The sequence below is a fragment of the Solanum stenotomum genome, chromosome 8 (genome assembly GCF_019186545.1).
Source record: "Solanum stenotomum isolate F172 chromosome 8, ASM1918654v1, whole genome shotgun sequence".
NCBI lineage: Eukaryota > Viridiplantae > Streptophyta > Magnoliopsida > Solanales > Solanaceae > Solanum > Solanum stenotomum.
The window spans coordinates 8411596-8482167 of NC_064289.1; the positions used below are offsets into that span (position 1 = coordinate 8411596).

At 33.7% G+C, this 70572-nt stretch overlaps 7 protein-coding genes and 2 pseudogenes across 9 annotated transcripts in view; 5 read left to right on the forward strand and 4 right to left on the reverse strand.

The window, feature by feature from the left end:
* Positions 1-2714: 2714 nt before the first annotated feature.
* On the forward strand, positions 2715-6064 carry LOC125874692 (serine carboxypeptidase-like 45). Its single transcript, XM_049555687.1, has 10 exons — positions 2715-3059; positions 3166-3267; positions 3355-3450; positions 3970-4062; positions 4160-4239; positions 4387-4668; positions 4763-4887; positions 5083-5175; positions 5306-5423; positions 5533-6064. The coding sequence occupies exons 1-10, from the start codon at positions 2828-2830 to the stop codon at positions 5680-5682; spliced, it is 1371 nt and encodes a 456-aa protein (XP_049411644.1). The 5' UTR covers positions 2715-2827; the 3' UTR covers positions 5683-6064.
* A 7461-nt stretch (positions 6065-13525) lies between these two features.
* On the forward strand, positions 13526-17179 carry LOC125875156 (transcription factor ICE1-like). The gene is made up of 4 exons (XM_049556249.1): positions 13526-14803; positions 15674-15910; positions 16110-16280; positions 16801-17179. Exons 1-4 carry the CDS (start codon positions 13700-13702, stop codon positions 16882-16884), a joined length of 1596 nt encoding a protein of 531 aa, XP_049412206.1. The 5' UTR covers positions 13526-13699; the 3' UTR covers positions 16885-17179.
* A 312-nt stretch (positions 17180-17491) lies between these two features.
* LOC125875155 (probable alpha-mannosidase At5g13980) lies at positions 17492-27871 on the reverse strand. The gene is made up of 30 exons (XM_049556247.1): positions 27449-27871; positions 26739-26822; positions 26544-26632; positions 26136-26310; positions 25832-25951; positions 25604-25690; positions 25448-25519; positions 24840-24953; positions 24427-24527; positions 24259-24352; positions 23991-24158; positions 23805-23894; positions 23449-23514; positions 23250-23306; positions 22032-22251; positions 21707-21846; positions 21366-21443; positions 21220-21279; positions 21067-21138; positions 20644-20691; positions 20402-20521; positions 20262-20327; positions 19686-19798; positions 19466-19550; positions 18714-18824; positions 18542-18637; positions 18386-18433; positions 18141-18209; positions 17833-18041; positions 17492-17726 (listed from the first exon to the last, which is right to left on the reverse strand). The coding sequence occupies exons 1-30, from the start codon at positions 27656-27658 to the stop codon at positions 17702-17704; spliced, it is 3087 nt and encodes a 1028-aa protein (XP_049412204.1). The 5' UTR covers positions 27659-27871; the 3' UTR covers positions 17492-17701.
* Positions 27872-31710: 3839 nt separating this feature from the next.
* LOC125873430 (uncharacterized) lies at positions 31711-35046 on the reverse strand (annotated as a pseudogene).
* A 245-nt stretch (positions 35047-35291) lies between these two features.
* On the reverse strand, positions 35292-35760 carry LOC125872328 (DCD domain-containing protein NRP-like). The gene is made up of 2 exons (XM_049553048.1): positions 35504-35760; positions 35292-35461 (listed from the first exon to the last, which is right to left on the reverse strand). Exons 1-2 carry the CDS (start codon positions 35745-35747, stop codon positions 35292-35294), a joined length of 414 nt encoding a protein of 137 aa, XP_049409005.1. The 5' UTR covers positions 35748-35760.
* Positions 35761-41501: 5741 nt separating this feature from the next.
* LOC125872338 (uncharacterized) lies at positions 41502-47725 on the forward strand (annotated as a pseudogene). The gene is made up of 8 exons (XR_007447124.1): positions 41502-42185; positions 43325-43438; positions 43539-43766; positions 43878-43974; positions 44118-44371; positions 45810-45923; positions 46033-46535; positions 47266-47725. The product of XR_007447124.1 is annotated as an uncharacterized LOC125872338 (transcript).
* Positions 47726-48737: 1012 nt separating this feature from the next.
* Positions 48738-59253, forward strand: LOC125872305 (protein BONZAI 1-like). The gene is made up of 16 exons (XM_049553019.1): positions 48738-49007; positions 52592-52639; positions 53537-53685; positions 53767-53815; positions 54797-54853; positions 55316-55504; positions 55590-55724; positions 56612-56673; positions 56759-56861; positions 56943-57057; positions 57583-57659; positions 57742-57879; positions 57971-58135; positions 58566-58679; positions 58773-58866; positions 58977-59253. The coding sequence occupies exons 1-16, from the start codon at positions 48858-48860 to the stop codon at positions 59063-59065; spliced, it is 1734 nt and encodes a 577-aa protein (XP_049408976.1). The 5' UTR covers positions 48738-48857; the 3' UTR covers positions 59066-59253.
* A 2310-nt stretch (positions 59254-61563) lies between these two features.
* On the forward strand, positions 61564-63331 carry LOC125872321 (ethylene-responsive transcription factor ERF114-like). 2 transcript variants are annotated; one of them, XM_049553039.1, is made up of 3 exons: positions 61564-61970; positions 62091-62477; positions 62786-63331. In XM_049553039.1, exons 1-3 carry the CDS (start codon positions 61700-61702, stop codon positions 62995-62997), a joined length of 870 nt encoding a protein of 289 aa, XP_049408996.1. In that variant the 5' UTR covers positions 61564-61699; the 3' UTR covers positions 62998-63331. The 2 variants fall into 2 exon arrangements, with proteins under 2 accessions (XP_049408996.1, XP_049408998.1); XM_049553041.1 differs by having other exon boundaries at positions 61566-61970; positions 62789-63331.
* A 4045-nt stretch (positions 63332-67376) lies between these two features.
* LOC125872329 (mitochondrial import inner membrane translocase subunit PAM16 like 2-like) overlaps positions 67377-70572 on the reverse strand; it is a 53047-nt gene continuing 49851 nt past the window's right edge. Inside the window, exons 3-5 of the mRNA XM_049553049.1 lie at positions 68703-68790; positions 67901-68031; positions 67377-67798 (exon numbers count right to left, since the gene is read on the reverse strand). Of these exons, the coding sequence (XP_049409006.1) occupies positions 67676-67798; positions 67901-68031; positions 68703-68790 (342 nt within the window). The 3' untranslated portion in view covers positions 67377-67675. The remainder of the gene's footprint in view (positions 67799-67900; positions 68032-68702; positions 68791-70572) is intronic.

Consider the following 70572-nt stretch of genomic DNA (forward strand, 5'->3'; position numbering starts at 1 on the left):
TCTCTCACACCAAACGACCCCTTAGTATCTAGAATCATCCCTACACAACTATAAATATAGTTTGCATTAAGCATTTGTATGTAACCCAAGTACAACCCAATTCAAGTGTTTCTTCCAAAAACAAGTTCTCCTTTCTAGCTTCATCTTCCTTAGTTGAACTTCTGAACTTAGTTAACGATCTTGGGCTAGCAGAAGGTTTTCAATTTATACTTTTCTTTTACTTTACTTTACATAACCATTAAGAATATGACCAAAAAAAAAAAAAAGGGAAAAAACCATCAATATAAAAATCTTTGTTAGTGCGTAAACCAATTATATACCACCATTCATAAAAAAAAGAAGAAGTATTACAGTCTTATCAAATAGATCCGATCGAAGGGGGTAGCAAAACAAAACAAAAAGAGCATTGTGTTTAGCGTGCAAACAAAATGGTGTGTATACAAATAGAAGAGTTTAATCGTGTCGACGGCGTGGTTACAGGCGCTAATTCGATAACGACAAGTTTTTATTGGTCCCCTGTACATTTAATAACTGCTTCTTGTTGTTTAGACTTCTAATTTGTCACAAGATTAGGTGACTTATTGTCAAGGTTAGTTAGGGAAGGTTTAATAAACCTAGCAAAATTAACCTGTCTTTGACTTTGTGTCAACAATTACTAATTGAATGTGTTCCAACTTATAAAGTTGTAAATCTGAGTGTGCAGTTTCCTCAATTGTAAATCAAACACCGTATTAATCATATACATGAATAATTTATCTCCTAACTAATTAACTATCAAACATGATATTAATTTAATACCCACATAACTCACTTTCAAACCAGCTACCGAATGACCCTATGTTAATATCATAGGAATGTAACGGTTCACAAATCATACGAACAAATACTATACTTGAATCTCAACTAAAAGGTCTACGAAGACTCTCATTGTTATTTTACAAGTCTAATGGGGAAAGGGTCCAAGTTCTCAAAGTCTATCTACAACTTTTGGCAGTTGTGGTTAGCTTGTGCAAATGGGGAAAAAAAGGAAATATTGAAGAAAAATGCAAAACTTTTGTAAAGGGTCTTTCTGTTATCTCAGAAGGTGGGTGAGGGGGTGGGTGGTGGACCTTATAGTTTACAAGTTATAATGGTTTTTTTTGTGAGTGTGTGAAAAGCATAGTGACAAATCATCATGATGGTTTAGATACATCATTATTATAAAGACACCTTTTTCAAGTAAAGTTTCAAAGACAATATAATTATTATTCCTTCAAACAAATAAGTACATAAAGATATGTTTTTAGTCTTTGCTGTATTTGATTTGGGAGTATATGCCATGATTCACCTTTTGATTAATTTAATTCCATCATTTCTCAATTTCCAATGTTCCAACTAATGTCTCTCTAACTCCACAATATTTATCTCGTCTTATTTATCCAAACATTATTAGTATTTCTTTTATTATTAAACAATTCTAAATTTAATGATAATATATGTTATAATTAATTGAATTATACTACTTTCATGTATAAAGATTCATTCAAATTGTTGAAGAAGTAAATAAAATTTATACCAAAAACAGAATTTCCTAGCCCATATAGAGGTGGATTATGTATCATGAGTCCAAATATTAAAAAATACTTGGAATAATCTTGTTTTTAACTCATCGATCTCTTGAGGGGTCGTTTGATTGAACATATTAGGTAAGGTGTGTAGGAAATATAGATATTAAATTTTAGTAGAATGTTTGGTTGTAAATTTAAGTCTAATACAACTAATATATGCATCATACTCGATATTGTTCTTACACATAGTAAATCATGATATTAACAATACGGGAAATTTGAGAGTTGACACATTATTCTGGTCAGTTTTCTGAGACATGAGAAAGTTATGACAGAGCATATACTGATTTTTTCACTTTAGAGTACAGTAGTATTTTTCATTTTATAGGAAACCAAATGTGTATAAATTTTGTAAGAGAAATTCAAGAATTGAAAAGGCAAACACCTGGGGACTCCACTGTCCCTACTCTCTTCTTTCATATTGAAGAAAACAACACCTCTTTGCTGAGTGCTGAATCTGTTGACAGAGCCCATCTACACTATATGGGGGGGACCAGCTAAGAATTTCTTCATAACATCTCTGGTCATTTTGTTCTCTTGTTCATGTCCCTCTCTGCTTAACATTTACTTGCCAAACACCCATTAACATGACTCGTGGCGGAGTGTTAAGTACTATTTTATCCATGTCGAGTTTGAATCTTTTTGGATGAAGAACCAAGACTAGAACCCTAAGCTCCATATAATTATGCCTAATTTAGTATAGTATCAGAGTCAGACTCACTTGGCTCGATCTGTATGCGATAATGAATATAATGTCATGTTTCGAACCGGAGAATAGTACTTTGGATAAAGAATGTCTGGATCCGAGCGTGAGAGCTGTTGATGAGAATGATCCACATCGGAATAAGCATGTGCAATCTTCCTCTTTTTGAGTTAGTTTTTGAGATATGAGTTAGACCAAAGACCTAATTTGACACTGTTGCTAAAAGTTCTCAATGAAAATTCAAATTTAATCGTACTGCCATTCAGATATCATATCAGTATAGGAAAACAAAAAAAAAAATTACACGCCTAGAGATAAGACAAGAAAATATGATAATTTGAATATATTATTAATACTGTAGTGAATTGGACTAGGCATGCTATTTATTTAATGCCACCCACTCATAAGTCCATGACTTTCTGTTTGTGCCTTCAAGTATATTAGCTCAGCTCTCTCAAGTATTGTCACTCAAAATCAGAAACTCCTTTTCTTCTCCAACAAGAACTTCAAAAAAGCAATGGCTCTGTCTCTCTTTTTCTTTCTTCTTTGTGCTTCTGTAAGAATTGGGTATGCATTTCCTCCTCATCCAGACAAAATCATTCTATTACCTGGACAACCCCAAGTGGGATTTCAACAGTTTTCAGGCTATGTCACTGTTGATGACAAGAAACAAAGAGCACTCTTTTACTACTTTGTGGAAGCAGAAACAGATCCAGCTTCTAAGCCTCTTGTTTTGTGGCTGAATGGAGGTACACAAAAGTTACTTTCTTTCTTTTTCTTGAAATTAAGGGTTGTTTAGAAAAATTCTGCCATTTGGTTTCTTGAAAAAGTTTGAAACATTGATGTTTTCTGTAGGACCTGGATGTTCTTCTGTGGGAGTTGGTGCATTTTCTGAGAATGGTCCATTCAGACCAAGAGGACAAGTTCTTGTTAAGAATGAACACAGTTGGAATAAAGGTGGAATTTTGTCACTTTTTTTTGCTCATTTGGGTATCTTTAGTTAGCTACAGAAGTTTAAAATTGATTCTTTTCTTGATTATGCAGAGGCAAATATGTTATACTTAGAGTCTCCAGTTGGGGTTGGCTTCTCTTATTCAACTAATACATCTTCCTATGACACAGTTAATGATGAGATAACAGGTACTCTCTCTGTTTGGCAAATTACTATAAGTCACAACAGTTAACAATTCAAAATATGGTTTAAAAAAAAATCATTTGACTGTCCAAATAGTAATTAAGACATATAAATTTCTATATCCTGCCTGCGAATCCAAGCTCTTATCTCTCTAGCTCTTGAAACGTAGTGAGTAAGTTTTAGCTACTGTTAAACCATAGTTTCATATGTTTAAACATGGATTTCACGTTTAAGTTTTTTTTTATTCAGACATAAAGTTCAGCTCCAAAAGTTTGATCTTTTCTTGTTCTGTTTTAATATTCTTTTCTATATAATGACCATGTGATGCCCATCACCATTTAAATACTGATTAGAGTTGTAAACTAGCAATTCTTTTATGGTGTAAAGGAAAAGTAACATGTTTGATGAGATTCTGGAATCCTACTGTTTTGTCTTTGTGAAGTATAACTGTTAATTGCTTTATATTTTTATATATGTACATCCTAAAGCCGTTACACTTTTGTGTTTTTCTTTATGTTTTTTAGCCAGGGACAATGTTGTGTTCTTGCAAAGCTGGTTTAACAAATTCCCACAGTATAGAAAAAACAATTTATTTTTAACTGGGGAGAGTTATGCAGGTAGCTTTTTCTTAAGCACATTGATTAACATACTAACATTTTTTAATTTTAAATCTTTTTCTTGGTTAGTATTCATATTTTGGTATGTTGATTACAGGCCATTATGTACCTCAACTTGCCAAGCTCATGATTGAGCTTAACAACAAGAAGAAATTGTTCAATTTGAAAGGAGTTGCAGTAAGTAATGACCTAATGAAATGAATTTTTACTTCACATTTGCAAACAAGGTGTTGCATTTGATCAAGCGCGTTGTGTTTGTAGTGTATGAGGTTGAAAAATTAGTTCTTGTTTAATCCTATTCGTTTTTCTTTCTTGTCATGGCAGCTGGGTAATCCTGTTTTGGAATTTGCTACTGACTTCAATTCGAGGGCTGAGTACTTCTGGTCTCATGGCCTAATATCAGACTCCACATACAGAATGTTCACTTCTGTTTGCAATTATTCTCGCTATGTGAGCGAGTACTACAGGGGCAGTGTATCGCCAATGTGTTCAAGAGTCATGAGCCTTGTAAGTAGAGAAACCAGTAAATTTGTGGACAAATATGATGTTACCCTGGATGTCTGTATGTCATCAGTGCTCTCTCAGTCCAAAATTATAAGTCCACAAGTAAGTCGTTGCTTAAACTGTGTTGATGTCTCAATACTGTCTCCCTTGTCTTATCGAACTACACTGACTGTGTTTTACTGATGCTAATACCTAGGAAAATGGTGAGAAGATAGATGTCTGCATCGACGATGAAACTGTCAATTACTTAAACCGACAAGATGTGAGAACGGCTCTTCATGCCAGACTTGTTGGTGTTCGCAGCTGGGATGTTTGCAGCACGTAAGTCAATCCACAAGCTTATCTTAATTAAGAAAATCAACTTTAATATAAATGAAGTTGTTTCTTCACATCACTTGCTACAATTCAACTCAATACAGAGTTACTTATACCACAGTTACAAGCTGTTTTTGTAGCTTTAAAGGTCCACCTATTTTGTGAGTATTTACTAATTATTTTTTCCTTCTACTGCAACAGCATTCTGGATTATCAATTGCTTGATATAGAGATACCAACCATATCTATAGTAGGATTGCTTGTTAAGGAGAGAATTCCAGTCTTAATTTACAGGTACGTATGAAGTATAACCCGACATTATAATCTTCCATCAAACACCAATGCTAATAAATAGATCTGTCGTTTCTTGAAATCTCTCTTATGATTCAAGATCGTAGTATAACGTGTAATATCTTGACAACAGTGGGGATCAAGATTCTGTTGTTCCATTGACTGGAAGCCGCTCCGTTGTACATCAACTAGCAAACCAGATGGGACTGAACACAACTGTACCCTATAGAGTTTGGTTTTCAGGACAACAGGTAAACAAATTGCATTTGGTCCATTTTGCGAAATGACAAAAGATAAATTTTAATATTACTTTCATGTAGAAACTCATTTTCTCTTCTTTTTTTGTTTTCATCATTTTAGGTTGGTGGATGGACTCAAGTTTATGATAATATCCTTTCATTTGCAACCATTAGAGGTGCTGCTCATGAAGCTCCTTTCTCTCAGCCAGAGAGATCACTTGTTCTGTTCAGGTCATTTCTTCAAGGCAAGGCACTTCCTGAAGTATTCTAAGATCCCAAATTGATGATTGGACAGCCAGAGTAAATAGATCTTTCTTGTGCATACACTTCACAGTTAAATGAAAAGGTTCCTTGTTTTTTTTTGCTTTTGCTCGGAAAGATTAGAAGTTGTGGAGGTGCGCGCAAGCATGTCAGAACACCACGATTATTTGAAAAGAAATTATTAGAAGAAGACTAGAAGAGTCTGAAAAAAGTATGATATTAGGGCCTCCTTATTGTGAAATTAGTTTTAGTTTTCATTTTCTTTCTTTAAATTTTGGCTGGCATGCAAATGAATGCTGGAAGAGCATCTATAAGCTTTGTTGAAAGCAAAAGGGTCCACCATCACTAAATATTTGTTCTTTCATAATCCATACTTCATGTGTTGGGTTAGTTGATATCATGTTTGTTCAGTAAGTAAATTTGACTACTTAATAGGTGAAATTTATTGAATTTAGAAGTAACTGAAAAAACAACACCAAATTAAACAAAAACCTCAAACTTTATGAAATTTCAACTTATAGGTTTTACAAACTAATCTGATGAAGTACACTAATTATGGATGAACTATTCAATCATCTAGTTTATAAAATACGTACAATATATATGTATATGTGGGGGACTCTTATGGATATATACCCATTAGTCAACTAGGTTACCAATATGATTGAAATTTAACAATATATCAGTGTATATGTTGTGTATATACATGAGTCAACAACTATGCCTGGTCGAATCCAATTAAAGGTCCAAAATGATGAACAGTCCAGGCCCCTTGGTAAATCACATAAATATGCTATGTTACAAAAATATTTACCATCTATGGCAACATAATTTTTCTAACTAAATATAACATTTTTTTGGAATTAAGAAAATTGTACAGTCTTCGCCTCTTTTTCAGCCCTTTTTCCTCTTCTTCTTTTTACTCTTCTGCTTCTTCGTCTCTTTCTCTGACACTATTTTTCTTCCTCCTTTTTTTTTTTTTCTTCTTCTTCTTCTTCTTCTTTGAAATTTTCATTTAAATAACTATCCTCAAAACAGTTTTTTCCCATATTTCACTATTTTTATCCAAAAACAAGACGAAAAGAGGAATAGAAAGACCGAAAATTTGTACAAAATCATGTTTTAAAGTAGAAATTTTAAATCTCTAAAATTATAGAAGCAAGAGTTCACCATTGATGGTCATTATAAAGCTTCAAATTTTGAATTCATTATTTGAATTTTACGAATTTGTGATTAGTTTGGATAGGTAGTTCGTACAAATAATTGAAAATGTCGTTTGGAGTTTATATCTCAATTTTAAGAGGGTTTGGTTTAGTTTATAATTGATTTTAGGATAAATATTAGATTGAAACTCGAAAAAGGTGAAGTTTATGGAACTGTATCGCAATTGTATTAAAGTTGTATTAGATATGTTTCATAATTGTATTAAAATCATGAACAATACATTTATAATACATATTACAAACTTCACTCCATTTTTAGTGATATCAACCAAAATAATTTAAGTAACAAATTTATACATTTACAACATAGGCACAATACATATTACAAATGTTCGAGATACAAATCAAAATAATTTATAAGACACATATAATACATATTTTATACATGAATAATACAAGTTTAATTCAGTCTATAGATTATTGTCTTGTCTTTCGTTAGTTACATTTTGCACTGTTAATTTTCTTTTCTAATTCAACTTTAATATTATGTAATACACTTTTAACACAAATTTAATTCATTTTGTAGTTTATTATTTGTTACTATTAGATTACTTGTTTAATTCATTATTGATATAAGTTTAATTCACTCTATAGACCATTGTTTGTGTTTCATTAGTTACATTTTTTATCCATGCTTAATTCTCTCTTCTAATTCAACTTTAATATTTGTGTAATGCACTTTTAAAACAAGTTAATTCATTTTGCAGTTTATTGGTTGATTTGTTATGATTGAATTACTTGTTTAATTCATTGTTGATACAAGTTTTATTCAATTTACAATAATGCTCTTTCGTTTGCTACATTTTGCATTCATGTTTAATTCACTTCTAATTCAACTTTAATATGTGTAGAATACATTTTTAATTCAAGTTTAATTCATTTGGAAGTTTATTATGTCTCTTCATTTGTTACGATTAGATTACTTGTCTAATTAATTATTGATACAAGTTTTATGCAGTCTACGAATCATTGACTCCTCTTTCGTTTGCGATTAGTTTGGATAGGTTGTTCCTACAAATAATTGAAAATCGTGTGTGCAAATTGAGATTTCAAATCTCTAAAATTGCAGCAGCAAGCCATTGATGGCCATTAAAAAGCTTCAAGCTTTGAATTCATTATTTGGATTTTACGAAAGTGTGATGCGTTTATATAAGTTGTTCTTCCATATTATTGAAAATAACATTTTGGAGTTTATATCTTAATTTAAGGGAGATTCATTAACTTTAGCATTGATTTTATGAGAAATTTCAAATTAAAACTTGAAGAAGACGAAGAGTTTGGAATTTTCTTGCAACTGTATTAAAGTTGAATTAGATCTATTTCATAATTGTATTAAAATTGAATTAAAATCATGAACAATATATTTATAATACATATTTCAAATATATCATCTTCTTATATAATTCAAAATAATTTATAAGATACATATAATACATGTTTTATTCACGAATAATGATATATGTTCAATTCAGTTTATAGATCATTGTCTTGTCTTTCGTTAGTTACGTTTTCAATTCATTCTTAATTCTCTCTTCTAATTCAACTTTAATACTATGTAATACAATTTTAATTAAAATTTAATTCATTTTGAAGTTTTTTGATTTATTTGTTACTATTGGATACTTATTTAATTCATTATTGATATAACTTATAAGTTTAATTCAGTTTATAGATCATTATCATGTCTTTCGTTAGTTATGTTTTTCATTCATTCTTAATTTTCTCTTTTAATTCAACTTTAATACTATGTAATACAATTTTAATGCAAATTTAATTCATTTCGCAGTTTTTTTATTTATTTGGTACTATTGGATACTTCTTTAATTCATTATTGATACAAGTTTAATTAACTCTAGAGATCATTGTCTTGTCTTTCGTTAGTTACGTTTTCCATTCATTCTTAATTCTCTCTTCTTATTCAACTTTAATACTGTGTAATACAATTTTAATGCAAATTTAATTCATTTTGCAGTTTTTTGATTTATTTGTTACTATTGCATACTTGTTTAATTCATTATTGATACAAGTTTAATTTACTAAATAGGTCAATGTCTGGTCTTTCATTAGTTACATGTTTTTATTCATGCTTAATTCTCTCTTCTAACTCAACTTTAATATTTGTGTAATACACTTTTAAATACAAGTTTAATTCATTTTGCAATTAATTGGTTGATTTGTTACGATTGGATTACTTGTTTAATTCATTATTGATACAAGTTTTTTTCAATTTATATGCAGATCAAAGAATGCTCTTTTGTTTGCTACATTTTGCATTCATGTTTGATTCTCTTATAATAATTCAACTTTAATATGTTTGTAATACATTTTTAATTCAAGTTTAATTCATTTTGCAGTTTCTTATGTCTCTTTATTTGTTACGATTAAATTACTTGTCTAATTAATTATTGATACAAGTTTTATTTAGTCTAAAATCATTGACTACTCTACGAAAAAAAAGGAAAAAGAGCAATAGTAAGAAAGGGAGAAAGAGCAACAAAAAAGAAAGGAAGGGAGAATGAATAACAGAAAGAAAAAAAAAAGAAAGAAAGAAAGAAAGAAAGAAAGGAATGGAGAAAGAGCGAGACAGAGAAAAGAGAGAAATTAAAGAAGTTGTTATAAATGGTAATAATTAAACAATATGTTTAAAATAAGTAATTATTTTTTAAAAGGAATTCACTCAAGTAATTAATCCTACTTTATAATGACATGTAAGCCCAAAACTTGAAGGGTCCAAATGGATGGGGTGAAATATGGGCTGGGGGGGGGGGGGTCTTAGATTCGATTTTATGTTTCTCGATCGAGTTCATTGTATGAGGGTATGTGGTTTGGGCTATTACACTGAAGCAAGGCTATCCAAAGTGCAACTCAAAAAATAGCAACGATGAATTTCCTTATTATCCAAATAAAAAGGGGAAATTCATCAATATACGAATTCAAAAAATATCAAGCATATTTTGCAGTTTATTAGTTTGGTGTGATTAAATATCAAATGCGTAGAATTTTTTTTACTCAGTTCATTTAATTGTCTCATGTTTGTTTTGGAAATTGGGTAATTTTGAGGAGAAAGAACAACAATATCGCAATTCACGGGCAAAGGGAGGAAATTGTGAAAGCTGCTTCTCTATAATTAATGGTTCTTCTACATCATTGTCCTACGTCCGTTCAACTTATCTATTGTAATTTTTAAAAATAAATATCTCAAATTTTGTATCATTTTAAAAGTTCAACATAATATTCATTATCTTTTCTCATTTTATACTTCGTATTGAAACTCTCAGTAAAGTAAATATTTAATGAAAAAAGATTATATCTTAAAACATAAATGAAGTTAAATAATCAAAATCCCAACTTAATTTATATTTCTTTACGAACTTGTAAATGAAAATCACGATACATAATTTGGGACATAGGAAGTAATAACTCAATTCTGAAACACAACTATTAATTAAATACCCCACCCCCACCCCGTATGGTTGTTTGAAAAGTTCATAAGTTTTGGCCATAAATCAATTCCCTCTACGACACGATGTAATCCATTTTAATAGCATTTTTTATCCTTTAGTTATTACTAGGAGATTATAATTTTAGTCTTTATAATATTAAATTAAAGTATATTTACTCCTTAATTATTGAAATATTTTTTAAATTCTTTTATTTGTAAATATTTTCAATAAAAAGAAAGGTGAGGGAAGTAAAGCAACAAAATCCAGAGAATAAAAGGGTGTTTGATGTATGAAAAAAAGAAAAAGAAAAAATGAGTTGGATGGGGCACCAGAATTTAAGTCTATAATTGAGAAATTGGGTGCGGTAAAATTGAAAGGTCTCACGAGATTCTTGGCTCTTTATAAAAATATTTCCTACTTTTTTTAGTAAATAAATTAATTTAATGGCAAAGGACGGATACAGAATTTGAAATGTATGAATTTTGGATTTTTATCTTTTTAAATTATGAAGTTCTTAATTAACAATATTTTTTCAAATAAATCATAAATTTAATCTAAATCGACCGATTCTATTGTAATCTAAATAAAAACTCACAGTTCATTTGAGTTGTCAAAATTAACTCGAAAAGTAGCCCATCTTTTTTTACTTTGGAATACATGAAGGAAATGAAACTTCTGCGTCCTCTCGTTTTGTGAAATAATCAATTATCCGACTTAACAACTTGCTGGATCTAAAGGGTCTCGTTAGATTTACGTGAACTTAATAATTTTAAGTATATTTTGTAAATATTTAATTGTTAATTTAATTACTATTATACTATTAACTCGAAAACATTGTAAAAATTAAAATAAATAAATTATTCATTACGTTATTATACATCCAAAAAACAAGTCAAGCATAACCCATAAGGATAGCTAAGTTGATTGAGCAAGAAATCTCTCACATACATTCTCGATCAATCTCGTCTCGCATACGAAATCGCCTAATATGATTTTTCTCAATTATTATATTAAAATGAAGTTTACCCGATATTTATATAATCTACATACTATTACATTGGAGCGAGGTTTATTCGGTTTGTACATGAGGTAATAGCAATTACGATTTGCCTGGTGGTAAAGAAGAAAAAGCAAGTCAAGCACCTTTTATTCTTATTGTGACCAAACATTTGAGATTGGATGGTTCTTTTTGCTAAGACAAGACAATCACATGCACTGGCTGCTACCAAGGAGTTCAGTCTCTATTTTCTTTTGTTCTATCATTTCACATGTTGATTGCTACTTATTCCTATAAAATAATGTTTGCATGACATGACCTATTAAATTACAGCTCACAAAAGAAATGTTGAATTCAAAGTAGAGTGGTAAAAAATTCATAAAATTTAGTAAAAATTAAGTAAATCATAGTGTTGAGAGTTAATTACATCATATTTTTATTCTTTCCTAAATTATAAAAATCATTTCAGATACATCAAAAAAGTTGTGGATACATAGCTAATAGCTCATGGATTGTGAATGATACATTACTTAATGGAATAAATGTATCAGAGAGGGGATAGAGATGTATCTGAAAGGAAATTTTTGTAATTTTTTTAAATGGTAGCAATTTTAGAGATTATGATAAAATAAAACATGTATTTATATAATTTTTCCCTAAAATGTAGCCTATATATAGCGGTGAATTTAAAATCTAATGTTTTTTGGTTTCTATTTTAATCTCAAGTAAATATAATATAGCAAGTGAGTTTATAATTAAATAAGACTGTATTTATGACACATAACTATAACTTCAAGAAAATTACACAACATAGTAGTTACATTTTGGATTGCATAGTAAATATTATACACATGCATACTGATATAGTATGTAATGATACTATTTTTTTCCGGTATTTTCAGCTTGATATAGTATACACTGATACAATTAATATTCGCTGGCAATAGATGATATCGATCACCTAAATAACAACTTTATAATTGATACTCACTTTATATAACTTTTCTACTTAATATATTAATTATAACTACATTTCATAAATGCACAAATTAAAACTATATTTCATAATTCCACTCTAAACTATAGTTATTTAAGAAATTTTCCAATATAAAATTTCATCTAATAATACTAGTGGGCAAAATACAGGCATTTGAATTCAAAGTAGCAGTTTTGGTCTTCATGGTGGGGTAATCTGTTTTCTTCATCATTAAAGAGATTTGGCAGTTTGCTAATGATTACTTTACTAATTATTATTACTGATTACAAGAAAATTAAACAGAAAATCCAGATATTAAGCAAACTTTATTCACCTGAAACATCCCAACATTAACACAACTTTAAAAATTACGATGTTCGGATATAATGCATGATATTAGTCAGTGTTGTTTAAAACTTAAACGTAAAATATTCATGTGATTATATATCATTTTATTAAATAGTTTCTTTTAAAATTAAATTATTATTAAAAATAAAAATATATTATTTTTCTTTATACTCGCTAAATATAAGTATTACATAAAATGGAACATAAGAAGTGTTGTATTAAAAATAGGAGTCATTGTAATAAACTAATACTTTCATTCTAATTTATGTGATGTTTTTGACTTGATATGAAACTTAAGATTTTTTTACATTTAAAAAAAAAATTATGATCTAAAACAACTTCTATATATTTGTGTGATTATAAATTATTTTATTAAGAAAAATTATAAATTTAAAAATTAAACTATTACCCTAGGAAATATAAAAATGTACTCCATCTGTCTCATTTTATGCGGCATACATTCCTTTTTAATCCATTCAAAAATAATGTTACTTTACTATAATTAGAAATAATTTTGCTTTAAATTTTCTTTTTACAATGGTTTATCATCACATAATTTTTTTTTTTTTAAATACTACTCTTTTTGTCTTACTCTATATGACTTGCTTTCTTATTTAATCATATTTAACAACAACTTCAAAATGCTTGTTTTAACTTTAATAAAATGATTTCAAACCACACTCTTATTTTAGACCATAAGTCTCAAAAGTTTTTCTTCTGTTCTTTTTTAAATTTTATGTAAATTCAAACTAACTCATATAAATTAAAACAGAGAAAATATAAATATATTAAAGTTAAATAATGTCACGTAAAATGAGATGGATGCGTATATTTTTACGTAAATTTTGGGACAGAAGGTGTAATATGATGATGATAAGAGTCTGATTAAAAACGTAACATTCAAAGGAGCTATAAAGTGTCTCTCTAGAAAGGCCATTGCCCTTTTTCCCTCTGCTGCTTACGTCTTCTTTCTTCTTTGCCTTCCATTACTTTCTGTATCTGTTTAACACCCTCATAATCCTTTGAATCTAACCAAAAAAATGCTCTCAAGAGTTAACAGTATGCAGGTTTGGGATATGGAAGGCAAACAAGAAGAGGAAAAAGAAGAAACTTTTACCAACAAGGAGAATACCACTAATGGTGAGCTTGAAAACAAAGAAGATATGGAATTGGGTGCACTTTCTACATTCAAATCCATGTTAGATGGTACAGATGTAGACTGGTATCACAACAACATGCAAAACCATACTGAAAATATCTGTTTCACTCAGAATTTCACTGAATTAGCTGAAAACAGCATGTTTCTACAGCCAGTAGTACCAGTGGATTCTTCGTCTTCTTGTTCACCATCTTCAGTTTCTGTTTTCAACAATCTAGACCCATCTCAGGTACATTACTTTTTAGCCCAAAAGGCTATTAACAACAACCCTTTGGATTATGGTTTTAATTTGGGTTGTGAAAATGGTTTTCTTGAAGCTCAAGGTATGGGTGGTTTGAATAAAGGGGGATTTCTTCTTGCTGGTGGTGGGTTTCATGATTTGAGCTCACAGAACCAAATGGGTAACCCCAATTTGAATTCATTTACTCAATACCCATCATCCCATTTGCCCCAAAATAGTAGTACTACTGGGTTTAGTCCACTAGGGTTTGTTGATGGTTCTGCAAATGAGAACTCTCTGTTTCTCAATAGGTCTAAGTTGTTAAAGCCACTTGATAATTTTGCTTCAAATGGAGCACAACCAACCCTTTTTCAGAAAAGGGCTGCTCTTAGGAAGAACTTAGCTAATAGTACTGGTGGCAGTTTGGGGGATTTTGGAGGTGAAATTGGGCAGAATTCCATCAATGGAGAGGGTGAAAGGAAGAGAAAGTGGGGTAATGGGGAAGAACTTGATGATGTGAGCTTTGATGGGTGCACATTGAGTTATGATTCAGATGATCTTACTGAAAATGTTACTAATAAGGTGGATGATAGTGTTAAGAATGGTGGAAATAGCTCGAATGCAACTAGCACCGTCACCGGTGGGAATCAGAAAGGAAAGAAAAAGGGACTGCCGGCAAAGAATTTGATGGCTGAACGACGACGTAGGAAGAAGCTAAACGATAGGCTTTACATGTTGAGGTCTGTTGTACCAAGGATTAGCAAGGTAACAAATTTTTTACATCAAATTCTCGTGAATTCCTGTATGATTATATTATTCTAACATGTTTTAGCTATTCAAAATTGTCAGCCTTTAGCTTCCTTTCCCAAGAGAATGAAAAAAAGAAAAGGCAAAATTGAAATACAGTGTTATTATTTCTTCTTTTCTGTTTTGAATGTACTTCATTTACTCTTCTTAAGGTATGCAACTTTGTCCTATGCATAGTTCAAAAAAGTTTTCTGGATTAAAGCTATTTGATAGTCGCATTAAATTCACTCACATGAACTATATGAAAAGATTTCAAAAGGATCTTTTATTTTGGACCACACAAGAGAATAGACATCACTAACTTTCTGTAAGTCTTTTAGTTTGAGCGGTAACTCTTATATTCTACTTTAATCTCTCTTGTACATATCTGCTTCAACTTGTTTCTTCATCCCTCAGGGGTGGGGGGAGAGTCTATTTGCTGTCCCACCACTCCTCAAACAGCTTGGATTATTGTAAATGGTCATAAATATATGCTTAATTAAGATGTCAAAGTTTATGGTATGGCAACAACATGGTACTTGAATTTCAGCACTATCATGCAGAAACATTTTTACCGCAGCTCTAAGAAACCAAGACATAGGAAGTTATCTTTGATAGACCGCGATGCAGGAAGTAATTGCAATACCTTGAATGCATTCATGCAAATTCTTTCTAAATGAAGTGAAATATGTTTATGCATAACTTGTGGTGATTAGAGCTGAAAGCTAATTTGCGTCTTAATTGAGATTTAATTCCAAACAACCATTGGACTTGATTTTAATCTTCCTGACTACCCTAATATCAAAAGCTTCTTCTTGGCATGCAATTTGTGAATGTTCATGTTCACAGATGGACAGGGCTTCAATCTTAGGGGATGCAATCGAGTACTTAAAGGAGCTCCTACAGAAAATCAATGACCTGCATAATGAACTGGAGTCCACACCGCCTAGCTCCTCATTGACCCAAACAACAAGCTTCTATCCTCTAACACCAACTGGACCAGCTCTGCCAGGCCGCATCAAGGAAGAACTCTATCCGAGTTCATTTGCAAGCCCACTGTCTAGCCCGACTGGACAACCTGCAAGGGTAAAAAATCTTTAACCAACAGTAATGTTTCATCCAGAAGAAACTTATCATAATACAAACATATGTTTCTAGTTAGATGTGTGTACATATACATTGATTGCATTGAGCACTATTACGGTGTTCTTCATGGTGGTAAAGTCTAAAAGTCATCATGTTATTGGTTTGAGATGATGTAATGCAGATTTTGTTTTACTTTTAGGTTGAAGTAAAGGCAAGAGATGGAAGAGCTGTGAATATCCATATGTTTTGCAGCCGCAGACCAGGCCTCTTACTCTCAACAATGAGGGCACTCGACAACCTTGAACTGGACATCCAACAAGCTGTTATCAGCTGCTTCAATGGGTTTGCCTTAGATATCTTTAGAGCTGAGGTACTTGATTTTCTGTTTAATTGACAATGTTGGACTCTTCGATTGGAAAATGCTTAGCAGAAGTTCATATATAGAAAATTGAAGTTTATCAATCCCGGTAATGCACATCCTTCTGGAACGAACAGAACCTAAAACCATATTAAGCTTTTAACATGCGAACATTGAAGATACGTTAAAAGAAAATAATATATAAAAAAATGTGATTACCAGTAGACAACTGAGAAATAACCTTTTAGAAAGCTGGTAGTCCAAATTACTCATGGTAAGTTGTGGCACCACTTCAATGAGCTCCACCATGATTGCATAGATTCTGATCTGTTCCCTCCTTGATTGAGTATACCAGTCTGTCTCCCTATCCAGAAAGCATGTTTTCTCTTTGCTTGTTCTGATCAGTGTTGGAAAAGAAGAAAATAGCAAGAGTTAAAATGATCTGTGATTTAATTGGATTGTTATCCTTTCCAATTTTATGTGCTGTGGAAGTGAATTCTTCTTTAGATGATCGTTTTTGTTTGTGTCTCAGCAATGCAAAGAAGGTCAAGACTTTCATCCTGATCAAATCAAAGCAGTACTGCTGGATTCCGCTGGTTGCCATGGGATGATATAAGCTTCTATGATTGACAAAGGGAAACAATGTAGCCACAACTTTCAACTTTAGACTCTAGTTGTTGTTCTTAGCCAATTTCCTTTGCTTCTTTTGTGTTTCTATATTTCATCCAGTAGGCTGTTGTTTTGTGTTACAACTCGCTATTTGCTATTCCATGAACCTTTGCTTTCCTTTACTAGTTACTTAGCGAACCGATTAACTAGCAGTTTTCTCAATTGTTCTGCAGTTTTAGTGTATAAAAAGCATATGCAAGGAAAATTTGAATGTGTCAATGAAATACACTCATTAATTCTGATATTATCTTGATTTATTTTCCACCTTGGGATGTCGTGAAATAGTTGTATTGCATTCAACTTCAACTATACATCCAGATTCAAGTTCTGGAAATGGAAAGTTTTCCGTTAACTACTGGATGGTTAAAGCAAAAAAGGGAAAAAATTGAAGGGTAATTAATATCCAGGCTTGATTTTCTACATATATAGTGCTCGGTCATCTTTATTGGGGGATCTAAGATGGTCAAAGTGCTTCTGCATTTTTCTTCACCAGGCCAACAAACCATAAGATGGACTGCATGCATAAACTTCTGATCTGTTTAGACATGAATTATTCTCTTCAACATCATTATTATTATTATTATTATAAGTTTATTGTTCTGTCAAAGAGGTTTTCATTCCATTACAAAAAGGATAACACATCTTCTAACAAGAGACTCAATGCTGCATCCTCAAGGTGATATCAACATAGGCAAATAGGTCCCAAGTAGGTTTCAAGCTGCTCATACCCTTTTGATGTCTTGCCGATTCGGACTGGACTGCTATCATAGGGACATATGTGACTTCGAACTGAAAACAATGCAACAAAATCAGAGTGTGATGAAGTTGGCAAGAATAAATCCATTATTACAGTGTTTTACATGGCGAATGCAATCAAACGGCTTAAGTTTCTTACCCTTCTGGCACGCTCTGGCTGAGATCGATAACAAAGGTGCGGATTTCCATTGGGGCAAGCTCTACCACCAGCTTTGTAGGATCAACAGGTCCCCCTCTAGCCACGTCTCGTGAATCACTAGGAGCCTCTGCTTTCCACTTTAATCTCTTCTTCTCCATTTCTACTCTTTCTTGGTTGGCAGATAAACTCATCTCTTTAATCTTGTTTATCTGGAATAGATGTTTTTAAGGAGTTGGTAGAGTCAAGTGAAACTTGTTTTCCTAATTACAGCCAAGAAATAGGCGGTGAATGGATGCATATTGTTTTACCTTTCTCTTTGGGAACAATCGTTTCAATTCTACACTTGCCTTGGTGGATAGATCCTTATCCTCATCAACCTAGTAAAACGTAATAATTTATCATCACGGAACGCTTGGACTTGGAGCAATTAAGACTACAAAGAATCACGTTATTAATTTGTAACAGTGAATGTCAAGTGACCAAGAAATGAATGAGGAGTGAACCAAAACTTAAACATGTATAATAGAATCATCGCAAGAAGGAACTCATAAACCTCGTATAAATGAGCCAATCTCAGGAGGACGGTGTGATCTTCAAGCTCCTACATTTACCAAGGAAAAAGGTAAATAGGTAGATAACAAATAGTAGTACTACAACACAGAAGTTGCTTCCAAGGTACTAAATAACGCTTCAGATTGACATTAAATACCTGAAGGGTGATAATTGCAACGTTATCAGGCAGACTGTAAGATGGATCTATCCCTGTAAAGGTTGGAACTGGAAATTTTGTAAATTTATCTCCATCCTGTAATTATGAAACATCACATGAAAATTAGGTGGGATGCCGCATAAGTGAAGAAAAATGCTGGAATTTCCATAACCTGCTCAGTAAAAGCTAGAAGCAATGGAGAATATATCTCCTGTCCAAATGACCTCCGCCACTTCGCTCCCTCTCCAAGAGAATCAATCCGGATATAGTACTTGCCTTGGACCTGGGGAAATAAGTTAACATGCTTAACGAGGGGGCTGTATTAGATTTAACATACAATAAAAACTAAACATTGTTTACACAAGGGTTTCAGACAACGAGGTTATGGAAATATAGGATAGGGAACATTCCAAACTCTACCGATCTATGCTGCAGAAGAACATAAAAGGTGAAAGCCGGGACTACTATTATTATTTATTAGGAAGAAAAAGGTAAACCAATTTAAAATGGGTAGCCATGCATAAAAAACGGATGGAAACAATATGATAATGGCATTGTATCATATGAAGTTAAAATTATAGATACATACCAGACATTTGAGCGTAGAAAACTAAAGCAATAATATACACAAAACCAACTATTCCAGTACAGTTAGTGTGTTTTCATTTACTCTCCTACAGAGGAACAAGAAATGTACAAAATATTATGAACATGTCTTTGAAAGTTTACTAGTTTCTTATGCTAACATAGAAATGTTAATATCAATCCTCGATCTCTTAGGCTTCATTGGCTGTCTCTTTATAGGTTTAAGCGAAGAATTTGCAACAAGAAAATAAAGAAAAAATTGCATTCACCATTTTAAGCAATAACTACAAGCATAATTAGAGCCACAATCAAATTGAAGTATAGTGTGATGGTGCTCACAGTCAAGCCCATGCATTTTCCAAGAGCACAGACGGTTTCATTCAGTGCTTCAGCAACACCTCTTCCATCGTCATTGAGTAACCTCCTACAAAGAAGAAATGTACAAATCGTTTACTTTGAGATTCTGCTATTGGTAAACTTCAAATAGTGATGATTTAACAGAAGAAATAATGCAATGATAAAAGCGATAAACATAGAATGGGAAATGAGCAGAGCAAACCGGTGAAGCATTAGCTCCAATTGGCCATCAACAAGGCTGGATCCACCTACAGATCTATCAACCAAAACTGAGAACTCGTTGTTGTTATCCTTTAGGAAAAGTCCAAGATTGATCTGTAATGGGTTAGCCAAAATAACATAATTAACATCACCAGTAGGTATTCTAGCACAGAGTAAGTAATAAACAGGCTACTTTATGGGAAAGATTTGTCGAGTTCTCTGAAAGAAATTCTTATGCAAAATAAAGAAATACATGTATATATAAGAAATTCACAACGATTTGGAGGTGCGAAAATCCCGAGTAGACTTTTCAAAAAAGAACATAGTAAAACATATGGAAGGTCTAAAATGTAAGCACCTCCATCCCCAACCAAAGGAAGGACAAAGGAACTTCTGCACCACTTCAGGTTTCAAAATGGTTTGCTACAAATATTTGGATAGGGAAGTTTAACTCAGAAACTAGATTAGAAAAATAGTAGATTCAAATCTTGACATGATACTTTAATATCATAAACAAATGCTATCATAGATCAATTTTTCAAAGGAAAACAAACATTTTAAAAGTCTACTAACATACAGGATAATAATTTCCAGCAGCAGGTTGGTTCACTTGAAGATCCCAGTCAGCTCTATAATCCCGAATCTGCAGATATAAATGGAACAAAATTTGTTATTTTTCTAATGACTATTATGCTAGAGGGAGAAAATTCAACTCACCCTTTTGAGGAAATCACGTCCATTAGAGTCGGTGTAAAATGTTTTGTTGCTTTTGATGTCAGTTTGAATCTGAGTCACCAGCTCTTTCCCAATTCCATTGTCAATAGGTATGGGGCCAACCTGAATTCAGGACTGCTTAATCACTGGAGCTTTGAAAGCTTATACATTCAAAGCATTTGGATATCTTATCTCCACCAATAAGAGAGACGATACAGGTGAAGAAAAAATGAGATTTAACTTACAGTGAACTCAACTTCAACGTGCTCCTTTTCCTTGTACACTCTAGTGATCTGCTCATTTACATGTTAAATCTGTGTTAGAAACATGATTAAGATTGTTCTCAAATTGTTTGTCTATCGTGAGAGTAAGATATTGTTCAGATGACCAGATAATTCTTAATGTTTACCAAGTAGAATATCCAGAGAGATAGATAAAGCGAGCGGAAGAAGGAAATATTGCAACCCGATGTTCCTAGACAATCAATGGGATCACATCCAGAACATATATGCATATTTCAGATACTATAACTACTTCCATTATATTTAAAGGACTCAATGCATCAAATGTCGTCTTTGTTCTTACATTGTACTTCTGTGAATAGGACAAAGAGAACAAGTATAGCAATAAGTCTGTAAAAGCTCTTCGATATTAATTAATTGAACAACCTGATATATCCATGAATTGATATTTTGATGAACTTCATCTAGCAACGGACCTCTTAGAATGGTAACTGGGACCTGATCAAGAATAAGCAGCTTTTAGTTATTTACTTACGAATTTTATGGAGCAAATTTGATGTTTTAAAGGGCCTGGCTAACCTTTCCCTCAGGGTGGATGGGGAATGAGCCATTTGGGCGAAACACATATGCTCCAGAGGCCTTGCAAAATCAGGAGAAAACATTTTAGCTTATGTGTGAATGAAATGAGATAATAAGAACAGTACTGAATCATCAGACTCTACTACCTGAATGTCTTTATAAGCATCCTTGCTTCCATCATCTGCAGAATAATAACTGAATGATTGCTCCAGAGAGCTTCTAACCTTCACTCACAACATAAAAAAATATTTCCATCATCAGTATCTTCTAGTGTAAGAATGGGAAGCTGAGAAAAGGCTGATGTTGGATGGGGAGTGAGAAGAAGGCAAGCCATCAGCCCACATCTAGCAAAACTATAAAATTCTATCATGTGAATGTTCAAATCTGCATTGCTGGTTATTGTAGAGGAACAGAAAAAGTTTCAAACAAACAGACGACGCCCATTTGAAATAGGACAAGCATATACTGACTGGTCAACAAAAATTACCTGGTTTCTCTTATTAAAATATTGAGTAAACTTTCCCCCATTTGCAGAATATAACAGTTTCAAGTTCCCTGGCCCCACTTCTACAGCATCACTTTGACTTCCATCAGTTTTGTAGAATGTCTGTGGTATTGAAGCAGCAACTGCATGTGTAATGTATACAAGAAGAGATTTATTTTATCAACCCTCTAAACAGCTAGAGACAATTACAATCATCAGTTTGAATGTAATTTTTTGTGATATGCTGTTCAGATGCTGAAGAATTGGAAACTATTAAGATCACTAGCTTGCATGTTAACTTTCATGATATACCAATCAGATGTCTAACCTGCTTGTTTACCACTTGTTATAACATAGGAGCTAAAGCCCAAAGGTGGAACAGTAGCTGTAAACACAAGCCAATATTTGGGGCTTGATGTAGGGGATTCACCAACATATGCTGTAGCATAGTAGTTCCTTATTGCTATTGATTCTTTAACTATTGGAAGAAGCTGTGATTCAATTTCTTTTCCAGTGGAATCCTGAACGATGACATTCTTATTGACAACCTGTACGAAATTTATATAAAGGTTGAACAGAGATGTCAGTGATAAATGATGAGTTATCCATTTTATGCATAAACATTATCAAAAGTTGAAAAAAATCAGGACTGTTATCTACAAACAACCATCACACAAAAGATGATAAGGAAAGAGTAATTTTGTGCCAAATAATTTATCAAGTTTTGCTTTCTAGTTTACCACTTCTACTTCAAATATATTTTTCTGGTAATTTCTTCTCTTCATCTGGAACGACAAGACAAATTTCATAATACTGAACCAAGAAATCAAGAGAAATGAAGTGCTCTGAAGGACAAACTGTGATAGCCTGATTATTCCTCTGAAATTTGAACCCAACTAGTTCATTACCCAAAACAGGTCTGGGGCCAACACTTTAGGACCAACCGCAGACTTTGAAACTTGGAGTCAATGGGCCCACTCTACCCTTCTCCACTTATATACTAGGTTTAGTTTGCATGGCGCAGAGCTCAAACATGTGACCTAAGCCACAAGTCCCTCGACCTTTGTTAAACTAAGCCCTGGGGGAATTTTTAAAGTCTATTCTTTTGGTACCATGGAAATTCTTAAAAATCTAAAGATAAGCTTACCCTACTCTCAACTCGAGATTTATTTTTTTGGCAAATTTTATCTCATTCAACATGTTACAAAACATCATTCCAGGAGATCGATGAGCCTATGCCACAAACTGACGCCATTTTCTGTATGCCCTAATAACTCCTGATACTCATATAAATATACTTCTTCCAGGTTTTGTTCAGATAGGTCAACTGATGCTGATTAATTAAGTATATGCTTTTGTGCAAGAGTTGAGATTCTATGGTGAACGATTGAGATCTAAAGAACTCTTAAATACTGCCATACACCTAGCGCTGCTGCTCAATAGTTAAATGAGAGGACATATTTTTGTGCAGGGAGAATGAGAACCAAAGCAGCAAATAATTTAAAATGCATAATGATCTAGGGAAGGAAAAGATTAAATTACTCACAGGGATTCTGACAACATCTGTTCTTTTCCACCCAAGAGCATTGTACACGACAACCACCTACATAAGTGGAAATAATGATTTGAAAATCTGCTCGTTGTTTTAATTAGAGCTCAGGTAGTTTTCCTCAGTTCCCACCACACAGAAATGTAATGTGAAGGTTTTCAAAAGTATGAAAAGATACTGAAAATAGACTACTCACTAATTTTTTGCCTGGAGCAAGATCAGCTTCTGTTGGTGGACAATAACTTATATTCAACAATGGGCACTGGAAGAGAATAGAGCAACAAAAGAGTTAACTCAGAAAAACAAAAATTAAAATGCCTAAACTGCTTGCTTTGGAATTGAGTTATGCAACATAAGAAGTGTATAATGGAGCCAACCCAGGACACCAACTTGAATGTGCATGAATGAACTCAATCATCAGATGCAATAATGCATTCAGCAGTAGCAGGATAGGATTACTGGGGGGAGAACATGGGGGTATAGCTTAATAAAGACAAATGCAAATTCAACAAGAAGAAAGTCTATATTAAAGAATGGGCTCCAAATGTTTACCTGCTTGAAATTTATCCGAGGATTCTTGCATCCAGATGCTGAAGCCGATTCCACCATACAAGCAAGTGAATTAGACACTAAATCCTCAGCCTGCAAGTAGTTTTTGGTAATTATAATCATTTGAAATACAAGTTCACTGAATCCATGCAATCACAAGTTCTTCGTAGGAGTTCGGAGCAAATTCACCTGCTTGTAACCTATGAACAGTCGTTTGGCATAATCATCAGCGACATGTTGCTTTGAAGTGCCACTGACAGCATCATGATGTTGAGCAATGGCTAGGGCATCAGCCAATATTTCGGTTGTTGGTCCTGTCTCAATTCTTCCTTTAAAGAATTCTAATTGCCTTGCTGCCTATATTACACAAAGGAGCCAAGTGAGAATTGCATATTCAAAATTCTGTAGATGGTACAGCTTCTTAATTTCAGGAAAATGGAAAAGCAGCATGGCCTACCAAGTAATAGCCACTCATCATTCTAACATAGAGTTTGAGAGCAGGCCTACTTGTAAAGTATCCAGTCCAATAAGCATTAATACGGTCTGCGTACCTGATACAAAATATGCATCAAGCTCTATATACTGAGATTAAAATTACAATAAAATGCTTAGATAGAACACTCACGGGAAATAGTCATCCGTCTTGAGAGGCCATGACTCGTCCAAAGCATATTTTGCATCAGTATAAATTGAAGGGCTCGAATATAAAGCATTGACACGACCATCCTGCGATAATACATATATGAGGAGGAAGGATTTATATAAGAACCTATCTTGACCAAAAATGTAAGCTTTTATTTTCCAGGCTCTCTTATTGATTCCATTTCATTAATATATGCAGATTCAAGAAATATCAGAGTCCCCAACTTTTATAGTGTATTCATGTATTGCTAACGAAACATGCCAATCCTGATTCTCAATCCATAAAGAAACAGTAGTTTCAGGCTGTTCAACCAAAATGAAAGGAAAATTACAGTGTCCATAGTTGTATGTGATTGTCTAAATTCTGAATTACAGCAATGACAGTGGAAAACTCACTTGGTTTACGTAGTGAATGAGCTTGTCCATATTCCGAAACCATGTATGAGCATATTGGTACTTGAAGTCGGTTCCCATGGTCCACATTATATGATTTGTGCGAGTGATATTGGCCTGCAAGGGAAACAACAAAAGTTAGGTGCATGAAACTCTTTGGAGAGAGTATAGAAACAAGATTGGCAGTTTGGCATTAAGGAGTAATCTTGCAATCTCCTTAAGTCTTTACTGTGAACTTTTTTGTTGGACAAATCTTTATAAAGACGTGCAGTCTGACACATAATTCCAACTGCAGTTGAACGTTGGCTTGTCAGTTGAGATTGTTGACTTTTTTACCGACAGAAATATAGTAAAGAGTACCAGCCAAGCAACTAGGTGGCTTGTATTCTCACTAACAGAGTTAAAACGAGTCTAAAATACAGTAAGATGCATTAAGCATGTCATGACATACACACAACGCCATGGCATGTTTAACAATCTGTATTTTACTTTGACTCCCTTGCTACCCTCAACTTGATTGCTATCAAATAAGATGAAAGCAGACTATTTGGGAGAAGCAATTCACACTCATACTGAAATCTCCTATAACATGGTCTGAGAGTAAAACTTACTTGGGACAAAGCAGCAGCAACAAAGTCATTGACCCGCTCTTGGACATTGTAATCAAACAGGTTGACATCATCCTTCAGTCAATAAAGAAACACATCATGTGCATGCCCTTGCTAAAAAGTTAAAGAGCCTAATGTCTTAATCTATCAAAGATTTACCTGAACAGGAAGAGAATCATCATCATTCACTTCAAAATAAAATTTACTGGGAGGTTCATAATTCTTAGGGAATGCACCAGAAAATATCTGGTATGAAACAAAAGGTAATAGTCAGTTGCTTAATAAAATCTAGAGAACAAGAGATTTATAAATAAAAATATTAAATAAGGAAGAGGAATGGCATTAAACATGTATTACAACTTATAAAGATTTGAAAGAAAGGCGTACTTGCGTGGATGAACTGAGACTCTTAGAACCCCTCCAAATGACCTCAAGGCTCTTCTCAATTTTCCTCTTTTCTCTGTCTTGGTAGTCAATGCGTCCAAAGAAAAGAGAGTCGAATCCAACCTAAAGCAGTAAAATGTATGAGGTCAACATAGTTGTTTAAATGTACTTGGATTTTAGTTGCACCATTTTTCAGCAGAATGTTGGGAAATTGCTTATATTTCAAAGGCGGCCTCATTATCAATTAATGAAGCACAAGAGTTACTATTCAAATTTCCAATTTAAAACAGTTAATGCAGATTGGCACCTCTGCTCCCAGAAGGTATGCCTGAACAGCAGAATGTCCAAAAGGGTCGATTTGCCAGCCAATTCTAGGAGTAACATTGAACTGTTGTTTGATGTATCTGTGCCCTAGAGTTGTCTGATCTATCATGTCAATATAATGTGTTGCTGCCTCATCATGCATGCACCAACCCCCATTTCTGCATAAATAGTGAATAAGATACCATTTGCATAAGCATTCCGACAAAGAAGAAGTAATCCACCCACTATCCTACACCTCCAGGAAAAGAAAGAGAAAAAATGTATATGTAAAATCACACAAAACATCAGGATTATCGAGAGTACAAAGCAACTTTTGTCCACAGTACTATAATCCCACTTTTGATATTTATTTTTTTACAAATGTGTGGTTTTAGCTTCTATAGTTACATACATGAACTCAAGTTGACCCGAGTTGACGAGCTGTCTGACTGTGCTCTGCATTCCGGGGCTCTGATTCCTCCACCAACGCTGGAAAAAAGCCTACATTCCAGTCCGGAGGGAAAAAAACAAGCATTCATCAGTAGTATATCCCAGAGATACACAAACATTAACACACACTGAGAAAAAGGTGATAGTCGGGACTTACCTGTTCAACATAAATGAACTTTCGGTTTTTATCAGCCAATAATGCTGGAATCAATGAATCCAAGACATTTTGAACACAAGCCACCTGCCACATTACAACTCAATTTTATAACCATGATTAATGAATTTAAGATGAATGAGCACCTGAACTGTTGTCTATATCCATTGAAATTGGAAATTACTTTTACAGTTTTCACTGCAACTTATGTAATGTATTACTCACTCCATTTCAATTTGTTTGTCTTGCTTTCCTTTTTAATCCATTTCAGAAAGAATGTATCTTTACTTCTTAGTCAACTCTTAAATTCTAATTTGCCACATAGCATATTCAAGACCGATTAAAGGGTATTTTGATACATTCAACATATCTTCAGTTTAAGACCACAATATTCAAAAAAAAAAATCTTTAATTTGTTGAACTCTATGCCAAGCCAAAAGCAGACAAACAAATTAAAACACACGGAGCAGTTACTCACCAAAATCTCAATTTACTACCCACATTGCCTATGAAGGTAATAACTAATTGACATATAGCAGTCTCAAATTCATCAGCTTAAAAGTCAAAACACTGAAGGGAACCTCGGAGAAACAGTAAAAGTATATCCATGAGCAAGCATCAGGATGAGCTACCTTCATAATGCTTCGTGCACCTGGCTGCCTTTTTTATAAAATTCAAACAACAATCTGTCAATACTATGAAAAAATAGGTACCTGAATGGAATTGTTGGAACCAACATAGTACTGATCGACGGTTTTCAACCAGCCAACATCATCGTGAGTGTGAGGAACCAAATGAACATTAAGCTTCCCTGAAACAATTCCATGTGATGTATTGTAAACCATATACTTAGCTTCCACTACCCACAACCCACAAACCATCAAAATCAAGAACCAAATTTCAAACTTCCCCATATCTTTCATTTCCACAATTGCTGAGAGTGTTCACTGAAAGAGAATGTACTAAATCATAAAGCCCAAGTCTTTATAAATAGCCTAAATTTTGTAGATAAATCAAGAAAGGGAATCAAAACCAAAGGACCTACAAGATTAATTGGAAAACTTAATAATAAAGGGTCGTATTCAAAATTCAAGATTTGTGAAGTCTTCGCTAAGTAATGTATTAATGATTTTGACGATTTTTATATGATGGGTTCTTTGCTTAGGATTGACTTGGGTGCTGACAAAGCTAAGTGTTGATAATTGTTTAAAATAAGGTTAAAAATTACGTCTACTAGGAAATTACACGCTCCGTTTTAGGACACTTTCTATTTTATATTGTGATTTAAAATTATTCATTGCTTTACTATTTTGCTCATCTATATCGAATGGGAAAAGTTAAACTTTTAAGACGACTCTTATCTTATACTCCCTCCATTTCTAATTACTAATAACTTTTGGATTGACACATCTATTAAGAAAATAATTAATGATATAATGATTATCATTTTACCCCTATTAATTATGAAATGAATAAAAAGTTTTATATTTTTCAAAGTAATTAATCATTTAATTGAGGGTATAATAGGTAAAAAAAAAATATACTTTCATAATTTGTCAAAATATACAAGTAATTAGGAAGAACTATAAAAGAAAAAGTGGACAAATAAATAAGAACAGAGAAAGCGGTGTTTATCCATGCCAGTACTATGTCGTATTCAACATTTTTTGTTCTTTTCTCCTTGTTTTCTTTCTTTATTTTTGCAACTTTTATGGGGCAAAGGGAAAAGGCCATGTCTTTTGCGTTGGATGCCATTTGATTTTTGTGTACTGATAATTGCAGAAATCTTTTATTTTAATAAGTTCCAAAATTTGCTGCAATTCAAATTATTTCTGACAAAGGCATATGAATTTATTATAATAATATTATAATAAAAGTACTTTGGGTAAAAAAATATAATTATAATTATAGCTAAACGATAGTAAATAAAAAAAAAAAGAAAAAAATTAATTATAATAATAATTTGGTGCAAATGTATTGACCCATGGCATGTGCCTAGTTCTCTGAACGTTTGATCAATGATCTCTTCTTTAATTAGATTTTTAATTTATAAAAGAGCAAAGTATTTATTTAGTTCGTTCCTTTTTATGTGAAGTTTTAAGTTATGACTTATGACATATATTTATTAAAAAAAAATATTTTGTAATATATATATAGAGGGGTATTTGTATTTATTATTCATATCTCATCTTTTAATTATATGTCTTGGGTAGAAATAAGTAGATACGAAAATTTTATTTGATTAAAAAAGAGAGTAATTAACAACTCATATGGTGAAGGTAACATCTCTGTCATTTCACTTAAGAAATTTCAAAATTGTCATTATTTAAAATTAATAAACTTAAGACACGTAATTTTCTCAAAATTTTGTACAAAATTCAATTACTAGAATTGTTAAAGTGAGTTTGGACTACTGGGTCGATATATATATTTTTTACTAGCCTATATAAGAATAAGACTTTTTAGTACACTTCAAATAAGTTTTTTGACCGGTAAAACTTGTTTTTTTTTTTAAAGTAGAAAAATAACAAAAAGAAAGGTGTTTAAACTGAAATTGTACTTGGGTCATTATAATAAAAAGTCCCAAAAATGAAGTCTTAAATTTTAAATCAAAATTAAGTTAGAGAAAATGATAATATAAGTACTTAACAAATTAACAATTTTTCTAACTGCTAAAAAAAAATCATTCTTTCTCTCGCAACTACCTTTTTATATTATTGGAATGATTAAATTATGAACTTAAGACGTGATTAACAAAATACTATGTAATGTTACCTTATACACCCCTGAGTCTCATATTAGTTGATCACTTTTCATTTTTATACGGTGCTTGAGAAATGAAGATGATTTTACTAATTCGTCCTTTAAAAACTTGTTAGGAATCTTACAAACAGATGTGAATACTTTAAAAAAGAATTAATGACAAGGGTAATATAAAAAAAAATAATCTTGATTTAATAAGGTGATCAACTAATATGGAATAACTATATTTAGTATAATGATAAACTAATATGGGACAGAAGAAGTATCTATTTAAGTTTTTTGTAAATTTAGGCTAGAAATCATATCATATCATCTTATATATATATATATATATATATTATAAGTGGGAAGATTTAAAGCTCAAAGTTGAATTACCATTTTACCCTTATATAAATTAATTAAAACAAATGTTATAAAATATAATTAAATATTTAATAAATAACTCATTTAAATCGGTGCATGAATCAAATTCACATTAATAATTAATTTCTCTTTTGCTGTAAAGTTTAAGAGTATTTGAAGAGTTTTTTCATTAAATAGATTTGATATGGACTAAAATCATTGAACTAATTTAATGCAAATTAATTTTATCTACTCAAAGGTCATCCTAGCTACTACTATAAAATGCCTAGCATGGTCTTCATGTAAATGATAAGAGGAGGATAAGAGATTATCAAGCAAAAATTTAATCTTGCTCATCATTTTGTATGTGCAGTAATTTCCTTTTGTTTTTATTCACTCCTCCTTGTCCAGCCTAAGTATTTTGTATGTCCTTTTTTAATATTTTAATATACTTTTTTATGATTTTGTTTTTCTATTGGAATATCTTGTGTCCTACATGAAGAAATTAGTGATATACAATTCATGTTCTACTATATTTCTTAATTATTGATGAAATTCATAATGAAAGATTAATCAATTAATTTGATATGCGATTCTCGATAGAGTGTTTTACTTTAGTATAAATATATTTCGAGATTATTATTTATTAGTAGAGAGAGGAATAACTAAATGAGAAAAATCACATATGATTTTTTTTAAAAAAAAAATCCATACCCTAAAATAAAATGGGCCACCGAATTGGAGATAAAGGATGGATCATAATATGTGATTTTGAGGCAGTATTTTTATTTAACTTTTCGTTTATATTGTATAATCTATTGACCTTATTAGTCTATTATTTATTTGTGTAAACATTCATTCCTCATATTGACCATATATCTAGAATAAGTTATTTTGAAAAGTTTGTGTTGCTCAATTTATATTAATTATTCAAAGAGAATTTTTATGAAAAAAAGAGTATTATTCTTTTCTCTCCATAAATCATATGTACAGTACTTATCTAAGGTTATAAAGAAGATGTATATGTGATATAATAATAAAAATAATTGACATAATAATTTTGGTGATGGTTGCAAGTGTGTTTCGTAATATATCAAGTGTTTATATCATTTGTATATATACTAAATTGATGAGGTCTTTTAGAACTTATAAATTGTATGCATCAAACGTCTATTTACTGTGATGATAAGTTATTTATTGTTGAATGTAAAATTTTAACTATGGCTGGAAAATTGTCAACCTCCAGTCTTTAGATTATTGGCTGGACCCATAAATAGTTAAGTAGTAATTATCCAAATTAGAATGTTTACTTTTGCCTTAGAGATATTATTTTACTTAAGAGAATGTGATATTCTTCTGCCTGATTATTGAATGTTAATTATTACTCATACCCATAATTTTTTAAAATTAAAAGTTGAATATGAAGAGTCAATTCTCCACTATTATGTAAAAACACTTTCAAAATTAAAATTTCAATATGCTTTTTAAGAACCAATTTACAAAGATTGATGTTACCATAGGAAGAAAATTGCACAATTCAACATGAGAAGAAAAGAGAATGAGAACTGCAAATGAAGGATAACAAAAAATGCTCGAGTATATCATCTATTTAATGTTCTTCTTCATAGTATATTTTTATTATTTAATGAATAAAATATAAATGGTAAAACTACTACTGTTAATTTCAGCATTTCCTATTTTATAACTCAACTTTTTAGTATATAGAAATTTAATAATAAGGGACAAATGTGCAACGCACGTTCCCGGAGACTAGTAATAAGAAATGGTGGGAAGGTCTGTCCTAGCTTGCAACCCATGTATGGATGGGTTGGATTGATTGTTTTGAGGCCCACTGAAATGGTGGGCCGACTTAACTTTGTCCATAAAATATCAGTTCGTTTGGATGAATGCTTAACTAAAATTGAGAAAATTTCACAAATAGCAAATATAACAGATATAATAAGGCTTTATAGCTATAATTTCGGTAATTGTGTTCTATAGCTATAGTTTTGTTTGTTATGGAGGTTGCAGTTTGTATATTTCGCCTGTCAATTTGTATATTTCGCTTGCAAATATACCAACAGGGTAAGTATATACAAATGGAGGTTGCGTTTGTATATTTTGCTTGTCTGTTTGTATATTTCGCTTGTCAATATACAAACAAGGTAAGTATATACAAATTCTGTATTTATATGTTTAGGTTCTGCAATGCTAAGAGCACTCTCCATGAAGCTCGTGGTTCTACGCCATCCATGCTGAGCACTTTGGAGTTCATAGACTCGTTGAGATTCCACAATGGGTGGAGGATGAACATGCTACATTCTGGTCATATATGGATTCTCCACAGAAGTGGGCATCGAGGAATACTTACCAGTCCACGACCTACTGCAACAATAAAAGAACCCATAACAAGGGATGGATAACCAAGTGGTAAAAACCCCCTACCTCCATATACAAGATTAGTGATTTGAGTAACCAAGGGAACAAAGTGAGGAAGGACAACAGTTGGCTCCTGAGTGAGCAGTTTTGGGGTAGAGTGACCACATACAAGATAATCATAATAATAATGTGACATATAAAGATGCCATGATATGTTGTCCAAAAGAAAAAAGGGAAGCTATGATATGTCTCTTACTAAAACGATATGAAAGAATCACTCATCAACAACAATGTCAGGTGTTTATTGGTCCAAGGCTCTAAGAGGTTGTTTGGTTGATAGTATCAGTATAATTTATCTCAACATAAAACCCAGTGTAACTAATGAGGCATTTGGTTGGCCACATAAAAAAAAAATCTCTACATAACTAATGCAGTGTTTTGTTGGTGGAAATAAATAATATCTGCATTAAGTTACACAAGAATTTATGCAGGATAAAATATCGAACAAGAATATGATATTAACAGTACGAGGATTAAATTATCCAAATACAAAAATGTCCTTTAAGTAAGTAATCCTTGCATGACAATCCCTTCATTATTAGTTACTGCTTACAATTCCTTCGTTATTAATCACTGTATGATTCAAAAAAAAATTATTATTCACTACAGAAACAATCTTTGCAATTTTTATAATACACATATAACTAGTGTCCAAATCAAATAACCTCCAAGTTCAATGGTCAATTATAACATCGGTGATTGGTGGTCTAAGACACTAAATTATCTACAGAGTAAAATTCAGAAACAAACTAGAATTAGAAATGCATAATCATGTATAAGTTGAGCAAAAGGCAACAGATTTGGGATGTAACAATTTAGAAAGTATCTTAGTAATATCCCTGTGACTAACAATAACAAGCTACAAACTTACACTGAAGACACATAAGAGTAAACAGAAGGATGTGGAATAAACTAGCAATGGCTTTCTACTGATAGTGACAACATCATAGAAATAAAAGCATCATGCGGCTCAAAGCTTCTTTATCTTTGGTATTATTCACATCAAAGCCTACGTACTTGCACAATGACTTGGAAAGATTGGAGAAGGGAAATTCTTAAGCTTGAGGGCTTAAGAGCCAAGCAAATCATAAATGCAAGCAGGATCAATTTAAATCACATTGAGCCCCAAAACCCATTTCTTACTATCATCATGCATTAAAAAATCAAGAAGTGGACAGAATTTTAAATAACTGACAACAAATTGATTTACCGGTGCTGGAAATTTGCCTCCAAAAGCAAGTGATTCCAAGTTTATTATTCCAATGGATGTTGCCTCATAAACACCATACAGAAGCTTTACCTCAAAATCAAGCAGGAAAAGCTTTGCTCCTAACTTGATCTTTTCTATCCTTTCTTGTTTGTTCGAAGGAAGCCCAAAAACACGGAATTTGTAACAAGCATGCTTTGTATTTCTACCACACATGAATATAAAGCCAGAAATATCATCCTATCGGTCAGATTCATCCTGCAGGACCAAAAAGAACACATTTCAGAAACTAAGAAATAGAACAGGCTAACCACGTATACTTTTGATGCCAAAATGATACCGATAAAAATATAACATGTTTTTATTGTTACAGAAGGGTAATGATTTAAATAATGATAGAAGGAAAAAAAAAGAGTACTTGGGTGTCCTCAGATGAATCAATATCTACAGCATCACCAGTATTTTGCTCATCGACAAAAGCAGTTGACAAACGAGACTGGTGCTTGGGTTCATCCTGCACTTGAGAGACCAGTAAATGAGGCTCCATAATGGGTGGAGCATGAAAGTGTGGCATTCTGGTAATATATGGATCCTGAAAATAGATGGGTAATGACATATACTTGACCTGATGTTCCTTAGCAAAAGCAGGATTAGTATTTAGTGGGCCAACATTGGCCATTGATGAACCCACTTCCTGAGGATATGACAGCAACTTAACCTGATCTTCCACAGCCAAGGCAGGCATAATCTTTGGCAAGCCAACATTAGCCAAACACGGTGCCAATGGATGGGACACAACTGCTGTTGTTGCTGATGCAGTCAGGGGACAAAATAAGGATAATAGACTCCTCACCTGCATATTTCAAGATTTTTTTAAAGAAAATAAAGTGGTAAAGCATTGGTAAGTGTGTGAAATACATTGATACTCCATACTAAGATAGAATATCCCTTACTTGATAATCATTTAATTCGGGTTCAAACTTTCTGTCATGATAATTGCCCTTTATGGCGTGTCTGAAAGAAGATTCTTGCAGGGGAAGTCATTCCTTAAAAAATTGAAATTTTACTTGAGTGGACAGAGGAGCAACAGAAACATAAAGCTAGTATCTAGTCACGCAAACCAATTAGGTGGAGAGAGTGATTTTCGTCAATCCGAGTAACTTGGAAACCACAACAAATGTATCACGATTAAGCTCAAATGGATAGAGAGTTAGCAGTTGATTCTACCATATCAAAAAGGAAGAAGAAGAAGTTATGGAATAGTTAAGGTGTGTGCAAACTACCCCACATAACACAGTAATAAAAAACTTTAAAGCCTGAAAGTATCTGAAATAACTAATTATCCCTGTGGCTACAACCATGATATGAAACAAATACACTCTGACAACACAAAAAAGCATACAGATCGACATGTACAATAAATTAGCAATGGCTTCCTACAATGGGTATGAGACAGTGACAACTTAACAGAAATAAATGCATCACACAGGCTCTAGAGAAGTAAAGGAACATAATTATCCCTCAGAACTTCCGCCTACCAGTAGGATACAATATCCACATCGATGGACTAAGCACTTGCCCCAATGACCTGGAAAGATTGGTGAAGAAAATTCTAGATGGGTAGAGTTTCTTAGATAAAGTATAAAAAAGAATTGGATTAGTTCTTGAATAATACACATACATGGCAAGCTTCAGGGTTAAAAAATCTAGCAAATCATAAATGCAAGCAGGATTAGTTCATATCACACTAAACCAGAAGGTCCTGATCACATTACCTAATACATCATGCATGTTTTAAACTAAGACTAATAACAATTGGGTATTTTATATAACTGACAACACATATGAGTTACCTGTGCTGGAAATTTGCCTCCAAAAGCATGTGCTTCCAAGTTTATTCCTCCAGTGGATGTTGCCTCATATACACCATACAAGAGCCTCAACTTAATATCAAAGAGGAAGATCTTTGTTCCAGGTTTAATCTTTTTTTTTTTTGAAATAGGTAACTTTGTTTGAGGTTTAATCTTTTCTACCATTTCCTTTTTATTTGAACCAACCCCAAAAACACGAAATCTGAAACAATCGAGTTTTGTCTCTCTATTGCACAAAAATATAAAACCAGAAAGGTCCATGAAAGCTTCCTCGTCTTTCTCTTTGTCTTGTGAGGCAGCTCTACAAACACTAGATGCAGGAGCTGGAGAAGCAACAGAAGCGGAGACTCCTGCTGAGTCAATAATAGGGAGAAAAGCTTGATCCAGCATACTACTTGGCTTAACCTCTACATCCGGCCTTGAGGTGAAAGGATCAACCTTTCATCAGTGGCACCATGTGCTCTCATTGTGTTATGGGTGGCACGTTTAATAATTATAAGATATCTTATATATATATATATATATATATATATATATATATATATATATATATAAACAGAATTTCAACCAAGGTCACCGGGTGCCGTGGCACTCCGTGGCTATACATAGATCCGTAATTTACTGTTTTTATCTACATGACCGAACACGGGAAAAGTTATGCAGAGAGTAATCTTTACTTTCCTCCCTAATCTGTGGAAACAAATTGATAAACACACATGTAGAAGAGATAAATCATCCTTATAGAAGACTACCAATCCAAAAGGCCAAACTAGTCAATGAACAAATGGAAAGAACTACCCACATGAAAACCCTACTATTGCTTTGCACCTTGAAACAGTACATATTTTCTATCTTAACTTGCAAAGGTAATGCAATCACACCAAGGAAAGTGTGAAGCATGAGCTTTTAGTCCCTTCAAAGTCAATTCAACCTCATCTCTCACTTCCCACATCGCCTAAAATATTGTACCCCTTCCGTTTACTTCTCTTTAACAAATAGAAAGAGTAGCCACACAAATAACCGCGTATATGAAAAAGATGTTTTAATTAACATACATTTAGGAATAAATGTCACCTGAATCTGACAGGTTAATTAGACATTCTATTTTCTCCTCGTACCTTCCTGCTAAAAATGATTCGCACCCAGGGTTCAAAACTCAACAGAAATAAAAAAACACTAGGTGTTTCTTCTCATCTGTGCTAAACTTGGTGGACAAAGTTACCTAGTATTTGTTGCTGGTGAAAGATAACATGTATCCCATGGAATTAGTCAATGTGCGCGAAAGCTGGCCTGGACACCAAGTTCATCAAAAAAATAAAATGACTTGTCACCACTCAGGACTTTAAGTTCTAGTCCAGTAGCACTTAGCTCCATAACAGCACACCAAACGGAGCTAAAATAGACACATTGGCTGAAATAATCTCCGCATTCATAATAAACCGCACAACTCATACATAAATTTGCACACGGATGTTGAAACTGATCATAACACCCATCATTCCTCTACAAAATCAGTCCCATCATAGGAACCACCAATGTCAAGCGAAAATCCAAGTAATTCTTTCTCCAGAAAAAGAAATAGTAAATGTTCACACACATCAGGATACCCAAAAACACAAACAAACAAAAAATCTCAAAATTCCAAATTCAGCTATAAGTTACAGTCCACAACAAAAAATCCAAACAACTATATGTAGTAAAATGTTTATGCATCAAAAGATAAACAGAAAAACCCCATTTCAATTCCAGGAACCTATACTTCGGACGGTTACCAATAATCCAAACGAGGAATTGATATTCGACCCAAAAAATCAAGCTGAATTCTGGGTGATTAACGGACTAATGTTCCTTGATAGCGCAAACAAAAAAACAAGTTAAATCTAACTTTGATTTGAATTCTGCTATTTTTTCAGTAGAGAACAAAGAAGGAAAATTCAAGCATACCAGTGAGCAAGAGCAGCGAGCAACGAGCAATGCTTGTGCGAGTGAGAGTGAAAGGACGCAACTTCATTTTTTTCCGGTAAATTCTCCTTTTGTATTTCCTAAGTTGGCTTTACATAGTTAGGTTTGGTGGTACCAATTACCAAACAATGTTTTTCTCGAAAATGATTTTTTTACTTGTATGATTTTAAAGCAATGATCTCTTAATATCATTGCAAAAATATTTGTAAGAAATAATTTAGGTAAGAAAAATTAGTGTCTTATGTTTGATGATAGATTTAATATAGTGTCTAAATAAACGGTGAATAGGACTGATTTATTTAATTCGTTAAATGTTAATACACAAGGAATAATTTGAGCTTATTTGAAATATTAAATTTCTAAATTTAGCTAACAGTCTTTTTGAAACGAGCCTAACTTTGGAGCTTGAATCAATGGGTTTCTAGATAGAGTTGGTAGAGAAACTTTTTTTTTGATTTTGAGTCTCTAAACAATGATATTGTGAATATTATTAATGAGTTTTAAGAAGAGGTCAAAAGAAAATATTTCTAGGCATATCTGGCTGCAAATAAGTCAAGAAGTTTTTTCATACTAATACAACTTCCCAGCACAACATTTCCCTCCCTCTAATCCTTATGAGAGCTGTTGAATTCAAATATATAATTGATTCCCTCGATAGCCTCTAGCAGAAAAGATATACAAAATCGTCGAATTCCTCCGGCCACTATTATTTTTAAGCTAAATACCGATGGAGTTTTCGTTCAGGCTAAACATATGAGTGGAATTGGTGTAGTCATTAGAGACTCAAGGGAATCGAGTTATTAGTATTTACAGAATGATTTATGTCTAGAGTCACAACTGTAGACATATGACTGTAGGAATTGGTGGAGTCATTAAGAGTCTGCAATTCTGCCATTACATGACTGTAGACATAAATCATTGTGTAAATACTAATAACCCAATTCCCTCGAGTCTCTAATGACTCCACCAATTCCACCCATATGTTTAGCCTGAACGAAAACTCCATCAATATTTAGCTTAAAAACAATAGTGGCCGGAGGAATCCAACGAATTTGTATCTTTTCTGCTAGAGGCTATCGAGGGAATCAATCATATATTTGAATTCAACAACTCTCGTAAGGATTAGAGGAAGGGAAATGTTGTGTTGGGAAGTTGTATTAGTACGAAAAAACTTGTTGACTTCTTTGCAGCCGGATATGTGTAGAAATCTTTTTTGACCTCTCCCTAAAATTCATTAATGATATTCACAATATCATTTTCTAGAGACTTAACATCAAAGAATTTTCTCTACAACTCTATCTAGAAACTCATTGATTCCAGTTCCAGAGTAGATTAGGCCCGTTTAAAAAAGAATGTTCGCTAAATTTAGAAATTTAATATTTCAAATTCTTTCACATGTTTACTTTTCACCATATGAGACTCCCAACGAATAATTACCTTTCCTTCATAGAACTCGATAATATTTGATATATCAATTTCAACGAATTTAATAGACCAGTCCTATCCACCATATATTTAGACACTATCTTAAATCTATCATCAAACTTAAGACACTATTTTTTCTTGCCTAAATTATTTCTTACAAATATTTTTGCAATGATATGGAGACAATTGCATTTAAAATTATATATGTAAAAAAAAAATCATTTTCGGGAAAAACATTGTTTGGTACCACTAAACCTGACTATACAAAGCCAACTTAGGAAAAACAAAAGGAGAATTTATAGGAAAAAACGGAGTTGCGTCCATTAACTCTTCACTCGCACAAGCATTGCTCGTTGTTCGCTGGTATGCCTGAATTTTCCTTCTTTGTTCTCTACTGAAAAAATAGCAGAATTCAAATCAAAGTTAACTTTAACTTCTTTTTTTTGTTTGCGCTATCAAATAACATTAGTCCGTTAATCGCCCAGAATTCAGCTTGATTTTTTGGGTCGAATATCAATTCCTCGTTTGGATTATTGGTAACCGTCCGAAGTAGAGGTTCCTGGAATTGAAATGGGGTTTTTCTGTTTATCTTTTGATGCATGAACATTTTACTACATATAGTTGCTTGGATTTTTTGTTGTGGACTATAACTTATAGTTGAGTTTAGAATTTTAAGAGTTTTTTGTTTGTTTGTGTTTTTGGGTATCCTGATGTGTGTGAACATTTACTATTTCTCTTTTTGGAGAAACGGATTTTCGCTTGACATTATACAGATGATAGGACAGGGATAAGGCAGTAATCTCAACGGAGATTAGGATGAGCTTTGATGAATAAAAGAAGAATTGGTAGAAATTCTCATAGGTGAAGCCATATGCTCTTGGATGGGTAGTTGAATAGGGGGTTTTCGTTCAAAGAGAAAATACTGGTTTATTAATCTATTTATTTTGTGGTGGTTCCTATGATGGGACTGATTTTGTAGAGGAATGGTAGGTGTTATGATCAGTTTCAGCATCCGCGTGCAAATTTATGTATGAGTTATGCGGTTTATTATGAATGAGGAGATTATTTCAGCCAATTTGTCTATTTTAGCTCAGTTTGGTGTGCTGTTATGGAGCTAGGAGCTACTGTACTAGAACTTAAAGCCCTGAGTGGTGATGAGTCATTTTATTTTTTTGATAAACGTGGTGTCTAGGCTAGCTTTCGCGCACCTCGACTAATTCCACAGGATACGTGTTATCTTCCACCAGCAACAAGTACTAGGTAACCTGTCCACCAAGTTTAGCACAAATGAGAAGAAACATCTAGTGTTTTTTGTTTCTGTTGAGTTTTGAACCCTTGGGTGCGAATCATTTTTAGCGGGAAGGTACGGGGAGAAAATAGAATGTCTAATTAACCTGTCAGATTCAGGTGACATTTATTTCTAAACCTATGTTAATTAAAACATCTTTTTCCTATACGCGGTTATTTATGTGGCTACTATTTCTATCAGTTAAAGAGAAGTAAATGGAATGGATACAATATTTTAGGCGATGTGGGAAGTGAGAGATGAGGTCGAACTGACTTTGCAAGTTAAGATAGAAAATATGTACTGTTTCAATGTGCAAAGCAATAGTAGGGTTTTCATGTGGGTAGTTATTAGTTCATTGAATAGTTTGGCCTTTTGGATTGGTAGTCTTTTATAAGGATGATTTATCTCTTGTACATGTGCGTTTATCAATTTGTTTCCACAGATTAGGGAGGGAAGTAAAAATTACTCTCTGCACGACTTTTCCCGTGTACTGTCATGTAGATAAAAACAACAAATTGTGGATCTATGTATAGCCACGGGGTGCCACGACACCCGGTGAGCTTGGTTGAAATTTTGTTTATATACATATAAGATATCTTATAAATATTAAACATGCCACCCACAACACAAAGGGAGCACATGGTGCCACTGGTGAAAGGTTGACGTGAGATCGATTCTACTCGGGCATATTTTATGCTGCATTTTTTTTCATATATACCCATATATTACCATGTAAAAGTTATTAATTTGGATTTTGTTGACTTTTTTTCCTTTTTTTTATTTTAAGCATAAATTATTATCCTTCCCATCTCAATTTATCGGACACACTTTCTTTTTTAGACTATCCCAAAGAATGTTACTTTTCTATGATTAGAAATAACTTTAATTTATAATTCTCCTTTTGCCCTTAATGAAATAATTTTTAGTCACTCAAATGGCTAAAGTTTGTTTTAGACCTTCTCCTTCAAAATTTTCTTCTTTTTTGGGTCAAAATTTTAGGAACTCAATGCTGAGTTTCTCTTACTCTTTGCTGTATTATCTAAATCATTTTGGGTGCATATGATAAAACAAGTAGTTTAAACAATGATAATTTAAATCTCATCGAGAATTTAAATTTACAAAATAAATGCATGTTGCATTTAAGGACGACATGAAAACTATATTGAAATCTCATATGATTTCATTGGTCTTTTTAAATTTTTATTGTTGTGAGTCAATACTTTAACAAAAGACTGTCGTCTCTATTGCTGAAATTATATATGTCATAGAAATCCTACATTGCTGTTAGAAATGACCTCTTCAAGTCATAGAAATGGGTGTTTTGCTTACTGATCCTAAAGAAAGAAAAAGTCGGAGAAAATGTAACTATAGCATATAACATAAAATTGTCCAGGATGTACAACATAAAATTGTCCAGGATGTACGTTCTTTCTTAAGCCGTAGGCCAGATTCATACTCCATATTTTCCCTGTCCACATTGTCTTTCTAGATTTCAGGTTTCACTCTTGTCATGTTTCTCTGATACCAGCATATGGTTGATCATTACTGTTTTGTGCACATTCATTGTTTCTCTTTATACATTCCAGCTTCTTCAATTTGACCCTGTTTCCTCATTGTGGAGCACATACATCTAATCTGTGCTTTTTTCCTTTGCAAAGCAACAACTTCACTCATAGTTGGATGAAAGATAAGAAGTGGAAAAAGAAGGGGAAAACTTTCAGTCAATTAAATTTTAAAAAAATAAACTTATGAAGAAAATGGAGGATGCAGAGGTTAAGCCAAGTAGTATGATAGATCAAGCTTTTCTCCCTATTATTGACTCAGCAGGAGTCTCCCCTTCTGTTGCTTCTCCAGCTCATTCATCTAGCGTTTGTAGAGCTGCTTCACAAGACAAAGAGAAAGACGAGGAAGCTTTCATGGACCTTTCTGGTTTTATATTTTTGTGCAATAGAGAGACAAAACTCGATTGTTTCAGATTTCGTGTTTTTGGGGTTGGTTCAAATAAAAAGGAAATGGTAGAAAAGATTAAACCTCAAACAAAGCTCTTCCTCTTTGATATTGAGTTGAGGCTTTTGTATGGGGTGTATGAGGCAACATCCACTGGAGGAATAAACTTGGAAGCACATGCTTTTGGAGGCAAATTTCCAGCACAGGTAACTCATATGTGTTGTCAGTTATATAAAATACCCAATTGTTATTAGTCTTAGTTTAAAACATGCATGATGTATTAGGTAATGTGATCAGGACCTTCTGGTTTAGTGTGATATGAACTAATCCTGCTTGCATTTATGATTTGCTAGATTTTTTAACCCTGAAGCTTGCCATGTATGTGTATTATTCAAGAACTAATCCAATTCTTTTTTATACTTTATCTAAGAAACTCTACCCATCTAGAATTTTCTTCACCAATCTTTCCAGGTCATTGGGGCAAGTGCTTAGTCCATCGATGTGGATATTGTATCCTACTGGTAGGCGGAAGTTCTGAGGGATAATTATGTTCCTTTACTTCTCTAGTGCCCGTGTGATGCATTTATTTCTGTTAAGTTGCCTGTTGTGGATGCGTTGGAAGCCCTTAAATTAAGTATTTAATTATATTTTTAGTTGTTTTATTTATTATTCTAGAATAGGATTTATGTTTCATAGTTTCATAAGGATTAGGTTAAGTTATAGTTATTAGTTTGGAATAGGATTTTGGTCTCCTACTTTCATAAGAATTAGACTTCCTATTGATGTAATAAGACTCCTATTTAAAGGGGCTTTTGATGAATAAAACAGTAAGTCATAATTCAACAAAATAGAGGAGATTGGAGTTCTCTCTTCCATTGAACTCTAAGGTTTCAGTCTCCCTTTGAAGAGCTGAAGAGATCGGAGTTCTCTTTCAATGAATTCTAAGGTTTCAGCCTCTCTTTAACGAGCTGATTTATATATCGCCTTGTGAATCGATCCTTCCCTAAAGATTCGTAACATTGCCACTGTCTCATACCCATTGTAGGAAGCCATTGATAATTTATTGTACATGTCTGTATACTTTTTTGTGTTGTCAGAGTGTATTTGTTTCATATCATGGTTGTAGTCACAGGGATAATTAGTTATTTCAGATACTTTCAGGCTTTAAAGTTTTTTATTACTGTGTTGTGCGGGGTAGCACAACTTCTTTCCTTTTGAGCTTAATCGTGACTCATTTGTTGTGGTGTCCAAGTTACTTGGATTGACGAAAATCACTCTCTCCACCTAATTGGTATGTGTGACTAGATACTAGGTTTATGTTTCTGTTGCTCGTCTGTCCACTCAGGTGAAATTTTAAATTTTTAAGGAATGTCTTCCCTTGCAAGAATCTTCTTTCAGACACACCATAATGAACAATTATCATCGCAGAAAGTTTGAACCCGAATTAAATGGTTATCAAGTAAGGGATTTCTTTCTTAGTATGGAGTATCAATGTATTTCACACACTTACCAATGCTTTACCACTTTATTTTCTTTAAAAAAAATCTTGAAATATACAGGTGAGGAGTCTATTATCCTTATTTTGTCCCCCGACTGCATCAGCAACAGCAGCAGTTGTGTCCCATCCATTGGCACCGTGTTTGGCTAATGTTGGCTTGCCAAAGATTATGCCTGCCTTGGTTGTGGAAGATCAAGTTAAGTTGTTGTCGTATCCTCAGGAAGTTGGTTCATCAATGGCCAATGTTGGCCCACTAAATACTAATCCTGCTTTTGCTAAGGAACATCAGGTCAAGTATATGTCATTACCCATCTATTTCCAGGATCCATCTATTACCAGAATGCCACACTTTCATGCTCCATCCATTATGGAGCCTCATTTACTGGTCTCTCAAGTGCAGGATGAACCCAAGCACCATCCTCGTTTGTCATCCGCTTTTGTCGATGAGCAAAATGTTGGTGATGCTGTAGAAATTGATTCATCTGAGGACACCGAAGTACTCTTTATTTTTTTTCCTTCTATCATTATTTAAATCATTACCCTTCTGTAACAATAAAAGCATGTTATATTTTTATCGGCATCATTTTGGCATCAAAAGTATACGTGGTTAGCCTGTTCTATTTCTTAGTTTCTGAAATGTGTGAATCTGACTGGCAGGATGATATTTCTGGCTTTATATTCATGTGTGGTAGAAATACAAAACATGATTGTTACAGATTCCGTGTTTTTGGGCTTCCTTCGAATAAACAAGAAATGATAAAAAAGATTAAGCCAGGAGCAAAGCTTTTCCTGTTTGATTTCGAAGCAAAGCTTCTGTATGGTGTATATGAGGCAACATCCACTGGAATAATAAACTTGGAACCACTTGCTTTTGGAGGCAAATTTCCAGCACAGGTAAATCAGTTTGATGTCAGTTATTTAAAATTCTGTCCACTTCTTGATTTTTTAATGCATGATGATAGTAACAAATGAGTTTGGGGCTCAATGTGATTTAAATTCATCCTGCTTGCATTTATGATTTGCTTGGCTCTTAATCCCTCAAGCTTAAGAATTTCCCTTCTCTAATCTTTCCAAGTCATTGTGCAAGTTCGTAGGCTTTGATGTGAATAATACCAAAGATAAAGAAGCTTTGAGCCACGTGATGCTTTTATTTTTATGATGTTGTCACTATCAGTAGAAAGTCATTGCTAGTTTATTCCACATCCTTCTGCCTACTCTTATGTGTCTTCAGTGTAAGTTTGTAGCTTGTTATTGTTAGTCACAGGGATATTACTAAGATACTTTCTAAATTGTTACATCCCAAATCTGTTGCCTTTTGCTCAACTTATACATGATTATGCATTTCTAATTCTAGTTTGTTTCCGACTGTTACTCTGTAGATAATTTAGTGTCTTAGACCACCAAACACCGATGTTGTAATTGACCATTGAACTTAGAGGTTATTTGATTTGGACACTAGTTATATGTGTATTATAAAAATTGCAGAGATTGTTTATGTAGTGAATAATATTTTTTTTTGGAATCATACAGTGATTAATAATGAAGGAATTGTAAGCAGTAACTATAATGAAGGGATTGTTATGCAAGGATTACTTACTTAAAGGACATTTTTGTATTTGAATAATTTAATCCTTGTACTGTTAATATCATATTCTTGTTCCATATTTTATCCTGCATAAATTAATGCGTACATTCTTGTGTAACTTAATGCAGATATTATTTATTACCACCAACAAAACACTGCATTAGTTATGCAGAGATTTTTTTTTTTATGTGGCCAACCAAATCCTCATTAGTTACACTGGGTTTTATGTTGAGATAAATTATACTGATACGATCAACCAAACAACCTCTTAGAGTCTTGGACCAATAAACACTTGACATTGTTGTTGATGAGTGATTCTTTCGTATCGTTTTAGTAAGAGACATATTATAGCTTCCCTTTTTTCTTTTGGACAGCATATCATGGCTTCTTTATTTGTCACATTATTATTATGATTATTTTGTATGTGGTCACTCTACCCCAAAACTGCCCACTCAGGAGCCAACTGTTGTCCTTCCTCACTTTGTTCCCTTGGTTACTCAAACAACTAATCTTGTATATGGAGGTAGAGGGTCTTTACCACTTGGTTATCCATCCCTTGTTATGGGTTCTTTTGTTGCTGCAGTAGGTCGTGGACTGGTGAGGTATTAATTTAGCTATTCGGTTTTTATATGGTATTATTGACATGCTTGATATATAGGTTATTTGGATTCACAATTATCACTTCATCCACGTAATTAGCTTATGCAATTAGTTACGAAGATTCATGATACTATTGCTCTCATTCAGGTGAAATTTCGAATTTTTAAGGAATGTCTTCCCCTGCCAGAAGCCTCTTTCAGACACGCTATAAAGGGCAATTATCGTGACAGAAAGTTTGAACCCGAATTAAATGATCATCAAGTAAGTGATTTCTTTCTTAGAGATGGGGTGCCGATATATTTAGCATTAGTTGGTGTCTTGCAAATGCTTTAAAGCTTGCTGTTCATTAAGGGACTTCAAAAATATACAGGTGAGGAATTTATTATCTTTATTTCATCCCCTACCTGCATCAGTAACAGCAACAGCGGTGCCCCATCCACTGAAAAAGGTGGGCCAGTCTTTTGCTAATGTTGACATGCCAAAGATTACACCCGCTTGGGCTATGGAAGACCGGGTTAAGTTGCTGTCCTGTCCCCAGGCAAAAGTGGGTTCATCATTGGCCAATGTTCCACCACCAAATACAATTCCTGCTTTGTATATGGAACATCATGCTAAGTATTCCTCGATGCCCACTTCTGTGGAGAATCCATATATGACCAGAATGCAGCACGTTCATCCTCCACCCATTGTGGAATCTCAACGAGTCTATGAACTCCAAAGTGCTCAGCATGGATGGCCTAGAACCACGAGCTTCATGGAGAGTGCTCTTACAGTTGCAGAACCTAAACAGTTGACTGCTCCCAGGCATGCATATTCTCATCAACCATATGTCACTCAAGGCATTTCAACTGATATACGGAATCCATATCACAGGTTTTGTGTCCTTTGCCTTCTTTCTTTTCTTTATTCTCTTCCCTTCAGTTCTGGAAGCTGTGGGGTGGGAGCGGAAGACGTGAGGTTTTCAATTGCTTGCATAACATTAAGATAGTAATACTTCCTGCTGTTAGCAACTGGGTGTATATTTGCTATTCAGCAATGATGTTCTTTCTCTTTTCAAATTATCTTCTTGCGTTTGACATCTTTCTGGCTTTAGTTAAACTTTCTAGCATGTATTAAGTTGACGTTAGACTATTAGCCCCATGCTTAAGAGTTTGTCTCAAGTATTCAAGAAGTAAGTGGTAGCAGCAGTGTGGGGTGCTATGATATATCACACTTGACAAACTAGAAACTGGAAGCCGTTTAGAGGTGTAAATGTAAATATCAGTTTTTAGTGGCACAGATAAAGAAAGAAATCATATAGAGGATAGAGTTTCTGCAGGGATCTAGGAAAGCTCATAAATGCAGATTACTGATTCAAAGGTTATGTATCTAGTTTTTTTGTCTTCAGTCGGATGCCTACTTAATCATATTACCCCTTCCTGAAAGGTGGATATGATGTTAGGTGCTCTTTAGGTGTATTATTATTGTTTGTCTATAGTAATATTTCATAGTTATTACCAAAAAAAAAAACAAATTGCTCCCCTGTTTCTAGTTTTTTAGTGTATCAGTCCATTTTCAAACTTAATAAATATAGAAGGGTGATCTTAAATTGTCCCATTGGCAGGTATGGATCAATGCAAAGTGGGGTCGTGTCGCAGCCACATCTCATGGTGCTAAATGACAGGAATTACCAATTGTACTCGGGAGTAGAGCGAGGAATGCTGCCACCTCACGAGAGTAGTGCTACACGCAACTACTTCTTTGGCCCTTCAGCTCCTTATGCTCCTCCAGTTCTGCAGCAATATGCTTCATCAGAAGCTGCAATACTGGAAGGGACTTCTTCCATGTCATACCAGCGTTCCCTTATAAGGCGTTATGGGTAGACTTTTGATGATTAGGTTGTTATCGGAATGATATGCATGTAAAAGAATATCACCAATAGTCTCAACTTTCTTTCTGAAGACATCTGTTGTGCCCTGGAGTCAAAATGTAGATTACTTTTAGGAAGCTAGCCCTCTCTCTCTAAAAACTAATATTATCAGTTGTGTGGCTAATAGTGGTAAACTTAGAATTTGCTTTATTCATCTTCTGGTGTGATTTGAGGTTGGTATTTTGTTTCTGCTCCTCTGTCTGTCTGGTAATACGAATCTCTAGTGGTTGACCTCTTGGCTGCCAACACAAAGTATTAGAATATGTGGCTATGCTAGTCTGTTAAACATAAATAAGAAGACAATGATATGTGCAGATTAGATTGCGCAAGTGGGTGGCATTAGTTCAATCAATTAAAAAGTCTGAGCAGTGATTGATATAATTATCATTGTATCATTACATGGGGTCAGAAGATGCTAGTTAAGATTTTTCTTTTTCAATTATAATACTTGTATGAACATGTACATATTAGAGTAAATTTCTGTACACCTGTAACGTACCTAACACAAAATAACATAGGAGTTACTAGTTGTATTCCGCAGTTTTAGGCTTTTAACTTTTTCCTAAGGATTTTTTCTTCCAACTTTATTTAAAGAGTCTTCCACAAGTTAAAGCATGGTTTTACATTGCTATTGTAAAAATCAATTGACATGAACCTAAGTTGAACTTGTTGAGTGTTTGTTAATAGTCAATTGGGACTGTTTTCGTTCGAGAAACTCGTAGTCCATTCTTTGACTTGGTGGGCAGCCTCTTGAGTGTGCGGCGGCTATGTTGTGTATAGTCAGGGCTGGCTTTCGCTTTACAATATTGATATTGACAAATGGTTGCATGTAGCAAAATGAGCATAACTTTAGTGAATTTAACAAGATTTTCATTTTAACTCCCAAAAAATATTCATTTAACACGTAACATAATTGAAAACATTCATTTCTTTAATTCAAATTAGTAAGACATCATTTTCAAGAATCTAACTAAGCTTGAAATAAAACCATTGATAATGATAATCTTAATAACTATAGAAAAGAATCTTATTCTTTGATAATAGATTCGAATTCTTAACGTAGAGATAATTTCAATATATAAACGCGCTTTTATTTTATTACAACTTTTGGACTGACACAGCTAGTGTGGGTCCCGCTCCCTTCTTCCCTTTCTCTCTGACTCTCTGTTCAAAAGTTCCCATTACATTATACAGTAAAGTTCAATTTATTAACCAAAGTTTCTGCGCGCACAGATATTTGGATTTGTAGCTTCCTGAAATTGTAGCAATCGGCGGCAGTAGCAGCCATGGGAAATTGCTGCTCCAACGAGAACGGTGGACATTCGGCGGACGGCGGTAACGGTGCTTACGCGGCGAATCAAAACAACGGTCATAACGAAGCCGTCGATGCTCTTTTCAAGTCTCGTGGTTACCAAGGCCTCTACTCGCACGTCGAGGTTCTTTATTCTCTCTGTTTTTCTCAATTTTACTCTTATACAGGTGTAGGTGTATATGTATCACCAGATGACTAGTTTCTATTAATGAATGCGGATTTGTTCTATCCTGCTGATTAGAATTTAATTGGATCGGCTTTGGTTGAATGTTATCTATAGTGATAAAATTCGTCTTAGATGAGCAAATGTAGCTGGATTTTGACTTTTTATTAGATTGGACTAGAAGTTTACTTGGCTTGACCGAAAGAAGATAATTTGAAAGCTGCTGTATTATTCCTTTCTGAATTGACAGCCTGAGTAGATATGTCCTCCAAATTTTCCCGTGATTTCGTTATAGTTTATTTGGATCATTGTGGTTGATTAAGATCTTTGATGGAGAATTCATGTTAGGTGAGGATGTAGTGCAATTTCTTGACATCTATCAGATTGGACTGCAAATTGAATTGGCATTGACTGTGGGCAGAAGATTCCAGGAAGTGCCTTATTACATGATTGCCGAACCATCAACTTGATGAGATGTCTCCCTTCACATTTTTGCTGGAACAAAGAAGTTGATATAGACACCTTAGATCAAAATTTTGTGACCACGAACTAGTGCTGACTAGTTGACTGTTGTATATCTATGCTAAGGGATGGGATGCTTGTCCATAACAAAGAAACAATGTATTATGTTACTAAACTGAAGTATTTGGGGTTGGAGAGGATACTGTAGGTGTATCACAGCAAAGATTTTAAAGTGAATTGTTCACTTCCAAGTTGACGAGAATTGAATGTGGGGGTGGGTGCAAACATTGGGCGTGGAAGGAAGAATAGAGAGCATACAGTTACTTGATCAGAAAATTTGCTCATGTATTTGCATAGTTTTGAATGGATATATTGAGGAAGTATGGATGTATTGAGGATTGATATAGCCGATTCCAACTAATTTGCCTACCTACTTTTGCATGTGATATGATGTTTGATATGACTATATCTCTTCTTGCCTATTTCATGTTATGTCATCCACCGTTCTTACAGGATTTACGAGAATGTAATGCAAAGAATATAGTGTGTACCTTATCCATGTTTGAATCTCTCGATAAGTGAAGAGAAGAAAAACCATAGAAAGAATTAGGGGAATGTACCAAAGTTTAAGAATTTTACATCCATTTAACCATAGAATGTTATTTAACTATTTTTGGTCAACAAAAATTTACCAATGATATACAACAGTCAAAAACTTAAGAAAGAAAGATATTCTTAATGAGTATGGTTGAAATTTGTTGAGAACACATAGACGAGGCAATATACAAAATTTGAGGAAGATTGGAGGTGTTTTGAACTGGTTTGGAGTCATCATTTGTAGTTGAAAAGTTTTTTTGCGACGCATGTATCTCACAGACATGTAAACATGGATATACACGTACATGGATACACATGGGGTATGAGATACACAAGCGATACACAGTTATACATGCAAAAACTTAGTCTTCTTCCTTCGAACCATAGCTCAAATTTCAATTCAAACCACCTCAAATCTCTACCAAATCATCCCAAAATTGTTATTCAAGCTCCTTAACATGTACCCAGTCTATACCAACAACACCAACTCGAAATAAATTCCAATTTCAAAAACCTGAATTTTCAAACTCAAGCGTAAGAGAGTGTCAGTGGAGTTTTAGCTCATCTTCGCCACTTTCCAAGCAACCAAACAATATTCTATACATGAAATTAACTCCAAAAGATGTACCCCATCTATTCCAACAATACCCACTAGAAACAAAATCTAATTTTGGAAAATCGTTTCATGCTAAACTTAGTCCCTGTAGAAATGTCTAGGTGTATCATTTGATTTGAAAACGACTAATAAGATAAAGGTTGAGTTATATTGTATTTAAATAAAGTAAGTTTGATGGTGGAGATGAGATTTATTATGTCTAATAAATTGAATATTGGTTAGAATAGAAAAAAACTAGTGATAGCATAAAGAAGAAAAACACAACGGAGTAGAAAACGAAGAGAAGCACTAAGTAGAGACGGAATCGTCAGCCAATTTGTAATAAAACAAGGATTTAAGGCTAGTTAACAAAGAAAAGGATGTAAGGCGACTTTTGGTAGTTTTTTTGCTCCAAGCTGCCAAATTATGTAATTTTCTTGAAAATATACGCGGGAGAAGTCAGAAGAGGAAATGTTAGTTGACCTTAGTGCATCTCAAGAAGGAGCTAGAGATAGAATGATGCAGCTTAATAAGGCACTCAGTCTATGTATGTGATTAATGTTCAATGTGAACGTGATCTATACTTTAATCAACAGGATTGAGATTCAAGCTCCTGGAAAGGTACTTTTACTTCGACACTTTCCCAATCATCGAGACCTAAATCGATCAAGTTTGATTGCATAGCTAAGTTGCTTGGACTCTTCACTTTTGCTGCTGCACCCATATCAACAAAACATGGGTGTGTGATCCATCCCTGATTTGGTTAATCGATTTTGGATACTTTGACTAAAATCGTAGGAAAAATTCGGGACAAGATACAATGGTTTCTGGAATCAAAACAAATTTTAAGGTGAAATTGAAGAAAATGGAGTACCTTGTATATAGAAATTTTTATGCCAGTCCTCCTTGTATCACTTTCTGGGATTCTCCTCTTGATCAATATTTTCTCCTTGGAATACCTTGTATGTTTTCCACATAATGTCTCATAATTTAGACATATAACTCTATTTTTATATATTTGAATTATTTTTAGCCGAATCCCCGCACCTGGATTCGCAGTTTCGCACACCCAAATCTGAAAATCTAGACCATGAAGGATCGGACCTCTAGATTCACACCTTTATCGGACAAACACACCCGAGTCCGACCAATTTAGCTGCAGATTAAAGCTGACCTATTTTTTTTGAGAAATTTAACTGGGAAGCTGACCTATTTAGTTTTGGTTCTTAAATTAAGATGTAGATATTACCTCAAAGGTGCTATGACCTAAAAATGCAGTCAATTTAAAACATTTACCTTATGCTACAAAACATAATTGCCTTCTATAAACTAAAAGGTCACCTATTTTAGGTATGAGAATACTTATTCGTTAAATCCAAAAAGATTAGACTGCTAACTAAATGTGTTTCTAAGCAGTTATCGTGCTGTTGCTTGATCAATTTGGTAGTTGGATATATTTTGTATCCTTTTACAGTTTTCTAGCGATGGTCCAGTGGGATGACAGGGCAAATATAAATTTGAAGGTTGCCAAGTTGCATAAAAGTAATTGACCTACTGTTAGTTTAATAATCTTTTACAATGTGCTGAAAAGGAAGATAAAAGTATCAGGCGTTTCAAATTGATGATTAGATCTCTAACTTTTGGTTTCCTATAGCGTAAATATCCCAATGCTGTTACTTTGACGTAAGCTATATCAGATTGTGTGAGGTTCTTATTAATCATTTTTCTGCTTGAAATCATTTTGCAAGCCCATCACTATTTACAAGCTATTTATCCATTCTAGTTCTTGGCTAGGAGCCTATGACAAAACTAAACATCGGCGATTAACTGTGGATATCGAAATCTTCCTTTTACAGTTACTTTTAGTCTTAACTATTCTATTTACTTGCAGTTATCTCTATCTGCTACTGGTTTGCGTGATCGCGATGTGCTTTCCAAGGTTTGTTCCTTATTCTTTAGAGTTTGGTAATGTGAATGAAAAATACTGACTTTCATGTGATTTGATTCATGGTAATACTGCTTCAATATTATTTGTTGTTATCAATATACAATTTCTGTAACTTCATTTCCATAGTTGGAGCAAAGCATTGAATTTTTACACTCAGAATGTTTTTCATTTCATTAGGCCAATCATTTTAAGGATCAAGTTTCGTGTTAATGCTTAAGGTTAGACCCAGAAGACTGGTCACGTATTTTCCATAGGATATCCTCCAAAGCTAGCTTCTAGAGACAAACTAGTGTAGTGAAAGGCTGATGGAACTATACTTCCAGAACTGTGTATCAATCATCTAGGTTGTTGTTCATGTGATACGAATAGTAGTTGTTGCTCCTTTCTATTATCTGATATCTTCCATTTATTTCTATATTAGCTTTAGAAATATGGTTTGTATTATCAGGCTCACTCCAGAGTTTGCGATAGAAAGTAATTGTCTGTTGTTGTAACTTCTATAGCAGATATCACAAGTTCTTTTAAGAAATTTCCCTCTTTGAACTGGCATTTTAGAGACTTACTGACTTCTGTGTGGTTTATGGTTTATGCATTACTATGATGTTGAATAATGTTGAATCCACCTAACTAAGAAGTATACTATTTCATTACACTGAATAATTAAATGATGCACTTTGTGTATTTTTCTTCTAAATCTCTTAGGAGTGTATTTATTTTGTATGTTAGTAGTTGCATGCCCGCCCTTTCTGTTTCTCTCTTTTCTTACTTGAATGGCTCTGTTGTTACTTTACAATACATTTTATTTGCTAGCATTATTGTCTTGGCCTAAAAATGTGTTTGACTTTACCAAGTTATCATGCTCTGTTCTGAATCTCTTATTGTTTACAGAGCGATCCTATGGTAGTCATTTATTCAAAAGGAAGAGATGGTTCATTGCAAGAGCTTGGTCGTACTGAAGTAGTTCCAAACTCATTGAATCCCAAGTGGATTACAAAGTATACTATTGCCTATCATTTTGAGACAGTGCAGAATTTGGTGTGAGTCTTGACACTTCAGAATCGGATGTTTCTGTCAATTAGATACCTCTTTTCTGTCTTACAAGATTCTTTTTATCTCAGGTTTCGTGTCTGTGATGTTGACACTCAATTTCATAATCAAGATGTCAAGGTATATATGTGTGTCCTCTTCTAAAGGATTTCTAAGGTCAAAGTTACCCTAAGCAAAAGTTGATGTTTATCAAACTATCCCAACAGTACGAACAAAAAGTAACCTTATGCACCATCGGCAATACATTTTTGACTGAAGTCTAAAAAGCATGCTTCTCTTTGTTTTGTTATTCTATTTTTTACGGTTCAATGAAATGAAATCGAAAAACTTATGAAAGTCTCATAATTTACATTTAAATCATTATCTATATAAATAATACTAATTATAAAGTGATTTTTTACATGTTCTCTTTCAAAATTTGACTTTACTTTAGCCAAACATAAGCTGCTATCATTCGAAAGTACCTTTTTGGTGAAACTCCATTTGACAAAAAATACTTCATAAAATAAGCAGATTTTGAAAGTTGGCCAAGTTTGCTCTTTTTCAAGAGCGCGAGGTTTTCTAGATAATATTTTAAATATAACTTCAAGTTCATGGAGTTACTTTGTTTGGTATAACTTATCCACCCTGTAGACTACTTCTGTAGCATCCCAGGCACTATGGTCTGGGATATTGACCAATCTTCTTGTATGAAAAAGTATGTTCTTCTTGAGACTTACTAGTATTTAGTTTCAATATCTTGCGTATGGTAGTTTATATGATCCTTGTATGTTATGACACCTAATATTAGCCATGAGCTTCTCCTAAGTCACCTGAGCTTGCTGTATAGCAGTAATAAGATAAACATGTAAAGCGAAGCGTTTCTATTTCCATTTTCTTCACTCTGTTACATTGTCATCTGTACAGGTTGCTGGACAATAAATTTCATATCTTACTTGATGAGTACATGTCATGTGCTTTGCAGTTCATTTATCTGTTCCATCATTTACTGTCCATGGGCAAATGAATAAACCATTTTACTTTTCAAGCAATATTAGAGGATACAAACATATATAATCATGGCTCATGACTAATATGTCAAAGTCTGCATAACTTATGCAGATGCTTAAACTGGAGGAGCAGGACTTTCTTGGTGAGGCTAGTTGCACATTATCTGAGGTGCTGATCACTGTCAATTCAATATTTTATTTTTTGAACTTATAATGTCAGCGTAGTTTCTTACTTATGGTGTAAGAGACATGACTTAATATTGAGGCTGTAATTGGTATGTGAACGGAAGTGCTTAGAGACTACACATTTTGCATTTAAGGCTCTATACTTTGTGTAACTCGGTTATGCATATCTCACCACTGGTTTTCTTGTGTGTTGGTTGGTCATTAAAACATTGTGCATTTGCTTCACAATCATCCAATTGCTTGATTATTTCAAGAGGTTATTAATGTTACCAGCAAGACAATAGCCACATTTGATGCCTGCTTTAAAACTGCTTGATATATTTTTCCTGTTTAAGTTCTTGCGTGCAGTTTTTTTTATTCCAACTAATTATTTCAGAATCAATATAGTTGTACGTATGAAGTTAACTTTTCCTTATTAATACTAGATTATTGAATTTCCTTGTAGATTGTCACAAAGTCAAATGGGTCCCTGACCTTAGACCTTATACGTGGAGAACAATCTTCTGGTCCAAAGCATGCCCAAAAGTCTGGTAAGCTTACTGTTTGTGCAGAAGAAAGTGTTGCGTCAAAGACTACTGTAGAGCTGAAATTGAGATGTTCAGAGTTGGTGTCTAAGGATTTGTTCTCCAAAAGTGTAAGAACTCATCAGAGTAGTTTTATCTTTTGTCATTCTGAATTGTGTGATGGATATAAGTTCAATATCTTATTGCTCGTGGCAGGATCCCTTTTTGGTGATATCTAAACATACAGAGAGTGGAATGGTGGTTCCAATTTGCAAAACAGAAGTTATAAAAGATGATCATAGTCCAAAGTGGAAACCGATTACCGTGAATATTCAACAAGTTGGAAGTAAGGTATAAAAGAAATGTTCCTCCATTTGCTTCCTAAAAGAATTTCTGAGACCCTCCCCCAAAATGTAGAATCTTGGAAGGGAGAAAACAGGGAACCCTGTGATACAGATACTGCTACAAGCTAGAGTGCCTCTTTCTATGGGACCATATGCTATTCCATGTGAATCAGATGTTGGTATGAGCAAGTGTGAAATTGTTAGAATGTTCAATAGAATTTTGAATTTGGTGCAAAAGAAATACTTTTCATGTAGTCATTAACCATATTTTCTGTGGATTGCTAACTCAATCATAGATATTTGAATTTGAAGTGTAGCTAGTTTTCTTTTACTCATTGATTAGTTGAGGGATGCCTGTACAATATGCACTACTGAGTTTTGGCAGATCGTGTGCTCTCACTTAGAAGAATTTCCATGTATTTGCTCTTTAATCTGAAGGGGAGCCATGGAGCAATGGTAAAGTTGTCATCGTGTGACCTATAGGTCGGGTTCGAGCCTTGGAATCAGCCACTGATTCTCAGGGTAGGCTGCCTACATTACACACCTAGGGGTGTAGCCCTTCCCTGACCTTGCGTGAATGTGGGATGCTTAGTGCACCAGGCTGTACTTTTTTTTTTTTTTTGGCTCTTTAATCTAATATGATATTTCTGATTTTATCAGCTAGTTAAATAATTTTATCATCAGGATTCTTTAGAAGTGTTTCATGCATTATCCATTGCAGAATACAATCAAAGGTTTCTCATCTTATAGGAGTCATCTATAGCTTTGAATTGAGGGCCTGTATCTCTAATAATCATACTAAATTGGTGGGGATGTATCTGCTAAATAATAACCATTTTTTCGAGTATGTCGGGAAACTTTATTATGATATCAATAACATTTGAACAAATGCAGGACAGTCCATTGACAATTGAGTGTTATGACTTCAATTCAAACGGAAAGCATGATTTAATTGGGTAAATGGTCTTTCTTTCATCTGTCTGTCATTTCTGACCTTTACAGACTGGAAACTGACTGTCTTTCTCCTATGCCAATTGTCAGCAAGGTTCAGAAATCACTAGCAGATTTAGAAGTGTTGCACTCGACTGGTTCGAGTGCAAATCTTTTCACATCAGCTGCTGTAGGACAAAATTCGCAAAACAAGGTAAAAATCTCTGTTGTCAGGAAAAGATGCTTCTCCTTTTAAACTTTCTGCTTTTGGTCATTGAGGTCACAATTTCACCAGGTCCTAAAGAGCCAGCTTTTTGTGGATAGCTTTTTCGAGAAAACGCAGCATACATTCCTCGATTACTTGGCATGGGGTTATGAACTTAACTTCATGGTGGCCATTGACTTTACTGGTACGTATTGGTCTATGTATATGTTTTATATCAGGTTTGAGCAAAGTTGCTTATATTACTGTAGCTATGCATGGGCATATTGTGTTACCTTCACCAATCTTATATCACTATCTCTGATGCCTTTTCCATATTTGGCATTGGGGGTGTTAGATTGAGCCACCTTAGGGGCTTGAAGTTCCTATTCTTGGAGTGCCCATTATTCTGTATACTCTGATTGTCTGTGTCACTGACTGTATCTGTATCATCCTAAATCTAGCTAATTTGTGGCACTTTACTCCACATACACAGGAATTCTTTTGTGATATTACACGAAGAATTGCTTGGATTAACTGAAAGATGTAATAGTATGACAGAGTTTGATTTGCCCCTTCAAAATGATATGCATCTATAATGTTGATTCTATTATTTACACTTATATTTATTTGCTTCTCTAAGCTTTCTTCTGCTATGGACATTGGATATTTCTTTTTTCTTATTTTTCATCTCAGCATGCATTTGTTCTCTCACACGAGTTGTGTTTGTCAGCTTCTAATGGAAATCCACGCTTACCGGATTCATTGCATTATATCGATCCTTCAGGACGGCCAAATGATTATCAGAGAGTGAGAAACTGATCTTGTACACAATGATCTTATATGTTTCCTTCATATGAATAACTTCATTAAATCGGAATTCAAATTTCAGGCCATCTTGGATGCTGGAGAGGTATTGCAGTTCTATGATAAAGACCGACGTTATCCTGCTTGGGGTTTTGGAGCGCGCCCAATTGATGGCCCTGTTTCTCATTGCTTCAATCTAAATGGCAGCAGTGACTACTGTGAGGTATGTCCAAATTTTGCTATATTTTAATGTTGTGAATTCCCTTATTTCTGGTTATCATCTTATTTTACTAATCAGTATGTTCTTATTCTAGGTGGAAGGAATCCAGGGTATCATGACGGCATACATGAGTGCCCTTTTTAATGTTTCACTTGCAGGACCAACTATATTTGGACCAGTTGTTACGTCAGCTGCAGATATAGCAAATCAGTCCTTGATGAAGCGCGAGCGGAAGTACTTCATTTTGTTAATAATCACGGTACATCTTATTTCCTGATGGTCGTGGTTTTTAGGTCAAGTAAAATGTTAACCATGTTGTGCTAGCATGTTTGCTTTCCATTGATTAGAGTTTTAGCCAATCTCTTCTCCACGATCAGAATTTATTGGCTTGTTAAGTGGGAGTTTTTCTTTCTATTCAACGAATGAGTTAAGTTTGAACCTTGCTTGGTAGCATGAGCCTGAGTTCCTATCAAACCTTGCTCAATTAAACTAGGGGCAAATGGCAGAGTACATGTAAATATTCCATTGGAATGCATAAAAGTGGTGGGGAAAACCTTTGACTTGAATTTCACTTGGAGTGAAGCCCCTCTATCTAATTTTGGTTGAAGCTGAATTTCACCATGCTTCTTTTGTGTGCAAATTTCATATGGTTATTTCGATATGCTGATTACATTATTACAAAATCCCAGGACGGAGTGATAACAGATCTCCAAGAAACAATGGATGCCCTTGTTCATGCTGCAGATTTGCCATTGTCAGTTCTTATTGTTGGGGTTGGAGGAGCTGATTTCAAGGAAATGGAGGTGTGTATTTTCTCTTTATCCAGAATGCAGTATTATCAACTGTAGTAAATCGTCTAATGGTGTAAAGACAATTCCCATATTGTATGTCCACAGATTTTAGATGCTGACAAACAGAGACTTGAATCAACGCGTGGACGTGTTGCAGTGCGTGACATAGTCCAATTTGTTCCCTTCCGGGATGTACAAAGTAGGTCATTTTAACACTTACCTCGAGCCTTCTCTTATTGAAGAGGAGGATAGATGCGAATGGGCTTAATTTCTCTGTATGTGACCTGATTCCGTTGCATTGATTTGTAGGTGGAGACTCGGTCCTTCAAGCTCTTTTAGCAGAATTACCTTCCCAGTTTTTGGAATACATGCGGCTCAAAAGGATCCAGCCAACTTAATGATCATACAAGAATTGTACATACAAATGTTGATTCGTGTATTGTGTCCTGTTAAAATCACCATTTTCTAGCTTGTTCCTCAATGGTGTCAAAAGTTTTGTTTTTGGATGTCTCATTTCGTCTTCTCTTTCCTATTTCCCAGAAGCTTGTACTTAAGTTATATTTCTTCATAATCATGTTCTTATTTATTTTGTTGATAAAAATTCAAATGAAGCTTGTTACCTTTGTACGCTATGGATTGCTATTTGAAAACACTTTCAATACAAAAAGAGCTCCTTCCGGCGAACCAGATGGCCGCGGCGATGGAATCTGGGACGGAGGACTTGTAGTATCTCTCTAGATCTGGCAAAAGCGAAAGACCCCCTAACATAATTCGAATGGAGGCTGACCGCTGAGCCCACTCTGGCCTCGCGGGGCGGGCCCCTGTGGTTGCGAGCTGGAGCTGCCATAGCTTATGGCTATAGCAATGGAAGGGCCCCAGCAGAGAGAAAAGACCTTCCTTTTGTGAGTATCTTCAAATTACATTGCTATTTAATTCCAAATAGTTAAGGAGCTTGCTGCTGTGTTTTGATCGTAAAGGTGGTTTTCTTAATTGGTGAAATAAAAAGAAATCTCACACGGCTTGTATCAACTGTGAGAAGACGATATGAAATTGCAAGAGAAGCCAGCCTTCTTCTAGTAACACTAGGCCAGTCTACTTTGTTAAGTCCAAGCTATGTAGAGTCTTTCCGTTCACACAATCAAATGTCCTATTTTAGCTTGTCTTATTCTCAAATACAATATCAAATATTTCACTCTTTTTTGTTTTTCCCTCCTAGAGGTTTATAACTGGATTTTTTGAAAGATACTCATGAAAAACTTCCAACTTCCAAATTTGGCGTTCTTTTCACTTTTATCAATAGTCCCTTTCTATTTATTTATCAAATTGAGTAACAATCACTATGTCAACTGCAATGTAAGATAAAACTCAGACTTCCATAATTTGTTAGTCTAATCATACTCATCTATATCTTTGTTAAAATTTGATAAAATTACCAACTACACACACTCATGATCATATGTTATAATCAAAATTTGAAGATTAGTTGAATTTCAATTATCAAGTTCTGCTCCACTGGGGTTGGTTGTGACAATAATAGAACAAAAATCAATAAATTGGAAGTATTTCTGTTTGCTGACCAAGTCTTCCACCACTTATTTTTTTCTATTATCTAATTTTTCCCATATATGACTTCTTTCGCCTGGTTAGACAAGTATTGACTTGACCTGTAACATCAATAATGAGCTATCATTGGTTAACAGTACTATACTCAATTTTCATTCTTTACCCTAAATTCAGAGCATCTCCCAATCCAAAAAGAAGAAAATGTATTGTTTTGCTAGTGGTAGATATAGTTGAAATATCATGAGGATAAACATGTACCAAATACATTTCTAAAAGAGTGAGTGACAAAACATATCTAGAACTATCCATTTTTTAGTTTCACATCTAAATTATTCCAAATTTGAGAAATACATTTAAACTATCACTAATAAGTTTGAGAAACACACCTAAAGTAATATGTGATGATGTGTGTATTACTCTCTTTTTCTAAAAAAAAAAAAGTAGTCACATAAATTGCCACGTAGAAAACAATTCCACCATGGCAAAAAGTGACGACAAATAACTAACACATGTAACAATCCCAACTGAAAATATAAATTGAAATACATTAGTTAACTCTTTAAAAATCCATTGAATTTTTTTTTTTTTTAAATGAACAAAAATGTGTCAGCAAAAAGAAAAATGCCATATGGATAAAAAATTCAAGGCTAAATGCGCCTGAATGTGTGTATACACACATTTGGTCAGTATTATGCGTATAGGTAATAATTTAGGTGTGTGTTTCTCACGTTTTTAAAAGTCTATATATAAAATTGAAAAAAAAAATAGTTTAAATATGTTTTTTATACTTAATTGACATTTTCTAAAATAATCACATAAATTTCATAGTTTATTATATTACAGGTGGAGAAGGAGATACATAGAGAAAATTGTGCATATATAATTTGCATACACGAAAATACCCCCTTCAATACGCCCTCAAAGCACGCACGTGATACCAAATATGCTTTGGTCCGTCTTGGCAAGTGAGGGTTTGTATCGGTCCGTCTCGATAAGGCTTGCTCAAATAGTTGAGTACCTTTATCATATCATTAACCAATAGATTGAAGGTTAAGTAAAAATACTATTGATCCTCTATCGAGAAAAAAAGTATTGGTCGATCTGTCTTGACTTGATAGGTCTCAAAGATTTTGTCCACAAAAGTGACCTAAAAAATGACATTTTTTTAATTACATTTCGTATACATACACTATGAGCTCTTGAGGATGACATCCATTTTCGAGTATAGTCGACTCCATTGAAAAATCATCAATTAACGACAAATAAATTAGTATGACCAAAAACAACAAATATTCTAATTATAACTTCCCCACTCAGTCTAGATATAGACTATCAGTTATAACTTATAAACCCTAGCATTTCATTCTTCAGTTTCTTAGTTTTCTCTTCTTTCCGTAGTTAGTAATACACAAAGTTAATAAGTTCGTACATATGAATGAATCATATATATAGTGAAAGAATAAAAAAAAATGGATCGAACTAGACATGGGAAGAGGCCGTATGAATCGGAGGAGAAAGAAGATTCGAATAATAATCAAATGTATTCATCAGCTCGATCTCAACATGATATGTCTACTATGGTTTCTGTCCTCTCTCAAGTTATTGGCAACAAAAGTACGACTAACACAAATTCTTCTTCTTCCTCCTCCGCACATCATAAGCAATTATTAACCCTAAATCATCGGTCTAGTACTACTGCAGCTACGCAAAACCAATTACCTCAGCTCAATCAACAACAAGGTACTCATATATATAATCAACCAAATTTTATTATCTAGGGTTTTATTTTCCTTAAGATTCGATGACTAATTTATACAACAAACGTATTTTAAATTGTTTTTATTTGTGTATTGTGTGAAGGGAATAATGAAAGGAGAAGAAGACAGTACAGAGGTGTGAGGCAAAGACCTTGGGGTAAATGGGCGGCCGAAATCCGTGACCCGGAAAAAGCTGCTCGAGTATGGTTGGGTACTTTTCACACTGCGGAAGATGCTGCAATTGCATATGATGAAGCTGCACTTAAATTTAAAGGAAACAAAGCTAAACTCAACTTTCCAGAACGGGTTCAATCCGCAACTGATCAATTTGGGACATCATACCTAATTACTACTACTAATCAATTTCCAGCCAATAAATTTCTCCCAAATTCTGATCAATTACAACATCACTACGCTCCCGCAGGTGGAAGTAATCATAATGCTGATGACTTGAACTTTGGCGTCTCGCCGAGTTCTTATCACCCTACAGGTAGAGTACTGTAAATGATTTGAGTACGCAGTAGCAGAATTTTTTTTTCAGAAGTTGAAAGTTCCTTAGGTATCTGGCTAAACATAAATTGATGCTCAAAGTATTTTTCAAATTGATTAAGCAAACATAAAGTACTACTCTTCAAACGTACTTTTTTGAAACACAAAATAAGCAGGTTTTGTGTGTGTAACGGTCTTATCTAAAAATTTAAGTCATTAGAAACAACATACTTATATTTACTTAATTTTGTATTCATCTAACTATAATGAATCCCTATTTATACTTGTTTTTCACACACATATATATAGCAGGGTTCAATCCTAAAGCACTGAATTTTATGGAACCTTTGAAATCATCATCGATGACATATTTGGTACAACAAGCATCTCATGACGTACAACAAGAACCAACGTATATTAATCACCAGCAAGAAGATGAAAACAATCCGAGATTTTCATCTTATTTTGGCACTTGTTCAAGCTCAGCGCCTACTTTGGGGGAGTTTGAAGATCGAAAATAATTATTTTTTTCGACCAACATGAAGGTATACAATTTCTCGAGGATATATGCTATTTACGTACTATATATTAATAAGTTTTTTGGTTCTAAAAGTGCCTATAATTTCTTTCGTTTGCCATGCAATTAGTTGAACAGGAACTATATAGTTATGTACTATGAAAATTAAATATAATGTGGTTAAATGTGCTCAACTCTTTGAGCTCTATAGGGTCACAGTTTGAGTATAAAGTGTTATCAGTTCGAAGAATATTGAAGGCTTTTTGCAAGTGTATATCACTTAATTAAACTTAATATTGCATAGTAATGTAATTGTATTATATATATATACATTTTAAAATTAAGTCATTCACCTTCCGTTGTGATGGAGGTTTGACATTGACTCCTACCTTGTACTATAGCATAAGAAATATTTCCAAAGATAGTATATACATTTGAACGTATAGTTGCCTAAAATATTAGAGTACGGTATATATCATCTCCATTATTTGTAACTAAAGCTTGATTCCTTGTGAACATATACACAATAGTACAGTTTTATACTCCTCGGTCCTAATTTATGTGACACGTTTTGTTTTTCGAGAGTCAAACAGTTTAAATTTGACCAAAAATTTGTGAATAAAATCTTCAATTTTTTTGAAATGAAATTTATATATGTGTAAACTACGTAAAAAGTACTATAAGTCACAATAATTGACAATCTAAAATATTTAAAAGATATATGAAAAAAATTTACGATCAAAGACAGACGTGTTGGAATCTCGAAATTTGAAACGTGTCACATAAATTGAGATGGATGGAGTATATTTATTGGCAGGAATTACAATCTTAGTTTATAATGGTTCCGGCTCCTCTCCATTTCTCTTCTCTCCATTTTCCTCAAGTTCTAGCTTGGATTGCAAACATATGTCATAGTTTAGAATTAATGATTGAGATCTAATTGATTAAAGCAAAGTCCTGCATAGTTATTTACTTTCATATATTTGCTTCTTAAATATTTTTGCAATCCAACAATTCTAGATTTACATTATATTTGTCCTAAATATAATTAAAAGAAATTCTTTTCTTAATTACTTGAGTAATTTTTTGCTGATATTTTACTTTTTTCCCTAACGTTTTCCATTTCTCAAATAATATTTGCCAGATAAAGAAATTAAAAATTGTGACCTGACGTTTTTTTTTTTAATTTTAAGAGTAAAATAACTTTTTTCAACTTTAAATTCTTTCTTTTTCCCTAAATGGAGTCTATATTGCTCTATAGACATTGTAGCTCTTAATACTCTATTAGAATATTAAAAATGTTTAACTGTATTATAATTTTTTTCAAAAAAAGTAAAAATATTTAGTATAAGTTTTAATTATGTATGCAGGGCGGTAAAGATTTTAAAAAATATATATTTAGGAAAAATATAATGGATTGCAAAAATATTTAAGAAGCAAATATATGGAATTAAATAATTATGATTAGAACTTTACTTTAATCAATTGAATCTCAATCATTAATTCTAAACTATGACATATGTCTCCAATCCAAGCTAGAACTTGGGAAAAATGGAAAGGAGCCGGATTTGCCGTATATAATGTTCTCAAAATCATATGTATTTTATGGTCTAAAGATGGTATAAAATATAAATTATATTCTTGCTAAGTTTGGTCTTTGTGAGACACGTCGTCAGCTTCTAATCTATAGATATTCTTGTTATGGAATCGAAGAAACGGGAGAGAAAATCGAAGAAAGAATAGATTCATTGCATTGATTTATTATAGTAATATTGTTTCTTGCAACAGAAATAAAAGACTATATCACTATATATAGAGAACAAATGAGAATAAAATAAAGGAAAATATGTTATTTTCCTTATAGATATTAAATTAAAAGAAAGTAAATTGTATTATGTAATTAATGAAAATTCTAGACTCAGAAAGAAAAATAAATATTCCAAAATATTTCTGGATTAAAAATGAAAAAATATATTCTACTATTAACCATAAAGTAGAAGGAAAGTAAATTTTAACAATACTTATAAAGGATAAAATCAGCAGTTCTTTCCTTTTTTAACAACAATGCACGTAATATTTAGTTTTGCTTTAATTTGTCAACAAAATGTTCCATTTGCATTAGAGAAATAGATAAACTGACAAAACAAAATTGATGACAAAGACTTCAGGACATATATATATATGGGAAAAATACTGATTATATACTTCTTTATTATACAACAAGCCATTTATTTAATACTTGCAGGTTTTTCTGAGAATATTTTGTAGGTAACTCAGTCTCTTTCGAAAACTCACTTTATTTCACAAAAATATACATGTTTCTGTTTATACGAATTTAAATTAAAATAAACTGATTTTTTGTCATAGAAATAAAAAGTTTTAGTCAAAGCTATTGAATTTTGTCAAACCTGTAAGTCCAGGGCCAAAGCTAGAACTTCAGCTATGAATTCAATCGAACTCAATAATTCTGATTCAAATTCTGTATTTATCTTCCGAGTGAACCTATAAACTTTAAATCATAACTCCGTTTCTTCCGGTAACCTGAAGTACTCTAGCTTTACTGCTCACGAGTATGGCGTGTGCTATTGCCTGCTTATTACAGTGATTTATACATTTGGATACTAAAATCTCCAAGTTCTGCATTCGCTATATATGAAAGGAAAAAAAAGAGCAAATGTGAAAGGAATTATGCTAAATTCGGCTTTTATTGACGATGTCAAACATGCAAAATACAAACAAGTGATGTCGAGAGCGAGCTAGGTAGGGTCAAGGGGAGTTTATTCAAACCTCTTTTTTTAGTAAAAAAATAGTATATGGTATGATTTAAATTATTTTTTATGTATATATATATTAGTGTTAAATCTCCTTTAGCTTCTTCGTGTGATTATATTTTTATATATATATTTTGAACCTCTGAAAATTCAGATTCCTCTTCCCTGACTCAACTTGGAAGTTATATAGAGCCATCACGGGACAAACACACGCACTTAAGATTAGGGTTGACCCTTCATGAATCGTTGACTTTCTCTTTCTTTTTGTTTCAAGTTGACTCTTTGAAAATTAAACTGAAGATATATTGTGCTTCCTTTCGCTTCGTGTGATTATACTGATTATGTTGTTATTATTATATATTTGTATTTCCGTATTTGGTAATGAACAAGATAAAAACTCACCCGATTAATGTTAAAGAAAGATCTCAGTGCATTTTTTTTTTTGAGTAAAAATAACAAACGTACACTATATATGTTCGTTCACTCACGCATATTCATATTCATGTTATTGTATTGCGAATAAAGAAATACTTTTAACATTCATAAAACTAGCATTTTCAGGCCTTAAATTTCAGACCACATGTCTTGAGTCAAGTTTATCGAAAATAATCTCTACCTTTTTCCTCTTCAAACTGTGCTTATAAAATTATACTGAATATATTATTAATGTTACGGTGAATCCAAATCCCATGTATCGTCCTAATGCTGGACAAAACAGTATGGGAAAACTAATAAAAGGGAAAATGTGATTAATGGAAGTGATGGGTCCACACGCCAAATATCTATCCAGTTCCTCACTAGTCAAACTTTCCGGTTTTTCCCTCAATCAGCAAAGTCAAACAAATGAACTTGCAAAGTCAAAGCCGGCCCCAACTTTTTTGGAGTTTTTGAAAAGTTCAAAAGAATAAGTTTCGAAGTTTCTAATTCTTTTTTTTTTTCTAACAAAATTTTTTTCATACCAACACTTTTTTAAACAAAACTAAAATATGTGTTTCATTGGAGATACATTAGAATTCACGCTTGGAAAGTCCCGAAGGTAAAGTGCTACCTAACAAAAACAGGAGACTAGAACCCAAGGCCTTTACCTTACTTTTGTTCGTATTATTACTCCCTCCGATTGGATTTTGACACACTAATTAAAAGAGTTGTTTCAACACATTTATATAAAAGAATTATTTTACTAGAAACACCTTTATTTCTCATTTATAGTTTATGCATTGGTAACTATAAAGAAGTGTCAAAGACCTTCTCAGAAGTTTATTCTAATGCACCTGTATTAGACAGAATTGACATCAACCAGTACACGAAAACTACTACTCCCGTTCTACTTTGGTGAGAAGCTTTTATTGTCAAACACATGCTATAACATGTTTATCATATTTAAACATCATAAATTTCAGAATTTTATATTCATGCAACTCCTTATGACATTGAAGACCACAAATTTTAGTGGTTTTCCATTTTTTATTAGACATTGTCCAAGTCAAACTACAACAAACAAGGAAAAATGGAGGGAGTTATCGAAGTTCTAAAAGTTTATTCCTGTGGGAAGAAATTATACATGACAGCCAAATTACACACAATTTATTTCATTTTGTAAGACATAAGATAATGCATTCCGAACTTTCAATTTCACGCCCCTCTTCCATCAAACCTGTGGTAACCGTACAAGCGCATAAAACAATAATGAAGCGTGCTTCTAAGCAAAATGACAGAAAAGGCAGAGTGATGCAAACTACACGAATGATTAATTTAAGTGCTTCTCTCCAACAGGCCAAAATTGAGGATTGAATACGTATGTAACATTGCAGGAGAACATCTGGTGGTAGAACGCAATTACCCTCTACTAAAGATACTCCTTACAAGAGCCCAGAATGTCTCTAGCTGCACTGCCGCAGGAACTTCAAAGAACTAATTTGGGCCCTCTGCTTTACTTTGGTAAAGAGATTCTAAGCATTCCTTCGCTCTATGAACTTTTGATTGTAGATAAAAACTTCCATTTTTAGCATTACTCTCAAACAAGTTGTCATATTTCTGCAAGAAATGATGAAGAAACGAATTAAGCACTTTCAAGTGTCAATTCAATGCATTAAACCCCATAGGGAAAATGATCGCGTAAAAATACCAAAGACAAACCTGCAACACGTCTTCCCATGATGAATGCTCTGCAACCCCAAGAACTTGCCTAGCCTCCACCTCTGTCATAGTTTTGCTTGCTCTTCTAATGTTCTGTACTGCTTCTTGAGCAACACCATTTTTTGATGCATCTACAATTAACCAAGCACAACTTGATTATCAACCCAAGCAAGGTTGCAAGGAGTACACAGGCAAAGCTTCAAGTGCATCAACTAATGGGATATTAACCTATCACATACTATATGTTTTGTTTTGGAATCTAGGGACATTGTTGCTTCAAGAACCATTGTTTTCCAATCTAGGAGAACTGTAACTTGCAGGAATCAAAAGGGTTTTGTGCAACATTACATGGCCAACACCCTTCGGGGTGGCCCAGTGGTTTGGGCTTGGGACTTCCATGTTGGAGGTCTCAAGTTCGAAACCCCTTGCCAGCGAAAGCAAGGGGTTTGCCTTCTGGGTCGAGCTCGTCGCACCGGGCTTGCCTAGTGCGGGTTACCTCTCCTATGTGGTTTGCGAGCTATTGCATAGGAGCGGGGGTTTTACCCTATGCGCACCCAAAGGGTAGCGGCTGCGGGTTTCCCTTGTCATCAAAAAAAAAAAAACATTACATGGCCAAGATTCACATTTACACTTCTCCTCAGGTAAAATCGTGTTTCTATTTCAAAAGCAAGTGCCATAGAAAACTGCCAAATTTTCTTCTCCCCTCCCCTAAACAAAGAAAAAAAACACTTCCAGTAGTTACAATGCCAAGTTTGGTTATGGAAGGAGAGGATTACAGGGGCGTACGTCAACGAAAACTTACTTGTGAGAGCTTGGCGATATGCCTGGGCAAAGGCCCTTGCCATTATTCCAGAACCCATAATAATTATGTTTGCAAGGATTCTCGCAGCCTGCAATGAGAAAGTAATGAGAGGGGTTAAGTAACAAGTTTTCTTTGTGTAAAATAGATACTTCTAATATTATAAGTCAACCAAGAACAGAGATGTGTATGAAATGTCTATGGCAGTGTCTAGACTCCAGACTAATTTTTGCGGGCTTCCCATTTCCTTATCCAAAGAAAGACTAAAAGTCGAAGCACCCAAGGGTGTGTGTGCTCTAGTTGTCAATGAAGTGGGTTGAGCACCATGAGGTCTGAGGTTCAATTCCCAGAGACAAAATTAGGTGATTTCTTTCCATCTGTTTTAGCCTTGATAGACAAAGTTACCAAGTACCTGTTGTTGGTGGGAGGTCGAGGTGTGTGCAAGCTAGCCCAAACACCACGATTATCCAAAAAAAAAAAGACAAAGTTGAAACCAATGTCACTTTCTGGAAGATTTTGCAGGCTAAAATGGAGCTTGGAAAAGCAGCTGAGGCTATCTTTTAGAATTCCATTAGATGCTTATAGAACATAGATATGTTAGATGTTTAGTTAAAAATATAAAATTAAAGGCATGCTTATTTATATATTTAATAAGCATGAACCATTCAAATGCATGCATCTTCTATTGAAATATGGTAGTAATTTTCTTTTATCAAGAAAATGGTCATAATTGCTTCACCTCAAAAAAATTCTGCCTCAAGTCTACATTCAGCATATTTTTTTCTCTAATCTAGGGTCAATCTCCCTTCTCTTACAGACTTGGAGGTGGGGTGCTGATAGGATGGAAATGAAATTTAATATATGTTACTTACTTCGATGTATATTTTTTCAGTTTCTGTAGGCTCGCAATATACTGATAACATAGAGTGAGTCCATACAACAATAACTACACAAAAACTCCAAACTAGGAGGACTCAGCTATATTCGAGCTATATAAATCCTCTATATCCGTTCTGCTCTGCTTATGCTTATATCATTCCAACACTCAGCCTTTAAGATATATAAGGAATTCTCTAAAACGAGATATTCTCTGCTTCTCACACCTATCCATACAGTGACATACCAATTGCTTACCAAACTAAAAAACAATCCTAACAAACATCTAACTTAATGCAGAGGTACCAACAACCTCTAACCTTAATCCCATTTAGTTGGCATTGCGCTATTGCTTAAAAGGATCTTTTACTTTAATTGTGTCCAAAACTACATGAAATTTGAGAGATTATAGATCTTTTGAGACTACACCCTTTAACGTGATTTTAGTCTATCTTGACTGTTTCAAGAACACTTGCAATCAGCAAAGTATCATTCCTATGGATCAGAAAATTCGAAAGTCTTTGAAGGATATGGCCGAATCATATCAGACAGTATTTTCTTATTTATTATTTTATTATTCATGTGTGTTACTTGCATCCTACGTCCGAAGTGATCATTTATAGTTTTGTCTAAATATTGTATGGCCGCACATCCATCTACACATTCATATTTTCTATGACACTCATCTTATCACTCCCATGTGACATTACTCGTCTCAAAATCCTTCATACTTATCTTTTTACTTTGGTGGGGTATTTCCCATAGCATAGATCATTTCACACTCCTTTTTATCATCTTATATTATTTCTATAAGCTACATTTCTATCCTGGAAGACCAAATCTATACATTTGAATTTTCTGCATGTACGCACTACAATCCTATCTACCTAAAGCTCGGGGGAATCCATCCAATGGTAGCCTTTCATTTTCATTCTGTTAAGCAAGGTTGATTATGTCATTTACCTAAATAAATCAACAAACCAGAAAGATGAAAATA

What these genes read in the sequence shown, in the direction of transcription:
- LOC125874692 (XM_049555687.1), top strand. Translation starts at nt 2,828, where the DNA reads ATGGCTCTGTCTCTCTTTTTCTTTCTTCTTTGTGCTTCTGTAAGAATT. An exon ending in AGTTAATGATGAGATAACAG is followed by an intron (nt 3,451 to 3,969) that starts GTACTCTCTCTG and finishes TATGTTTTTTAG; the next exon opens with CCAGGGACAATGTTGTGTTC. An exon ending in CCAAAATTATAAGTCCACAA is followed by an intron (nt 4,669 to 4,762) that starts GTAAGTCGTTGC and finishes GCTAATACCTAG; the next exon opens with GAAAATGGTGAGAAGATAGA.
- LOC125875155 (XM_049556247.1), bottom strand. Translation starts at nt 27,658, where the DNA reads ATGAAAGATATGGGGAAGTTTGAAATTTGGTTCTTGATTTTGATGGTT. An exon ending in AGTTCATTTATGTTGAACAG is followed by an intron (nt 26,633 to 26,738) that starts GTAAGTCCCGAC and finishes ACTGGAATGTAG; the next exon opens with GCTTTTTTCCAGCGTTGGTG. An exon ending in TTGCAATTATCACCCTTCAG is followed by an intron (nt 18,434 to 18,541) that starts GTATTTAATGTC and finishes TGGTAAATGTAG; the next exon opens with GAGCTTGAAGATCACACCGT.
- LOC125872305 (XM_049553019.1), top strand. Translation starts at nt 48,858, where the DNA reads ATGGGAAATTGCTGCTCCAACGAGAACGGTGGACATTCGGCGGACGGC. An exon ending in CTAGTTGCACATTATCTGAG is followed by an intron (nt 54,854 to 55,315) that starts GTGCTGATCACT and finishes ATTTCCTTGTAG; the next exon opens with ATTGTCACAAAGTCAAATGG. An exon ending in GGTGGCCATTGACTTTACTG is followed by an intron (nt 57,058 to 57,582) that starts GTACGTATTGGT and finishes TGTGTTTGTCAG; the next exon opens with CTTCTAATGGAAATCCACGC.
- LOC125872321 (XM_049553039.1), top strand. Translation starts at nt 61,700, where the DNA reads ATGGATCGAACTAGACATGGGAAGAGGCCGTATGAATCGGAGGAGAAA. An exon ending in TCAGCTCAATCAACAACAAG is followed by an intron (nt 61,971 to 62,090) that starts GTACTCATATAT and finishes TATTGTGTGAAG; the next exon opens with GGAATAATGAAAGGAGAAGA. An exon ending in GAGTTCTTATCACCCTACAG is followed by an intron (nt 62,478 to 62,785) that starts GTAGAGTACTGT and finishes ACATATATATAG; the next exon opens with CAGGGTTCAATCCTAAAGCA.
- LOC125875156 (XM_049556249.1), top strand. Translation starts at nt 13,700, where the DNA reads ATGCTCTCAAGAGTTAACAGTATGCAGGTTTGGGATATGGAAGGCAAA. An exon ending in TTGTACCAAGGATTAGCAAG is followed by an intron (nt 14,804 to 15,673) that starts GTAACAAATTTT and finishes TCATGTTCACAG; the next exon opens with ATGGACAGGGCTTCAATCTT. An exon ending in TAGATATCTTTAGAGCTGAG is followed by an intron (nt 16,281 to 16,800) that starts GTACTTGATTTT and finishes TTTGTGTCTCAG; the next exon opens with CAATGCAAAGAAGGTCAAGA.
- LOC125872328 (XM_049553048.1), bottom strand. Translation starts at nt 35,747, where the DNA reads ATGCTGGATCAAGCTTTTCTCCCTATTATTGACTCAGCAGGAGTCTCC. An exon ending in AATGGTAGAAAAGATTAAAC is followed by an intron (nt 35,462 to 35,503) that starts CTCAAACAAAGT and finishes AAAAGATTAAAC; the next exon opens with CTGGAACAAAGATCTTCCTC.